The sequence below is a fragment of the Ovis canadensis genome, chromosome 15 (assembly GCF_042477335.2).
Source record: "Ovis canadensis isolate MfBH-ARS-UI-01 breed Bighorn chromosome 15, ARS-UI_OviCan_v2, whole genome shotgun sequence".
NCBI lineage: Eukaryota > Metazoa > Chordata > Mammalia > Artiodactyla > Bovidae > Ovis > Ovis canadensis.
In genome coordinates, this window is record NC_091259.1 from 55,017,546 (window position 1) to 55,089,177 (window position 71,632).

The window sequence follows — 71,632 nt, forward strand, 5'->3', positions numbered from 1 at the left end:
AAAATCATATTGGTGACAGGTTTTCACTGTTGACTCAAGGATTGCTGCCAGGCCTCCATATTCTTTATCTTTTAGGCACCTGGGAAGATGTTAATCAATGTAATTGGGATGTAGAAAAAGATATATAGTTTTGATGTTAGCAACACTAGACTTTTAATTACTTTTCTTTTGTTATAAATCACTGTACTCCTTTTACTTGTTATAAGTCGCTGTATCTTTGCTATGTAAGAATGTAACTTTATTTAGTGCTTTCTGAGAGTGGCACCAGACTTTGGGAAGATCAACACAAATAAGTCTTCTAGTTAACAAACCCTTGTCAGAAAAAAGGCTATAAAATGTTAATTGGCCCTTTTTGGCCAGAAGATAATGTAAATCATCTAAGACTTGTGTATACAACTAGGTATGCAGAGAGAAAAGCCTGGTTTTGATAAGAATCTGGGTTGCTAACGCTGCATAACTTTGTGTTACCCATTGATCTCCGTGTATTATCAAAAGTATAAAAAGCCTTCTGAACAATAAAGGATGGACCAATTTCTTGGACTAGTCTCTCGGCCTAGTTTCTTGGGAATCTGGCTCCCCCTGTCTCTCTCTCTCTCTCTCTCTCTCTCTCTCTCTCTTTTTCTCCCTCTCCTCTTTATTCTAATTTCAGGCTGAATTCCCATCTGGAGCAGGGCAGCTCACCACGTCTACTTACTTGCCCTGGCTTTTAAGACCCACGTGAAAGGGAGCCTAAGACAGGGCATCCTTCGATATTCAAGTGGGCGCTGGTGGCCCAACATACATGGTGCAAGCTCCTTGTCTGGAACTTTATTGGCCTTTCCCGGGAGCTAAGTTTTTCAGCCTTCTTTCTCCACTTAATTTTCCTACTACAGTATTTCTCCCTAATCTAATCTTATATTCTTATATTAATAAACAAATAAGTTTTCATTGCCTACGCCGTCCACGCTTTGAATTTCCCTGGATCCACTGGGGGTGGACCCCGGCACTTCAGGATCTTTTGTTTTACATTGTGGTAGGAATAGAACCCAAGGGCTCTTAGAGGTTAGCCACTTAATGTCTGGGAGTAGTTTCAACTCTAGTCCCAGGGCAGTCCACCAGATGGACAACTTTTCAGCTCAGAATCCTGAGGGATTACTTCACCCTTTTGTGATGAATAGTGCGCTTCATTAGAGAAAGTTTTGAAGTCTCCCCATATCAAAATGTATCTTTACTCCATACCCTTTCCACAGATTCCCCCCCCCATTTCCTGCTTCATAAACATGAGTAACCCCTTTGTGTCACTGCCCTATCCTCACATCCTATATGCATCTCATCTCACTGCAATTTAATTTTTCAATATCACATAGGAATTGCTCTTATTAATGACCTCAATTGCCAAAAATATGGCATAATTTTTAGAACTGAATTTTACCTGAAACTTCTTTATTTTCTGAATTGATAAGTTCCTCCCATTGGGTCCTCTTGCTTTATTGTCCTTCAAGACATTGTACATTTCAACTCAGTTCAGTTCAGTCTCTCAGCCATGTCAGACTCTTTGCAACCCCATGGACTACACCATGCCATGCCAGGCTTCCCTGTCTGTCACCAACTCCTGGAATTTACTCAAACTCCTCTCCATCGAGTGGGTGATGCCATCCAACCATCTCATCCTCTGTCATCCCCTTTTCCTCCCATCTTCAGTCTTTCCTAGCATCAAGATCTTTTCAAATGAGCCAGTTCTTCGCATCAGGTGGCCAAAGTATTGGAGTTTCAGCTACAGCATCAGTCCTTCCAATAATATTCAGGGCTGATTTCCTTTAGGATGGACTGGTTTGATCTCCTTGCAATCCAAGGGACTCTCAAGAGTCTTCTCCACTCCATAGTTCAAAAGCATCAATTCTTCGGTGCTCAGCTTTCTTTTTGGTCCAACTCTCACATCCATACATGACTGTTGGAAAAACCATACCTTTGACTAGATGGACCCTTGTTGGCAAAGTAATGTCTCTGCTTTTAAATATGCTATCTAGGTTTGTTATAGCTTCTCTTCCAAGGAGCAAGCATCTTTTAATTTCATGACTGCAGTCATCATCCGCAGTGATTTTGGAGCCCCAAAATATAAAGTATCTCCCTGTTTTCCATTGTTTGCCACGATGTGATGGGACTAGAGCCATGATCTTAGTTTTCTGAATGTTGAGTTTTAAGCCAAATTTTTCACTCTTCTCTTTCACTTTCATCAAGAGGCTCTTTAGCTCTTCTTCACTTTCTGCCATAAGCATCATGTCATCTGTGTATCTGAGGTTATTGATGTTTCTTCTGGCAATCTTTATTCCAGCTTGTGCATTATCCAGCCTGGCATTTTGCGTGATGTATTCTGCATATAAGTTAAATAAGCAGGGTGACAATAGACAGCCTTGACACACTCCTTTCCTGAATTGGAACCAGTCTGTTATTCCATGTCCAGTTCTAACTGTTGTCTCTTGTCCTGCATACAGCTTATTCAGGAGGCAGGTAAGGTGGTCTGGAATTCCCATCTCTTGGAGAATTTTTCACAGTTTGTTGTGATCCACACAGTCAAAGGCTTCGGCATAGTCAATAAAGCAGAAGTAGATGTTTTTCTGGAATTCTCTTGCTTTTTGGATAATTCAAGAGATTAGGCAATTTGATCTCTGTCTCCTCTGCCTTTTCTAAATCCAGCTTGAACATCTGGAAGTTCACGATTCATATACTGTTGAAGCCTGGCTTGGAGAATTTTGAGCATTACTTTGCACTGTGTGAGAAGAATGCAGTTGTGTGGTAGTTTGATCATTCTTTGGCATTGCCTTTCTTTGAGATTGGAATGAAAACTGACATTTTCTAGTCTTATGGCCACTGTTGAGTTTTCCAAATTTTCTGGAATATTGAGTAAATCACTTTCACAGCATCATCTTTTAAGATTTGAAATAGCTCAGCTGGAATTCCATCCCCTCCACCAGCTTTGTTCATAGTGATGCTTTGCAAGGCCCAGCTGATTTCGCATTTCAAGATGTCTGGCTCTAGGTGAGTGATCACACCATTGTGGTTATCTGGATCATGAAGATCTCTTTTGTAAGGTTTTTCTGTGTATTCTCGCCACCTCTTCTTAATATCTTCTGCTTCTGTTAGGTCCATATGATTTCTGTCCTTTAATATGCCCATCTTTACATGAAGTATTCCAGTGGTACCTCTAATTTTCTTGAAGATGTCTCTTGTCTTTCCCATTCTATTGTTTTTCTCTATTCCTTTGCATTGATCACCGAGGAAGGCTTTGTTATCTCTCCTTGCTATTCTTTGGAATTCTGTATTCAAATAGGTATATCTTTCCTTTTCTCCTTTGCCTTTAGCTTCTCTTCTTTTCTCAGCTATTTGTAAGCCCTCCTCAGGCAACCATTTTGCCTTTTTGCATTTCTTTTTCTTGTGGATGGTCTTGATCACTGTCTCCTGTACAATGTAATGAACCTCTGTCCATAGTTCTTCAGACACTCTATCAGATCTAATCCCTTGAATCAATTTGTCACTTCCACTGTATAATCGTAAGGGATATGATTTACATCATACCTGAATGGTCTAGTAGTTTTCCCTACTCTCTTCATTTAAGTCTAAATTTGGCAATAAGTTCATGATCTGTGCCACAGTCAACTCCTGGTATTGTTTTTGCTGACTGTATGAAACTTCTCCATCTTCAGCTGCAAAGAATGTAATCAATCTGATTTTGGTATTGACCGTCTGGTGATGTCCATGTGTTGAGTCTTCTTTTGTGTTGTTGGAAGAGGGTGTTTGCTATGACCAGTGTGTTCTCTTGGCAAAACTCTATTAGCCTTTGCCCTGCTTCATTTTGTACTCCAAGGCCAAATTTGTCTGTTACTCCAGGTATCTCTTGACTTCCTACTTTTGCATTCCAGTCCCCTCTGATGAAAAGGACATCTTTGTTGGGTGTTAGTTCTAGAAGGTCTTATAGGTGTTCATAGAACCATTTAAGTTCAGCTTCTTCAGCATTACTGGTTGGGGCATAGACTTGGATCACCGTGATATTGAATGGTTTGCCTTGGAAACAAACAGAGATCATTCTGTTGTTTTTGAGACTGCATCCAAGTACTGCATTTCAGACTCTTGTTGACTATGAGGGCTACTCCATTTCTTCTAAGGGATTTTTGTCCACAGTAGTAGCTATAATGGTCATCTGAGTTAAATTCACCCATTCCATTTTAGTTCACTGATTCCTAAAATGTCCAAATCCAATTTGCCTTAATTCATGGACCTAACGTTCCAAGTTCTTATACAATATTGTTCTTTACAGCATCAGACTTAACTTTCAAAACCAGTCATATCCACAGCTGGGTGCTGTTTTTGCTTTGGCTCTGTCTCTTCATTCTTTATGGAGTTATTTCTCCACTGTTCTCCAGTAGTATATTGGGCACCTACTGACCTGGGGAGTTCATCTTTCAGTGTCCTATCTTTTTGCCTTTTCATACTGTTCATGCGGTTCCCAAGACAAGAATACTGAAGTGGCTTGCCATTTCCTTTTCCAGTGGACCACGTTTTGTTAGAACTCTCCACCATGACCTGTCCGTCTTGGGTGGCCCTACATGGCTTAAAGCTCAACATTCAAAAAACGAAGATCATGGCATCCGGTCCCATCACTTCATGGCAAAAAGATGGGGAAACAGTGGAAACAGTGTCAGACTTTATTTTGGGGGGCTCAAAAATCACTGCAGATGGTGACTGCAGCCATGAAATTAAAAGATGCTTACTCCTTGGAAGGAAAGTTATGACCAACCTAGATGGCATATTCAAAAGCAGAGACATTACTTTGCCGACTAAGGTCCGTCTAGTCAAGGCTATGGTTTTTCCTGTGGTCATGTATGGGTGTGAGAGTTGGACTGTGAAGAAAGCTGAGCACCAAAGAATTGATGCTTTTGAACTGTGGTGTTGGAGAAGACTCTTGAGAGTCTCTTGGACTGCAAGGAGATCCAACCAGTCCATTCTGAAGAAGATCAGCCCTGGGATTTCTTTGGAAGGAATGATGCTAAAGCTGAAACTCCAGTACTTTGGCCACCTCATGTGAAGAGTTGACTCATTGGAAAAGACTCTGCTGCTGGGAGGGATTGGGGGCAGGAGGAGAAGGGGACGACAGAGGATCAGATGGCTGGATGGCATCACTGACTCGATGGATGTGAGTTTGAGTGAACTCTGGGAATTGCTGATGGACAGGGAGGCCTGGCATGCTGCGATTCATGGGGTCGCAAAGAGTCGGACACGACTGAGCAACTGATCTGAACTGAACATGGCATGGCTCATAGTTTCATTGAATTAGACAAGGCTGTGGTCCATGTGATCCGTTTGATTAGCTTTCTGTGGTTGTGATTTTCATTTTGTCTGCCTTCTGATGGATAAGGATGGGAGGCTTATGGAAGCTTTCTTATGGCAGAGACTGACTGAACTTGGGAAACTGGATCTTGTTCTGATGGGGTGGGGTCATGTGGCCCATCAGAATGGGATTAAATCTTTAATCCAATTTTCTGTTTATGGGAGGGGCTGGGTTCTCTCCCTGTTGTTTCACCTGACCAAATTATGGTGGAGGTAATGAAGATAATGGTGACCTCCTTCAAAAGGCCCTGTGCATGCCCTGCCGCACTCAGTGCCCCCGACCCTGCAGCAGGCCACCACCAACCCATGCCTCCACCAGAGACGCTTGTACACTCACAGGCAAGTCTGGGTCAGTCTCTTGTGGGGTCACAGCTCCTTTCTCCTGGGTCATGGTGCCCAGAAGGTTTTGTTTGTGCCCTCCAAGAGTCTGTTTCCCCAGCCCTGTGTAATTTCTGGTGGTTCTATGGTGGGGTTAATGGCAACCTTCTCCAAGAGAGCTTATGCCATTCCCAGGCCTGCTGCATCCAGAGCCCTTGCCCCTGTGGTAGGCCAATGCTGACCCATACCTCCGCAGGAGACACTCAAACGTTCAAAGGCAGGACTGATAGTCTCGATGGGTTCTCCGGGTGCACACAAGGTTTTGTTTGAGCCCTCCAAGCATATCTGGCAGGTATGGGGTTTGATTCTAAATGCAATTTTGCCCTTCCTACCGTCTTACTGGGGCTTCTCCTTTGCCCTTGGATGTGGGGTATCTTTTTATGGTGGTGATGGTGATGGTTGTTCAGCAGCAAGTTGTAATTTTGGAGTTCTTGCAGAAGATGAGTGAACATCCTTCTACAGCACCATCTTGTACTTTTACTGATTGGAATAAAAGAGTGATACTGAGTTTGTATTCAGATAAAATGCTCTTTAAATGAGAGATGTATACTCTGATCATTCTATCTAAATTAGCAACTCCAACTCTATATAATTCTCTGCTTTAAATTTATCTCCATGCCACATAGCATCTCATGACATGCATATTGTAAGTCATTTGTATGTTTTTCTTTTCTTTTTCTCGTAGTAAAATGTAAGCTCCCCGAGAGAATGCTTTTTGCCGTTTTTGTTCACTGCTCTCAACCTAGCACTTAGATTAGTTCCCAACACTTAGTAGATGTTTGATAAATGTTTGTCAAATGTGTGAATAAATATTGAGAAGAGGCATATGGGAGAATTCTTAAGGAATTTAAAAGTATGATGATGGTAATTCTGGTCTCATAGAATGAGTTTAGAAGTATTCTGTGTGTGCTGTGCTGTGCTATGCTAAGTCACTTCAGTGGTGTCTGACTCTTTGAGACCCCATGGACTGTAGCCCACTAGGCTCTTCTGTCCATGGGATTCTCCAGGGAAGAATACTGGAGTGGGCTGCCATGACTTCCTCTGGGGGATCTTCTCAACCCAGGGATTGAAACTTAGTCTCTTACATCTCCTGCATTGGCAGGTGAGTTCTTGACCACTAGCACTGCCTGGGGAGCCCACAAAGTATTCTATTATCCTTTATTTTTGGGAATAATTTAGGAAGGCTCTGTGTTAATTCTTTAAACATTTGAGAGAGTTCATCAATGAAGCTGTCTGGGGTTGGGCTTTTTTTGTTGGAAGCTTTTTGATTCCTGAGTCAACCCTTTTACTTGTTATAAGTCTGTTTATATTTTAGATATCTTGTTGAGCCAGTTTTGGTAGTTTGTATGTTTCTAGAAATTTTTCCCTTTAATGTAGGTTATCAAATTTGCTGGCATGCAATTTTTTATTCTCTTATAATCCTTTTCCTTTTTGTGAGCTTGGTAGTCATGTTCCCATGTTCATACTTAATTTTGTAATTTGAGTCTTTTCTCTTTTTATCTTGGTCTTTCTGATTATGCCCCTAGCCCCGGGAATGCTTATGGCCTTCTAGCTCCCCAGGAATATGTGGGAGCTTTTCAAAGCTGTTATTTGTCAAGACATCTCACTCCTCAGCCTTTCTTCCCAAGCATTTGGTGTGTCCATTGTTTGCTTTGACTGTCATTCCTTTCCAGATCACAGAGGCTAACACACTTGTGTTTGAATATTTTTTGCCAAATGCCCTCAAGCAACCTCTACTATATCTTTATAACCTCTACTTTATCTGGGGAGAGCTCTGAGTGACCTGAAACAAAGACATTGTTTTTGTCTTTCAGGGAGCCACCAGCTGGGTTAAAAAATGACAACAATTCTTTGAGAACAAGGTCTGCTCTACTCCTTCCAGGACTGCGAGCCCACACAGGGAGCACAGGCTGCTCTTTTCAGGAATGTCACCGAGTCACAGAAGGAGAGATGGAGCCTAGGTTAGTTAAAATGCCACAGAGCTCTCCTACTGAGATTCAGTCATTTTTGTATGATTAAGTGCCCACAGGCTTTGCTGAGCCTAATTAACTACTCCAGTACAGCTTATGCAGCACGGGGTAGCCAGCAGCCCCTCCTAGAAGCTCCCTGTTATGGTTTTGTAGCAGAATGCCTCTGGTAATATACCTCCTTGTGAACAGTTTTCTCTGGCACCCTGCAAGTTGGATTTCTAGCAAGTTCTGCTGGCACAACGTCACAGCAACTTTCCCATTCAGTGTGCCATCCTGTACCCTCTCCAACAAGGACTGGATCTCAGCCCAGTGGAGCTCTTCCTTTGGAGAATCCATTTCACCTCCAGTGGCAGTGGCTGCTCCTATAGCTGCTATTTATATAATCTTTAGAATTCTCTCTGCTTTCTAGGCAATCCCTTGATTTTCCAATTCCTTGTTATAGTTGATAATTCTTTTTATTTAATATTTCCTGTTCAGGTTATACGGCTTCCCTCTCTTTATTGGACAGAGAATGATACATTGGGGAAATGTATACAAAAAATTATAAACAGTGAATTTGGTAAAGCTTCACAGTGAAACAAAAATAAATTTTCTTAATGTAATTGTGAGCTATACTAAAAGCTCTAAAATACTTTTGATATAGAAGAGATATGTTTTACATTAATCATTAACAATGACTTGAGACTAAAATTCCAAATGATTTCAGCAAAGTTCAGTGTTCTAGTTATTTATGCTTTGTACAAGCACAGAGTATAAAACAATACCCATTTTATTACTCTCACAGATTCTGTGGGTCAAGAATTCAAGAACAGTGCAGTGGAGAGGTTTTCTTTCTACCCCATGTTTCTGAAACCTCAGCTCAGGGGCCTCAAATACCTGGGGGTGATCAAATTCCCAGGGTTGGAATCACTCAACAGGCTTGGCTCCTGGACTGACACAATTTCAAAGCTGGGCTCAGCTGAGGTTGCTGACTGGAACAGCTACCCATGGCCTTGTCATGTGGTTTAGACTTCTTTTTGCATGATCAGAGGATTTTTAGTGGGAGCATCATCTAGGGACCAAACATTACAAGAGGCACAGGTGGATGCTGGATGTGTTTTCCTGGCCAGGACTTCTGTCACAGTCTATTAGCTGTAAGTGATTCACTAAGGCCAGCTCAAGGTGGTGGGCAGTAATTAGATTCAACTTCTCAATGGGGAATTTCCTGGTTACATTCCAAAAAAGTCTGAGGGATTGAGACTTTGTAGTCATCTTTGCATGTCATATCCAGTGAGAAGCTTGATAGGGAATAAAAGAGACAGAAAAATGCTTTACATTCTTATCTTGAGCTTAGTATTAGAAAGAAAAATACTGAATCACTACCATATAACTTGGAATAATACAAAAATAGAAAGTTGAAAGTGTCCCTAAAGTTATGAGTATAGTAGCAGGTCAAACAGATATATTTGATAAAACTTCTAAGTCAAATAAATAGATATATAGGGAGATCCTCCTTGATAGCTCAGTTGGTATAGAGTCTGCCTGCCATGTAGGAGACCATGGTTTGATTCCTGGGTCGGGAACAACCGCTGGAGAAGGGATAGGCTACCCACTGCAGTATTCTTGGGCTTCCCTTGTGGCTCAGATGGTAAAGAATCCCCCTGCAATGCGGAAGGCCTGTGTTCGATCCCTGGATTGGGAAGATCCCCTGGAGAAGGGAAAGGCTACCTTCTCCAGTATTCTGACCTGGAGAATTCCATGGCTTGTAGAGTCCATGGGGTTGCCAGATTTGGACACGACTGAGCAATTTTCACTTATGAAATGGATCAATTCAGCAAAAGTCAGAAGTAAAAAAAAAAAAAAGAGAAAACATGATGAAAATAAATGATGACAAAGGCAACCACAAATATGGAATTATGATAAATGTGGCGAGGTTGAATCTCCCTACTTAAATGGTAAGTCTCTCAGAATAGGTTAAATAATAAAGATGCAGCTAATGCTGTTTTGAAAAGACAGGCCCCAAATAAAATATCAACTGGATATGAAAATAAATGCATGAGAAAAGATAAATAAGCAATTAAAAATAAAGTAGTGTGACAGTATTATATTTATATAAAGCAAAACAAACAAGTAAATGTAATAAACATGACAGAGGAATGTTTATTACATGCCTGAACTTCAGACACAGTTCATGAAGATTAAACAGAAGGCACACCTTTTTATATTCATGGTGCAGAGTGCAGAGAGCATAATTAACTGCTCTGATCTTTCTGTTGTGTCAGAAATTTTGCCCAGACTCTAGGTTGCATATTGGATGTTCATGTATTTTTAAAAGAGTTGAGAGACACATCACCACAGCAGTTGTTGGCAATGGTCTGCAATCTGGGCACTACACATAGACTCACATTGTGTAGAATTGCTTTTGATCTGAATCAGTGGCCACTGTCCAACAATAGTGAAGCAGGAATTCCTTTTGGAGGAAGTTCGTAGCCTTTGTTCTTGGGTAGGTTTCTAGGTGTAACTCTTAGGATGGCCTGTCTCAGATGGTGGGCTGACTGCCTGCAGGTCTGCTCTGCTGCCCAGCAGCTAGTTCCCTGGTGGGCTGAGCTCACAGTTTCTGACATTGTTTCAAGCCCAGTGCTGTCTTCCAAGAGGCTGTTTTCCAAGGTGGACTCACAGGCATACTTCCTGAGGCCTTTTTCCAGACTGTGGTCTAGGGTATTTTCTTTGATACAAATGATTCAGCAGACTGTGTTATGCTTCTCTGAATCACTGCATCATGGATAAAGTCTTTATTAAGAATCTAGCAGAGGAAATGGCAACCCATTCTAGTATTCTTTCTGGGAAAATCTCATGGACAGAGGAGCCTGGTGGGCTATGGTCCGTGGGGTCGCAGAGAGTTGGACACGACTGAGTGAGCACACACACACACTTGTACGGAGTTCTGTACTAAGCACAGAGAGCATACAAAAGGATCAAGGAGCAGAGTTCTTGAATGTGAAAGTGTGCATTTTTGTTAGATGTTCAAAAAATAAAATTAGATTTAAATAATTGGTTATTTGGAGCTACTTTTCTAAGGCATTTCTGGGCCCATTGTCTTCCTTTCCTAGGAAGAAAATTTTGCTACACAGTTCAACCATTTTTTCTCCATGTGTGTTTCGTATCTCAAAGCATTTTCTTTATTATCCCTTGATTGTCTGATTGTCACGGCATGCTGTGATTTCTAGCATTTTTTTCCTGGTAAGAGACAAAGGCAGATTACAACCCAGCTCTATTGAGAACTAAAACTTCTGATTATTATGACTTTTAAGTTAAAGAACTGAAGCATTGTGAGGTTTCATAAGTTGTTCAAAATCACGCAGAAATTCTGGAACACAGCAAGACTAAGAGGGAGAACAGTGCGAAGGTTATGCAATCAAACTTCCAATATCTTGAATCCCAGCTCTCACACTTGAAAACTACTGGCAGAGGCAAGTTTTATATCCCTACTCCCAGTGCCCCAGTTCCCTTAGCTGTAAATTGAGAATAATATTGTACCAGCCTCATAGGGTCATTGTATTAAATCAAATGATATATATGTATACATAAATGTAATATCTAATATGTATGTCTCAGTTTTCTGTCCTATAAGAAGTACTTAACACTTATTATCCATTAATTAAGAATAATTCTTATTATTGATGCTATTGAGGTTTTCTGGTACAAAACTTTTCTCTGTCCCTTCTTAATAAACATATACTTAAAATTTTTCTTGTTATGAAAATTACATAGGAAAAACACAAATATCTAACAGTTCAAGTAAATTTATATAAACATTTTTAAAGACTCCATTTTCTATGAACAGTAATGTTACAACAAACTTCTCATGAGTAAATTTTTGCTTACATTTAAACTATTTCTTCTGGATATTTTTCTAAAAATAGAGTTATGAATAAACAAATTTGAACATTCATGAACATTTGATAGATTTTGTCAAATTTATTTTTGGTACATTTTTATCTATCTACAGTCTTACTCACTGTATAGGAGTATCAGTCTCACACAGACATAGAGGACAGCATGTGGACATAGCGGGGGAAGGAGGCGAGGGACGAAATGAGAGAGTAGCACTGAAACGTATATATTACCACTGGTAAAATAGATAGCTAGTGGGGAGTTGTTGTATAACATAGGGGGCTCAACCAGGTGCTCTGTGACAGCTTACAAGGGTGGGATGGGGTGGGAGGAGAGAGGGAGGCTCAAGAGCAAGGGGACATATGTATACTTCTGGCTGATTCATGTTGTAAAGCAATTATCTTCCAATTAAAAATAAATTAAAAAAGAGTATCAATCTCAGGGTGGCATCAGTTGTCAGGGACATTACATTTTTTCTATTCTTATTTTACATTAATAGGAAATTTTATCATAACTTTCCTATGTATATTTTGATTAGTGAGACTGACAGTGTTCATGATTTTACTGCCCATTTTTTTCCTAGTAAGAGATAAAGGCAGATTACAACCCAGGTCTATTGAGAGCTAAAATTTCTGTCCTTACCTAGCACCTTAATAGCATTCTAAAACTGGAGTTGGACTTCCTTGGTAGTGCAACAACTAAGCCCCTATGCTACAACTTCTAGGCTCAAGTTCTAGGGCCCACACGCCACAGCTAATGAGCCCGTGTGCCACAACTACTGAAGACCGTACACCTAGAGCTGGTGCTCCACAGCAACAGAAGCCATGGCAATGAGAAGCCCGTGCAGGGCAATGAAGAATAGCCTCCTCTCACAGCAACTAGAGAAAGCCTGTGTGAAGCAGCAAAGACCTGGTGTGACAAAAATAAAATTAAAAAAAATAAAATGAAGTAAACTGGGGTTAAATGGTCGACTCATTTTCATGCAGCCCAAGCAGCCTCTGGATGCTCAGTCTGAGCTCATGCATCCTAAGTGCGTAGATCACGGGGTTGAGTGCAGACGGACAATGTTGTGTAGCACACTGAGGAGTACAGGGATAATAGGAAGCTTTTTTGTCTGCAAGGTGTATGTCAGATAGCACAATGACACCTGTGTACCAGAAGAGGATGAGGATGATGTGGGCTCTACAGGTGCTCAGAGATTTTGCCATTACTTCTGGTGATATCAGTCTCAGCACAGAATCAAGCATTAAAGTACAGGAAGAAAAAACCAGAGCCATGTCACTCCCTGTCAGGATCCATGCTAAGATCAGTCGGTAAAATTTTTTCACAATGATGTCATCACAAACCAGGTTGGCAACCCCCAAGTTAGAGCACAGGCAGTGGTCAGTTTCACTCCTGGAATATTAATGTCTCTGGACAGCCAGTATAGGCACTGAAATGGTCAACAGGCTCTTCCTGAGCGCCATGAACCCTGTGGCTTTGACCAAGAATTTTTTAGTGACTATGGAGAGGTATTGAAGGGGGTGAGAGATGGTGCGTATCTGTCCACTGCCATGCAGAGGAAGATAGTAGATTCCATGCAAATGAAGCAGAAATTATCTGATGGCACAGATCTGAGCAAAACACTTAGGGAGGTGAATGGCCTTGGCATCAAACCAGAAGATAGCCAAAATCTTAGGCATGATGCTGGTAGCCAGGCTAATGTCCACAGCTGTCAATATGCAGATAAAAAGGTACATGGGCTCATGCAGTGACAGCTCATGTTGGATGGTGCTCGTGATGAGGAGATTGGTACCAAGGACTAAAAAGTAGAGCATAGCCAGGGGCAGGGAGAGCCAGTGCTGCCAATCACGAGTGCTTGGGGGCCCCATCAAGATGAACTGGGAAATCTGGAGGCTGAAACTGTTGGTAACACTGGTAGAAATATCTATGGGATAGGTGCCCTATTCTTGGTTGTTGTTCAGTCACTCACTCGTATCTGACTCTTTGCAAACCCATGAACTGTGCAGTATGCCAGTTTCCCTGTCCTTCACCATCTCCTGGAGCTTGCTCAAACTCAGGTCCAATGAGTCAGTGATGCTATTCTTGGTGGCTCTCCATAAACTAAAATAAGAAAGAGGTTGCATTTGAAAGTTCAGCAGAGGGTCCTGATCAGTTCAGTTCAGTTCAGTCGCTCAGTCGTGTCTGACTCTTTGCAACCCCATAAATCGCAGCACGCCAGGCCTCCCTGTCCATCACCATCTCCCGGAGTTCACTCAGACTCATGTCCATAGAGTCCGTGATGCCATCCAGCCATCTCATCCTCTGTCGTCCCCTTCTCCTCCTGCCCCCAATCCCTCCCAGCATCAGAGTCTTTTCCAATGAGTCAACTCTTCGCATGAGGTGGCCAAAGTACTGGAGTTTCAGCTTCAGCATCATTCCCTCCAAAGAAATCCCAGGGCTGATCTCCTTCAGAATGGACTGGTTGGACCTCCTTGCAGTCCAAGGGACTCTCAAGAGTCTTCTCTAACACCACAGTTTAAAAGCATCAGTTCTTCGGCGCTCAGCTTTGTTCACAGTCCAACTCACATCCATACATGACCAAAGGAAAAACCATAGCCTTGACTAGATGGACCTTAGTCAGCAAAGTAATGTCTCTACTTTTGAATATACTATCTAGGTTGGTCATAACTTTCCTTCCAAGGAATAGGCGTCTTTTAATTTCATGGCTGCAGTCACCATCTGTAGTGATTTTGGAGCCCCAAAACACAAAGTCTGACACTGTTTCCACTGTTTCCCTACCTATTTGCCATGAAGTGATGGGACCGGATGGCATGATCTTCGTTTTCTGAATGTTGAGCTTTAAGCCAACTATTTCGCTTTCCTCTTTCACTTTCATCAAGAGGTTTTTTAGTTCCTCTTCACTTTCTGCCATCAGGGTGGTGTCATCTGCATATCTGAGGTTATTGATATTTCTCCCGACAATCTTGATTCCAGCTTGTGTTTCTTCTATTCCAGCGTTTCTCATGATGTACTCTGCATAGAAGCTAAATAAGCAGGGTGACAATATACAGCCTTGATGTACTCCTTTCCCTATTTGGAACCAGTCTGTTGTTCCATGTCCAGTTCTAACTGTTGCTTCTTGATCTGCATACAGATTTCTCAAGAGGCAGGTTAGGTGGTCTGGTATTCCCATCTCTTTTAGAATTTTCCACAGTTTATTGTGATCCACACAGTCAAAGGCTTTGGCATAGTCAATGAAGCAGAAATAGATGTTTTTCTGGAACTCTCTTGCTTTTTCCATGATCCAGTGGATGTTGGGAATTTGATCTCTGGTTCCTCTGCCTTTTCTAAAACCAGCTTGAACATCAGGGATTTCATGGTTCACGTATTGCTGAAGCCTGGCTTGGAGAATTTTGAGCATTACTTACTAGCGTGTGAGATGAGTGCAATTGTGCGGTAGTTTGAGCATTCTTTTACATTGCCTTTCTTTGGGATTGGAATGAAAACTGACCTTTTCCAGTCCAGTGGCCACTGCTGAGTTTTCCAAATTTGATGGCATATTGAGTGCAGCACTTTCACAGCATCATCTTTTAGGATTTGAAACAGCTCAACTGGAATTCCATCACCTCCCCTAGCTTTGTTCATAGTGATGCTTTCTAAGGCCCACTTGACTTCACATTCCAAGATATCTGGCTCTAGATTAGTGATCACATCATCATGATTATCTTGGTCATGAAGATCTTTTTTGTACAGTTCTTCTGTGTTTTCTTGCCACCTCTTCTTAATATCTTCTGCTTCTGTTAGGTCCAGACAATTTCTGTCCTTTATCGAGCCCATCTTTGCATGAAATGTTCCCTTGGTATGTCTTGTAGGTCTTCATAAAACCGTTCAACTTCAGCTTCTTCAGCGTTACTGGTTGGGGCATAGACTTGGATAACTGTGATATTGAATGGTTTGCCTATGAGAGGAACAGAGATCATTCTGTCGTTTTTGAGATTGCATCCAAGTACTGCATTTTGGACTCTTTTGTTGACCATGATGGCTACTCCATTTCTTCTGAGGGATTCCTGCACGCAGTAGTAGATGTAATGGTCATCTGAGTTAAATTCACCCGTTCCAGTTCTGATCAGGGACTGCCATCAATGACACAGTTTCTTTTATTCATGAATGACCTTCAACTTTTTTTTGGCTCTGGGAAATATTCCACAGAAGAGCAATAAAGAAAGCCCAAGTTAATTCTAAACAGAAATATTTGAATACCTATTTGTCATCACTACTTGTATGTCTACATGGCCAAATATATCAACAATAACCAGTTATCTGTTATCTAACAGATAACAAATATTAATATTTGTTTTATCCCCATTTTTTTATATTTAAGAAATTTATATCTTATAAAATAATGTTGTATCTTGCCTTTGTCTCTTAGTAGTATGCCCTAAGACATAAAATAGGCAGTAAAAATTTATTGCATGGGTGAATGAATGAACCATGAATTTAAGTATTAAAAGCCATGTGAAATCTCAATTTCTGTATTTCTATATTTGGCTCTTTCATATATTACTCAGCACTATTTTACTTTTCAGATTATTTCATTTGAGTAGAATTTAAGAAATGACACAATGGTGATATGTACAAAGAGCATATCATGTGCGTGTGCTCTGTGACTCAGTTGTGTCTGACTCTTTGCAACCCCATGGGCTGCAGCCTCTGTCCATAGGTTTTTCCAGTCAAGAATGCTGGAGTGGGTTGCCATTTCCTCCTCCAGGAGATCTTCCCAACCCAGGGATGGAACCCTAGTCTCCTGTGGTTCCTGCATTGGCAGGCAGATTCTTTACTACTGAGCTACCTGGGAAAGGGCATAGCCATCTTAAAATTTTACTTTTAATAGTATTTTTATATTCTTAGTGTTACACATGCAGATAGTAAAAAAAAAAAATCAAATAACGTTAAAAAGTAAAACAATGGAAAGTAAGATTCCTGTGTTTGGGCCTCCCAAATACCTTCTCTTTCACCAGAGGCGGCCATTAATACCAGTTTTTGGGGAATCTTTCTAGAGATAGTTTTTGGACCTATAGTTTTTATATATATTTTCCCATAAAAGAGAAAAACAAATGTTAGCATACTAATCATCCTCTTCTTTTTGTTTACTCTCCTTTTCTTTTTTAACGTGTCTCAGAGACCACTCCATATCATGTTATAGATATGCCCCATTGCTAAGTTGCATGATTTTGTACCACGTAAATGTCCGATATCTTAATAAGAACTTTTGAAAGACATTCAATTTTTTTCCAGTATTTCCTATGGTAAAACATGATCCAATAAAATTACTGTTCATATATATTTAAGCATATATGTAAGTTTATCCATAATTTCCACATTACTGGGTGAAATGGACCAAAAAAAATTGCTAAACTGTCTTTTAAAGAGGTTTTTCTACCCCTTTATGACAATATTGGCTTTTATATTTTTGACAGACACTGAAATGTTGCTTCATAGATATACGATAGTACTTTACACATCCAGAATTTGCTTATGAGTATCTATTTCATCACGTCCATGCCATAATTAAAATTTTCAATTTAAAAATCTTTATTATTAGAATAAGTAAAAATTGATATTATAATTTTGGTTTACCCTTTTCATCACTGTTTTGTGAACTTTGACTATTTTTAAACTTTGACATTTTAAAAGATCTTTTCCCCCCCATTTACATACTTTAGGTAATTTTCTGTTTTGGCTTTATGTACAGCCCATCCTTTATGTATATGGCATTATGTACAACCTATCTGCATCATGATGCAGGGTACATCATGAGAAATGCTGGGCTGGATGAAACATAAGCTGGAATCAAGATTGCCGGGAGAAATATTAATAACCTCAGATATGCAGATGACACCACCCTTATGGCAGAAAGCAAAGAAGAACTAAAGAGCCTCTTGATGAAAGTGAAAGAGAAGAGTGAAAATTTGGCTTAAAACTCAACATTCAGAAAACTAAGATCATGGCATCTGGTCCCATCACTTCACGGCAAATAGATGGGGAAACAGTAGAAACAGTGTCAGACTTTATTTTTTTGGGTTACAAAATTACTGCAGATGGTAACTGCAGCCATGAAATTAAAAGATGCTTGCTCCTTAGGAGAAAAGTTATGACCAACCTAGACAACATATTAAAAAGCAGAGACATTACTTTGTCGACAAAGGTCCATCTAGTCAAAGCTATGGTTTTTCCAGTAGTCATGTATGAATGTAAGATTTGGACCATAAAGAAAGCTGAGTTTCCAAAATTTCCTTTTGGACCATAAAGCAAATCAGTCCTGAATATTCATTGGAAGGACTGAGGTTGAAGCTGAAGCTCTAATACTTTGGCCACCTGATGCGAAGAGCTGACTCATTAGAAAAGACCCTGACACAGGGAAAGATTGAAGGAGGGAGGAGAAGGGGACAATAGAGGATGAGATAGTCAGATGGCATCACTGACTCAATGGACATGAGTTTGAGCAAGCTCTGAGAGATGGTGATAGACAGGGAAGCCTGGAATGTTGCAGTCCATGGGGTCACAAAGAGTCAGACCTGACAGTGACTGAACAACAGATAGCTAACTCATTGTTGCAGCACTGTTCAGTAAATAAACATTCCCATTTATTGCAATGTGCTTTTTTGGGTCAAATATTAAATTCAAACATATATTCAAGGATCGTTACCTAACCAGTCAGTTTTCTGTTTTTAATGCCAGTACTAATTGAATTAGTATATTTACCAAATGATAAATGGCAACCCACTCCAGTACTCTTGCCTGGAAAATCCCATGGACGGAGGAGCTTGGTACAGCCTACTCTCCGTGGGGTCGCAAAGAGTCAGGCATGACTGAGAGACTTCACTTTCACTTTAGAGTAGGGTTTTACTAATAATTTTGGATAATTTTTTCAATTAAAAAAAGACTGGTTGTATTAAATTGAAACATACAGAGTAATATGGAAGAACTGATTATTTTTATCTCATTGATTCTTTCCATTCAGAAATTTAATGGAAATTTCTGTCATAAATGTCATAAGTAGTTTTAGAATTTTTTACCTTATATTTCTCTTTTATCTCTTTATCTTTCCAAATTAGCTATTATTATCTTAAAAACCTTTGGATCATTATTGCTTTCTAAAACATTTCACAAAACATAACTATTTTACACTACTGCTTTTCAAAGCTAATTATTTAGGAGATTCTCCTCGGTATTTATCTTTTTTTTTTTTGGCAGGAAGATGCATTGCTAAAATTTCACTGGGATAACTTTAATTAATATAAGCTCTTATTTATATTTGGCATCTTTTAAAAATCTTTATAATTTTCTAAACAATATAAAGAAACACTGATAATGAACATCCTTGTCTAGATCTGAACTTTAAATAGTATGTTTCTGGAGCTCTCCTCTGTGGTGCTGGTGAATCCATTCAGTTCAGTTCAGTCACTCAGTCACGTCCAACTCTTTGTGACCGCATGGACTGCAGCACGCCAGGCTTCCCTGTCCATCACCAACAAGCAAGTTCGAGCTTGCTCAAACTCATGACCATTGAGTCAGTGATGCCATCCATCATCTCATCCTATGTCATCCCTTCCTCCTCCTGTCTTCAATCTTTCCCAGCATCAGGGTCTTCTCCAATGAGTCAGTTCTTTGCATCAGATGGCCAAAGTATTGGAGTTTCAGCTTCAGCATCAGTCCTTCCAATGAATATTCAGGACTGATTTCCTTCAGGATTGACTGGTTGGATCTCTTTGCAGTCCAAGGGACTCTCAAGAGTCTTCTCCAACACCACAGTTCAAAAGCATCAGTTCTTTGGCACTCAGCTTTCTTTATGGTCCAAATCTTACATTCATACATGACTACTGGAAAAACCTTAGCTTTGACTAAATGGACCTTTGTTGGCAAAGTAATGTCTCTGCTTTTTAATATGCTGTCTAGGTTGGTCATGACTTTTCTCCCAGGGAGCAAGTGTTTTTTAATTTCATGGCTGCAGTCATCATCTGCAGTGATTTTGGAGCCCAAGAAAATAAAATTTGTCCTTGTTTGCATTGTTTCCCCATCTATTTCACTTGAATTGATGAGAGCAGCTGCCATGATTTTAGTTTTCTGAATAGTGAGTTTTAAGCCAACTTTTTCACCCTCCTCTTTCACTTTCATCAAGAGGCTCTTTAGTTCTTCACTTTCTGACATAAGAGTGGTATCATCTGCATATCTGAGGTTATTGATATTTGAATGCTTTTCAGATAAACAATCTTAACTGGTTTGGTGATTTTATGTCTATTTCTAATTCTTGATTTGGTTTTTTAAAATCAGAAATGAGTGAGTTAAGTCACTCTCTCTGTTCAGGCTCTTGGATCTGTAATTTAAACAGAATGTTGTCCTGCTTTCACCATCCTTTCAGCATTTACTACATGGCTCCTCTGTGTCAGGCTCCAAGAGGCAGCGGTTCTGGGACTCTTTCCTCCGGTAGGGGTTTCTGTTCTTTCTAATATGTACACTTTTCTCTCTTGTTTTTGACAGAAAAGAGGGCCAGAATTGCAGTGATCACACTAAGGAAACAAAGTGAGAACACTGACAGGGAAGGAAGAAAGAGGCTGGGCGACCAGAACACACAGGGCACACAGGGCAGGAAATGAGCCTCCTCTCACCTCCGTCTCCCGGTCACTCCCTGCTAGGAGGTCTTGGAGAGATTCTCTGCATATGGAACCGCCTTCTGCTGCTGTTTTTCAGTTGCTCATCATGTTCGACCCTTTGTGACCCCATGGACTGCAGCACCCCAGGCTTCCCTGTCCTTCACTATCTCTCGGAGATTGCTCAAACTCATGTCCATTGAGTTAGCGATGCCATCCAACCATCCCAGTGAGTCAGCTCTTCGAATCAGGTGGCCAAAGTATTGGAACTTCAGCTTCAGCATCAGTTCTTCTGATGAATATTCAGGGTTGATTTCCTTTAGGATTGACTGGTTTGATCTCCTTGCAGTCCAAGGGACTCTCAAGAGTCTTCTCCAGCACCTGAGTTCGAAAGAAGCAATTCTTCGCTATTCAGCCTTCTTTATGGTTTCTATTCTCTTGGCTACACCCTTACTTTTGCTGCAAAGAATACATCCTTTCCTCTCCCCTGGCATCTGGGTTGTTGCATAGATTGGAACTTGGAGGTGCCCTGGACCCTTTATGTTACTCCCTTGGTCCTCCAAGAAGCTCTCTCTAATCTTGTTTCCTGTGTGCATCAAAACTTGATGTTTTCTCACTGCAGCCTGGAAAGGCCTTCAACAGTCTTAGGAGCATATCAAATTCATCTCAGGGAAGAGAAGTACTCAGGCCTCAGTCCCTTGGGAAGCACTATTAGTACTCATCTCTGCTGATGAAGGTTTAGAGAGAGGTGTTTTTCCATCTGTGTGACTCCATCAAGGCCTGCCCCTCCCACAAGACACAATTTTCTTCACCCTCCATAGGGACCATTTTCCAGCAGATGTATTCTCTCTGTTTTATGTTTTACTATGTCTTTTCTCATGGGTTGTCTGTCCCATATAAGAGCATATTTATACTTCCTCTTCTAAATACATTCTACCTGACTCCCCCACCCCGAGACCCACTTTACACCTTGCTCTGTACCCAGAGAGGGTAAAGTCTATTGCCTCTGGATGTTGTTAGGTTTGGCTAATAGGAAGCACTGGCAGTTGATCAGAGGCAGCAAGAAGGACAAGTTGGGGGACCCCTTACAAGTCCACTTGTTCTGTAGTGCCTGGGGCCTCTCCTAAGGCCACTGCTCCCATGAGGTGATTCCCTTGATGACTCTTCCAATAGTGAGCTCTCCATTGCTGTCCAGCCTCGGGAGGGTAATGCCTTTGATGTTACCAGCCCTGGTGTATTTTGCCACCCCTGCTTTATTATTATTATTTTTAACTCTTCCCATGTATTTTGACTGTTCTCTTCATTATACTCTCTTCAATCTTTCCTTTTACATGTATCATCTGTTTCCTGTTAGGACTTTGACTAATATACCTCCTGATCTCAACTTTCTCCCACCCGGCACTCTTGTCCTAAATCTGCTCCCTCTCTTTTCTTTCTTCCACAAATTCCTAAAGCATTTCTCTCAATGTGTAGCTTCCAGTTCCTTACCTCTCATATTCTTTTAAATCTACTTGAGATTTATATTCCCCAATCTTCCTACTAAACCAAAATGTATCAAATTTTAAAAACTTTTTATTTTGCATTGGTGTGTAGCCAATTAACTTGTGATAGTTTCAGGTGGACTACAAAGAGACTCAGATTTGATTCGTGGGAAGTAAACAACGAAACAATCGAGGGCACAAGAAGTTTATTAGGGATCAGAACCCATGGAAAAGCTGGGAGAAGGAAAGATTGGGTAAATGGAGAAGTAGATTGTGATGCAGGTGTGAGAGGGCCTCAGTCAACTGACTCAGAGCTCTAGAGGGGATAGAGTAACGTCTTTCTCCACATGACACAAGGATATAAGAGGTTGTTGACAAATCAGTGCATATATATGACACTGGAAAGCCAGAGACAAGAATTTCCATGGATATCATGGGTATTTTGATATGGCACTCAACCTAATCTTACAAATTGATACTTTCCCACATATTTGTTATAAAAATACCTAAAGAGGAAGAATCAGATTGAGGAACTTAAGCTTTATAAGCAGTATATATTATAAGGCTATAATAATTAACACAGTGTAGTACAGGAAAAAGAAAAAAGATTATTAAAAAGAAGAGAGAGCTGAAAGATAAACCTACATGTATATGAACACAAAGCAGTGTGGGAAAGGGCAGTCTTTTTTCTAAAAGGTAGAAGGTCTATAGGCTGTCCACAGGCAAAAGTGAACCTTGATTCCTAGCCACACAAAAGTCATTTTGAGAATAAATGTGAAAGGTTAAAAACAGTAAAAGCTCTAAATGATAGCATGCAAGAATATATTCATAACATTGGGGTAAATAAAAATTTCTTAAATAGCTCATAAAAAAGGACTAAATGTAAAGGAAATGATTAATAAAACTGGATTTTTTTTTTACCTAAAATTTTTCATTTCTCTTTAGTAAATATTTAGGCATGGACACTCCAATGTTCATTGCAGTACTATTTACAAAAGCCAAGACATGGAAGCAACTTAAATGTCCTTTGACAGATGAATGGATAAAGAAGATGTGGTGCATATATACAATGGGATATTAGCCATAAAGAGAACAAAACGATGCCATTTGCAGTGACATGGATGGACTTAGAAACTGTCATACTGAGTGAAGTAAGTCAGAGAAAGACAAATGTCATATGAATCACTTAAGCGTGGACTCTAAAAAAGGCTACAAGTGAACTTATCTACAAAACAGAAATAGAGTTACAAATGTAAAAAATAAACTTATGGTTACCTGGGAGGGGTTGGGAGGGATAAATTGAAAGATTGGGATTGACACAAGCAAACTACTGTATATAAAATGAATAACTAATAAGGACCTATGGTATAGCACAGGGAACTTTATGCAATACTCTGTAATGTCCTATATGGAACATTAGGATATAAAAATAAGTGGATATATATGTATATATAACAGATTCACTCTGCTGTACACCTGAAATTAAGACAAGTTGGAAATCACTTATGTTGTTCAATCACCAAGTTATGGCCAACTCTTTGTGACCCCATGGAACCCATGGACCCCACTCCAGGCTTCCCTGTCCCTCACCATCTCCTGGAGTTTGCCCAAGCTCAATTATACCCCAATAAAAATTTTAAAAAATTCAGGCATGGAGTTGCTAGGTTATGTGATAAGCATATGTTTAATTTTATTAAAATGCATCTACCAAATTGTTTTCCAAAGTGGTTCTACCATTCTACATTGTTACCAGCAATTTGAGAGTTCCAGTTGCTTTGCATCCTCATCAGCACTTGGTATGTGTGTGTGTGTTAGTTGCTTAGTCGTGTGTGACTCTTTGCAACCCCATAGACTGTAGTGCACCATGCCCCTCTGTCCATGGGATTCTCCAGGCAAGAACACTGGAGTGGGTTGTCATTTCCTTCTCCAAAAGGAAATATAGAAAGAAAGAAAGTGAAGTTACTCAGTCGTGTCAGACTCTTTGCGACCCCATGGACTGTAGCCTACCAGGCTCCTCCACCCATGGAATTTTCCAGGCAGGAGTACTGGAGTGTGTTGCCATTTCCTTCTCCAGCACTTGGTATGGTCAGTGTTAATTTTAGCCATCCTAATATGGCTATCATTGTAAGTTATTATGGTTTTAATTTGCATTTCTTCAATGACTAATGATATTGAACATCTTTTAATATGCTTCTGAACTTTTTGGCTATCCATAAATCTTCCTTTGAAAAGTGTTCAAATATTTTTATTGTTTTTGAGTTGTCTTATTATTTCTCTGTATACTTTCTTTACATAATCTGGATTCAAATCCTTTCTCAGACCCATGCAGTGCAAATATATTTACCAAGTCTGCAACTTACCTTTTATTTTTATTTATTTTGCAGAGTCACTGAGCTTTATGGTTCCATTTGGTCCCAAAACACACTTTCATTGGCCTCAAGTTATCTTTTCAAAAATAACTAGGCATGTGAATTTGAACGTTCCCCACCCCTAGGTGCCTTCCACCCTTCGGTTCCTCCCAGGAGCTCCAAAGCGGAAGTTGGGTCTGTCCCACTAGGGTCGGTGCGAAGTGGCTCTGCTTCCTGGGGTGGGGGATGGGGGTGCGGTTCTGATGTGAATGACGGTGATGTGCCCCCGCAGGGGCTCTGCTGGCGGCCATCACATGGTTGCACAGGACGAGTTTTATTTCCTGGCCGTTTTATAGAAGACTTTCGACTGTATTCCCAGCACTTCGGATTTGGACACCAGGTCATCGAGCTTCCTGCCTCGCGCTAATAAAGACTCCATGGTGTTGTGCAGGATGATCTTGGTCTCATCCAGTTCAGCCTGCACTGTAGTCATGGAGTTAGCTTCTCCGGGGTTCTGGTGTCTACTGAGGTGTCTGTCCAGGCCTGTGTACTGGATGGTATCAGGGGATCCAACTGGCCAGTCTGTCCTGTGGATCTGCTTGGAGAATTCATCTAGTACCTTCTCTAGCAAGGTAAAAGACCCCCAGGATGGATGTTCACTGTCAGCAATGACCACTTCCGCAAGACTGTCATTTTTCACCAAGACATGGCACAGATATTCTTGTTCCACAGAAGCTTGGCTACCTTCTGCAGAGCACTCCACAATCAGGATCCTCTGGAGAAGGAAATGAAAACCCACTCCAGTGTTCTTGCCTGGAGAATCCCATGGACAGAAGAGCCTGACAGGCTACAGTCCATGGGGTTGCAAAAGTCAGACACGACTTAGCAACTAAACCACCACCACCACCACCACCACCAACACCACCACCACCACCACCACCACCACAATCAGTTGGCTTGTGAAGGCGGTGAATTCCTAAACCCTGGACCTCTGGAAGAAGCTGAAAGAGGACACATCATATGTGGCTTTGAGGAGCACTGCCTTGGACTCACCTTTGTACAGACACTTAGGCTGTACAGCTTCAAGGCGCCTTGCCCTGGGGCACCGGCCTGGGCTCACAAGGAGCAGCATGGTGCCGCCCCTCAAGGGGCTGACAGGTCAGCCACCTGCTTCCTTCTGTCTTTTATTTCTAAATGGTGTCTTCTGATGAGAAGATTTAAAAATTTTGGTAAATGCTAATATATCAATTTTTTATTTTATAGTTTGAAATAAAATTATAAAATAAAGCTAATGAACTATGCTGTGCTGTGATTAGTCACTCAGTCATGTCTGACTCTTTGCAACCCCATGGACTGCAACCCACTAGGCTCCTCTGTCCATGGGATTCTCCAGGCAAGAATACTGGAGTGGGTTGTCATGCCCTCCTCCAGGGGATCTTCCAAAACCTGGAACTGAACACAGGTCTCCCACATTGTAGGTGGTTTCTTTACTGTCTGAGCCACCAAGGTATCAATTTTTATTTTATAGCTTAAAATAAAACTATAAAATTATAAAATAAAACTAGTAAACTATATTTTAAAATAAAACACATTTTGTGTCCTATTGAAGAAATTTTTGCTTAACATAAAGTTGCAAAGATTTTATACTATTTTTTTCCTAGAAAATTCATAATTTTAGCTTTTACATTGTCTTAAGATTTTTGGATTACTTCATTCAGAGGATGTGACTGCTTATTGATTCCTGAGCTGGACCTGGGCAATCAGGATCCTCACTCCCTTCCTGTCCTTGGAATGGGTGTACCACCCACCAGTCCCATAGCCAGACCCATTTTCAAAGATGCAGCTGAAGAGAGTCATGTGTTTTTGAGACCATCTGAGTGAATCCACTTAAGATCTCTCTATAAACTCCTAAGATTCTGACTGGTGGTGTGAAGATTTACTCATCTTGTGGGTGCCCAAGACAAGCCTCCCAAGTAAATCCCCCTGCTTATTATCCTTGCCATTTATCTGGGGTGGTCTGTGTCTTCAATTTCTACTTGGTCTCCATGGAGGAAGTTTATCTTTTGTATATGAATATCCAGTTGTTTCAATACCCCTTATTGAAAAGTTTATCCCTTTCCCATCACAGTACCTTGCACGTTAGTTTAAAAAAAAAAATCAACTGATTATTTATATATATGTGTGTGTGTGTATTCTGAACTCTGCTTTTTGTTCCATTGAGCTATTAAACTATCCCTTATGTTAATATTACACTGTCTTGATATTGTAGATTTAAAATGTCTTGAAATTAGTCCTCCGACTTTGATAACTTCTGAATTGTTTCCAAAATTATTTTTGTTCTGTTGGGTCTTTGCATTTCAGATAAGTTTGAGAATAAGTTGTCCAATTTTTACAAACAAAAAATCTTCTGGGATTTTCTTTGAAATTACATCATGTTTATAGATCAATTTGGGAGACTAGCCATCTTAGTCATATTGAGTTCTCCAATGCATGAACATAGCATTTCTCTTCATTAACTTAAATCTATAATTTCTCCCAGCTAAGTTTTCTAATTGTCAGTGCAAAGACTCAGATATAGTCTATCAAATTAAATCCTGAGTATATTATATATTTTGATGTCATCATACTTAATGATTTTATGAATCTAATTTTCCAGTTTTCCATAGTTATTAATACTGTGTACAAGTGCAGAAAATAAATTTTGTATTGACTTTATCAAATGACCCTGCTAGATTTACTTAATAGTACAGATCGTAGGTTTTTCTACTTACAGTCATGTTGTAGTCAAGTGATAATCATTTTACTTTTTTCCCCAGAAATGCTAAGATCTTATTTTATTTTGTATGTGATTTTCATCATTTATTTTGTTAATTTGATGAATTAAATCAACTTTTTTGAATGTTAAACTATCTTTCATTCTTGGGTAAGCCTCATCTCAGTTCAGTTAAGTTCAGTCGCTCAGTCTTTGCAACCCCATGGACTGCAGCACACTAGGCCTCCCTGTCCGGTCACCAATGCCCAGAGTTTACTCAAATTCATGTCCATTGAGTCAGTGATGCCATCCAACCATCTCATCCTCTGTCCCCCCCTTCTCCTCCTGCTTTCAATCTTTCCCAGCATCAGAGTCTTTTCCAATGAGTCAGTTCTTCACATCAGGTGGCCAAAGTATTGGAGTTTCAGCTTCAACATCAGTCCTTCCAATGAATATTCAGGACTGATTTCCTTCAGGATGGATTGGTTGGATCTCCTTGCAGTTCAAAGGACTCTCAAGAGTCTTCTCCAACACCACAGTTCAAAAGCATCAATTCTTCGGTGCTCAACTTTATATTCCAACTCTCACATCCATAAATGACTACCGGAAAAACCACAGCTTTGACTAGATGGACCTTTGTCAGCAAAGTAATGTCTCTGCTTTTTCATATGCTGTCTAGGTTGGCCATAACTTTTCTTTCAAGGAGCAAGTGTCTTTTAATTTCATGGCTGCAGTCATTTTAGAGCAATGATTTTAGAGCCCCCCAAAATAAAAACTCTCACTGTTTCCACTGTTTTCCCACCTATTTTCTATGAAGTGATGGGATCAGATGCCATGATCTTAGTATTCTGAATGTTGAGCTTTAAGCCATCTTTTTCATTCTCCTCTTTCACTTTCATCAAGAGGCTCTTAAGTTCTTCTTCATTTTCTGTGGTAAGGGTGGTGTCATCTGCATATCTGAGGTTATCGATATTTCTCCTGGCAATCTTGATTCCAGCTTGTGTTTCATCCAGCCCAGCATTTCTCATGATGTACTCTTGGCTTCCCTGGTGGCTCAGATGGTAAAGTGTCTGCTTGCAATGCGGGAGACCTGGGTTTGATTCCTGGGTTGGGAAGATCCCCTGGAGAAGGAAATGGCAATCCACTCCAGCACTCTTGCCTGGAAAGTCCCATGGATGGAGGAACCTGATAGACTACAGTCCATGGGGTCACAAAGAGTCGGACATGACTGAACGACTTCACTTTCACTTTCGACTTCGACTCTGCATATAAGCTAAATACGCATGGTGACAATATATAGCCTTGATATACTCCTTTCCCTATTTGGAACCAGTCTGTTGTTCCATGTCCAGTTCTAACTGTTGCTCCTTGACCTGCATACATATTTCTCAAGAGACAGGTCAGATGGTCTGGTATTCCCATCTCTTTCAGAATTTTCCACAGTTTATTGTGATCCACACAGACAAAGGCTTTGGCATAGTCAATAAAGCAGAAATAGATGGTTTTTTGGAACTCTCTTGCTTTTTCGATGATCCAGTGGATGTTGGCAACTTGATCTCTGGTTCCTCTGCCTTTTCTAAATCCAGCTTGAACATCTGGATGTTCACGGTTCACATACTGTTGAAGCCTGGCTTGGAGGATTTTGAGCATTACTTTACTAGCGTGTGAGATGAGTGCATTTGTGCAGTAGTTTGAACATTCTTTGACATTACTTTTCTTTGGGATTGGAATGAAAACTGACCTTTTCCAGTCCTGTGGCCACTGCTGAGTTTTCCAAATTTGCTGGCATATTGAGTGCAGCACTTTCACAGCATCATCAAGCCCCATCTACTCATCATCATTTTTATATATTGTTGAGTTTGATTTGCTAATCATTTGTAAAGGATTTTTATATCTCTGTTCATGAGGGTTATTGGCCTGGATTTTCTTGTTTTGTAAGTCTCTAATTTGTTATCAGTTAATACTGACCTCATAAAATGAGTAGGAACATGTTCCTTCCTCCCCTATTTTCTAAAAATTTGCACAGGATTATTGTCTATTTGTTAATTGACAATATTTATCAGTAAAGACTTGATCCAATTTCCTCCTTTTTACTTCATTGCCACAGATTTCTTCTCGGATTTCACTAATTCTTACTCATTCAGATATCATGTCTTTCTTTTCATGCCCAGAATATATGTAAGAAATCTACTAAGTCACTAATTTATTATCATCACTGCTTTGCTTAAACAACTCCCTTGTTCGTTGTCTTCCTTGAGCTCATATTTAACATGTAGTGTTATTCGGAAGAGCACTTAAGACCTGTTGCAGCCTGGATCCAACCTCCCTCTTAAATCTCATTCCTCTCCACTAATCCTTCAATTTTCAGTTTTTGGCTATTCATCAAGAATTCCATACTTTAGTAGTTTTGGTGTCTTTAATGTTAATGTCTGATCCTGAAATATTCTATTCTCACTTTTCAACTTTCCTCTTAATATTGTTTCATTAGTATATCCTTCCTTGATTCCCACAGGCATAATTAGATTCTGTCTCCCCAAGGTGTTTCCATCTCTCCAAGGTGTGGCCACAGAAATCTTTGCTTGTACCTCTGCTTACCTTTGGTGATGCTTTGCTTTAGCTTGATGTGTATCTTTCACCTGACTCTAAAAATCCATATTTCTTTCTTTCTTTCGCAACCCTTAAAAGGAACTCAAGAAATACTTTTATTGATCCAGATTATTGATCCATATCCTCTTGAATGTTCTTGGAGCTTTGGTCTTGTCCTGATCTCTTGATATTTTGCCCAATTTCTGAATTTAGATGAGGATTTGAGGATTTCAGTTAGATGGTCCATGTTTATATTAATCTAATGTTTTAGTTTTAATAGTTTTCTTTTTTGGGGGCCAAAGGGCACATGGCTTGGAGGCTTTTAGTTCCCTGACCAGGGGCTGAACCTGTACCCTTAGCAGTGAAGCGTGAAATCCTAACCACTGGCCTGCCACGGAACCCCCAACTTCTCTATTTTCTGAGTCTTAAGTTCTTGTTTCAGTTACTCATCCTCTCCTTCAGTTCCACTCAGTTGACCTTTGTATTGCTCCTGCCTACTCATTCCTCCTCCGATGAGGTTGTGACCTGATATTTTCTACCTTATAAAACCAATATCCTGAAGTTTCAGAGATATCCTAGCATCCTCTAAGATACAATGATCTGTCCTAAGCTCATTGTTACCAAGCTTGGCTTCAGTGTCAGAAAGTTGAGTGCTTCACGTTAGTGTTCATAATCTTGGCTCTACCTAAAATGACACCTACCATGTCTTCTTCCCTCTGGAACTGGGTTAGTACCCTTAGAACATGGCTATCCTAAATGGAGGAACTGATTCTGGGCAATGACCATTTCCAGTCAAATTGTGCTGCTCTCTTTTAATAAAACTTGTGTTAACTTTTATCTTTCTAATTAAGGATTATCCTTCTGAAGACATACAAATCTGGCCAAGTCCCGAACTACAAATTTTCATGTATTTGTTCTTATTTTCCCTTTGGCTTCATTAAAACAAAACAAAACAAAAACTTCTTTTCTTCAAAATACGAATACTTTGTTTCTTACTGGATTTGAAGAATCCATGAAGACTCATGCATACCACCACACGTATCCTTTTATGTACACACTCAGTTTTTCCAGTCCTTCTCAATCCAATGCAATGTCCAGATCCTCTATTCTCTTGAATATGCTCTCATAGATTAATCTGGCACCACTTTAAGGAGGGATTTTAGTGACTGAACTGAGTCAAGTGTAGAGAAATTGGTTAAGAAGAGACAGAGCTGAAGGTAATCTCACTAAGGTGAGATAAGATATGGATGGCAATACCTATAGGACTTGGCCTGCCCTTGTGTCTACCATTTTGAAATCTAGTACAGGAGACATTTGGCATTTTCTCCAGCCTTATTCCATGGCCAGATTCTCTCGTTTTATAAACACTGTCACCTATTAATCCATTCTTCCTCTCATAGTTCCACCTATGTCATGGGGCTATATAGGTAATATTGTAGCTGGTCCTGGTGTTGTCCCTCCCCATCTCCCTGCCTTCCTCTTACCTTCCCTAAATCAGGTTGCTTGGTGATCAAATTAGGTGGTCCCATTTCCCATCACAGGATGTCTCTCCTTGCTTCTGGTTGCAGGCCCTTAGCCCTTTCTTGACATGGCACTCTGGAGTATGATGTTCAAAATATTCCCCATTGGGGCTGTTCCTTGAGGACTCAGTAATAAGAAGAGACCTTGTTAGACCTTTGTTTGAAGAGGGAGCAGAGTACTAATTGGTATCTGGGTGGTGGGAGTTTCACTTTGGATCCCTATAGGCAGTGCCTGAAAAGGTACCCATTAAATACTCTGTTCTTGGGACCTGACTGGTAGCTTAACTTCTCATTCCTCGTAGGTCAGTGCACCTCTTTGGTGAGTAATATTTAAGGGTAGGCCCAAGGAAGAGAGATTCAAATAGGCTACATCTACAACTTAATTTTTTCCCCAAGCTTCCCAGATCTGAATAATCTGATAGGCTGTCTGGGGGTAAAAATGCATTGTATTGATAACAGTAGGGAAAAGGGGGAAATATCACCAATATTGATGATGTGTACATCATCATAGATCTATCTAGACCTTTTGTGTTGTATATGGGCTTCTCTGGTGCCTTATGTGGTAAAGAATCTGCCAGCAATGTGAGAGACCCAGATTTGATCTCTGAGTTAGGAAGATCCTTTGGAAAAAGGAATGGCTACCACTCCAGTATTCTTTCTTGGAAAATCTCATGGACAGAGGAGCCTGGGGTTATAGTCCATGGGGTCACAAAGAGTCGGGTAGGACTGAGTGACTAACACTTTCACATTGTGTCATATACAAGCGGGGGGAATTGGGTGTGTGAGAATTACTTCCTCCAAAGCAGGCAAACATCCTGCTGGTTCTGGCTCAATAGTAAGTTATTTATAGGTTGGCTCCTCCTTGAAGCCTGCAAGGCGAACGTTAGGGAAACATTTATGGAGGCCCCTACATCTGCCTCCAGGAATCCTCTAGCTCTAGGATTCTTAATCTTTACTATTTCCCTGATGGAAATAAAAGAGTTGAGCTTACTGAGTTAGACTTTCCCTTGAGGCATAAAGTTTATAATGAGGGACATTTGCTGGGTCCTGAGGGGATAGTTGGGCCGTTAGATTTAATTATTTCCTACACAGTCCTGAAGACACTGTTTCATTCCACAAAGTGGGTTGAGGCTTAAGGTTGGGCAACTTTTTGGATAATCTGAAGCATGTGCTCAGGTGATCAAAGCCACATTTCTTGACACCTTCCAACACTTCTTCCCTCACAGCACCATATTCTGGGGATGCTGAGGGAAACAATGTGTGTTGGGAGGGAGAAAGGGAGCATTATCTGGGAGGATATAGTATTTTTGACTGGGTGGCTCTGGGTTACTACTAAACAACATCCACATATGAGATGAAACTACCCTTTTTTTTTTTTTGAACCTATCATCTTTTGTCAAATCAAATGCATTGCCTCTGAATTGCCAAAGTTTCTGTTGCTCTTAATCAGATAACTCCTAATGCATCATTTACTTCTTGTAATTCAGTGATAATAAAATGACTGTTTTTAGCATTTGATAAGGCATTTTCACATATTGTATGTCATTGGATTCTCATAATATATCTTGTGAGATAGGTTTTAGTATGTTCATTTCACATGTGAGGACACTAAGGCTTGAAAATGGTTAGATGTTTTGCTTAAAGTCATACAGCAGACATATGGCAGAAATAGTACCTCGAACCAGAATCTTGACTTCTGGTCCAGTGTTTATTCCAAGACACCAGAACTACAGGTCCACTCAAATCTCCTTCTCTTCCAAGCCCTTATGCCTTCTGCTGTTATCACATAGTCTCCTTAGCAGCTATGGTTGAAGGTATTGGCAACAGTCATGTAATTTCTCTTGGAGAGAAAAGCAAAATGTTCTTGGTCATTTTAAAGCTGCACTGTTCCTTCTTATTTTAATTTCCTTTTAAAAATTGTAGTATAATTGCTTTACAATGTAGTGTTAGTTTCTGCTCTATGATGAAGTGAATCAGTTATATGTATTCAATGTAATATTACTCAGGCATAAAAAGGAATGAAATTGGGTCAACTGTAGAGATGTGGATAGACCTTGAGTCTGTTATACAGAATTGAGTAAGTCAGAAAGAGAAAAACAAATATTGTATGTTAATGCATATATGTTCCTTCTTTTCTGAACTATGCTCCTGGGCTAACTTCTGCTCCTTTCCCTAATGTTTAGAGACTCCTTCTGCTGCCACTGAAAGTATGAGAGGAACCCAGCTGTAATGTCTCTGCTTGGAATGTGAATCACTCTTATGCTCCAAAACCCTCTCAGACCCTGGGCCCAGGTCCCTGCATGTCCTTGTGCTTTTCTTTGGCATGAGAGGATTGTGGTACCGCAGATGTTGGGGGATGCTGGGAGACACCTAATCCCCAAGTCGTTCTTCATTTGCCATGCTATTTGGTTCCTGTGCTACCCACTCCTGGCCACAGTGTCCTGGGCGTTCCTCCTCTGCCCCACAGCAGTCACTGTTCACTCAAAGACAAGACGATAACCTCCTAGCTCGTGCGTCAGTGGATGCAAGTTCTTGTCTGATTCTGTCACTAATAACTCTGGGGTTCTGGGTCTTTTACTTATTTCTAGACCTTAGTTTTCTAACCTACAAAATGACGGTTTGAGCATAGTACATGTTGAGGATATGTATAATTCTGTACACTTTATGTGATTACATGAAAAACTGAATTGGAAGGTATATCTGATCATTTTATTTCCTGTTCTTAGCAGTATAGCTGTGATATAGAGTTTTTGACTTTCATATAATTATTAGATTAAAAAAGTTTCTGTTTATTCCAGGTCACCACAACTCTGAACTTTGTGTCTACCCCTGTACAATACCACCTTGAAGGAGAGGGAGATACAGGAGGTGGTGAAATCAGATCTCTATTGAGATTTTGGGGAAAGAAGCAAGATATACATTTGTGAAATGATTGGGGAATAACCCAAGGAAGAATCTAATCAATGTTGGAGTCATCAGGGACCATTTATTCCATAACCTGGAAGTCAGTGGAAGTTGGAGAAGTGGAATGTCTCCAAATTGAGGAATTTTCCAGGTGTTAGGATTTGGGGCAGTTTCAGATGAAGGTTGGTTATATAAGACTTATGTGAGGTCTGTGCTAATTAGATCAATCACTAGCATTCAGAATTTGGGAATAAGATCATGATGGGAAGGAGTTTCATTTACAACAGTTCCTGGGCATCTACTTGAATCTGTGATTTGCTTAAATTATGTGAATTGCTCCAGGTCACAGATATAGTAGGAAGTGTAATTCTGGAAACTGGTTTCTGCTTTTTTTTTTGTTCAATGCATTTCCCACTGGACCAAGCTGACTTGCCTCTTCCATATTTAAAGATCTTGCAGAAACATTGACATAATTGAAATTACTTTTGACTATTTTCTTAGAATAATGGGGGAAGACTGATGGTGATGGTGGAGTTAGTGAGACCACATATTCTGAGCTCCTAACCTTCTCATTGAATTTAACCTGCTTGCCTTTCTTTGCAGGGGCACTTCACACTTCTAAGTGAGATGAATGACTTTTCCCAATAATTCTCATCTCTTCTCACATACTTTCTTCTTGGTTGACATCCCAGGATTGACTGCTGTCCACATTTGGATCTCACTTCCCTTTTGCTTCATGTTCTTCCTGGCAGTAACTGGGAATGGTGTGCTGCTTTTTGTCATCCAGACAGAATGCAGTCTTCACCAGCCCATGTTTTTATTTCTTGCCATGCTCTCCTTTGTTGACCTGATTCTCTCTCTCTCCACTCTGCCCAAGATGCTGGCCATTTTCTGGTTTGGTGCTATAGCCATCAGCTCCTACTCCTGTCTTTTCCAGATGTTCTTCATCCATGCATTCTCTTCCATGGAATCGGGAGGGCTGGTGGCCACGGCCCTGGACCACTTTGTGGCCATCTATAACCCACTATGTTACGCAACCATTCTTACCCTGGTAGTTGTTGCCAAGACTGGAGGCCTGGTGGTGCTTTGAGGTGTGGGTTTGACCACCTCCTTTCCAAGCCTGGCCCCTCGGCTGTCCTACTGTGGCTCCCACACAGTTGCCTACACCTACTGAGAGCATATGGCGGTGGTGAAACCGGCCTGTGGGGCCTCCACCATGGATAACCTCTATGCCTTTGCTGTGGCGATTTTTCTTGGTGCTGGGGATGTGGCCTTTATTGCCTACTCTTATGGCAGATTGTGAGGACCTTGATTCATTTGCCTTCATCTGAGGCACGTGCTAAAGCAGACAGCACACGCACAGCTCACGTCTGTGTCATTCTCTTTTTCTACGGACCAGGCTTTCTTTCTGTAATCATGCAGCGCTTCAGCCAACCCACAGCCTCTGCTGCGAAAGTCATCCTTGCCAATCTCTACTTGCTGTTTCCCCCTGCACTGGACCCCATGGAGTCAAGACCAAGCAGATCTGGGAGCACCTGTGTAAAATTCTAAGTTTCAACAGTATTGATCCCACCTGAGTGTAGTTCTCATTAGTTGGACCTCGGGGGCCAAGGTGACCCTCCCCTGTGGGATGGGAGCCCCATAAGACCATGCTACTTACCTGGTGGGGACAAAGAAGAGAGAGCAAATGAAGTTACTCTGAGTGTTTAGAAGTTGGGAAATCTCTTCTGAGACCTATGGTGTTTAGATATTTGGATGAAAATCGAGAAGGGCTGGGGAGTATCAGTTGATCAATCAGCAAGTACTTCTTTGGATACCTTTTCCCCTAAAAGTTTGTTATTTACTTGTCTTGACAAAATTAGTGCATCAGGTAATTAAGAAATAATTAGACTTTAATAGACCTGGATCAAGTGACTCAGGAGTTCATATGAAAACATGGGCCACCTCCCACCACCATGACGCTGACACATAGCCTGTCTGTGGAGGCAGTAAGGCTCCCTCTATCAGAAAAACTTTGGCATCACAGAAACTGGGGTGGCAAATTCTGGAGATACTTTAAGTCTTAAGATTATGAGAGAAACTGTAAAATATTCATGTTCCATCTGACTCCAAAATTGCCATAACATTTGAAATCTTTATTCTTTGTATTTTTCTAGCCTGTTTTTGAGATGGCTGACCCTCTATGGCTCTTATAGTATTATGTATTTCTAACTTCTCAGGTTAATACTAATTCTTTATTTCCTTATTTTTAGTCTCTGGTGCAAAGACCTGAGTTAAAGTTTATTGCACACAATATTATTCTAATTCTTGCTTTGTTTGTTTATTTTCTGTCTTCATTCTAACTCTCTTGCCCATTGTCTTCTAGTTTCTACCGCTGGTTCTCACTGTAATGTTTCTTGTACGCTGTTGAGTATTTACATACTCTTGCAATATATGTAGTGTTGAGTGAGTGTTATATATTTGTAATAACATGTTACCTTCTTTAGTTCATCAAGAGTCCAACTTCCTCCAGTTATGTATTGTCAGGGCTCTTCCTAATGGAAATGCATCATCCTGTCCTTTTCCTTGACATTTCTACTCATCTTGAATTTCAATTCAAACCTCACCTTCTTGAGGAAGATTTTTTTGAACTAGTTAAGGTCACCTGTTTTTTGAACCCAGAGCTTTGTGTGTATTTCTCTCATTATCCATCACAATATACGTACTGATTGAATGAATGATCTCTGTCCCCCATCTTTAGTAAATTGTAAGTTAGATGTGTTGTTTTCTTATCATAGTACCTGGCATATAATAGGCTCTCAATAAATGCTTGTTCAATAAATACATCTCATTCTTTTCATGGACTGTGTCATCACTAGCATATTTCCTCATCAGTCACATTGTGTTATTCCATAAATAAATATATAAATCTTCATAAGTGTAGTAGGTACTAATACATTTTTATTGGAGAAATTGAATAAATTTTCACAAAAATGTCATTGCCGTTGCAATCACTATTTATAGTACTGTCTTCACTATCATTGTCATGACTAAGGGCACATTAACTGAGTCTTTTCAGGTGTTATAAGTTCAACTGGTGGTATTTTGGATACTATGTAAACATATTAGAGGACGTATTTATAACACAGACTCTGCTGTGCAGAAGCAAGGAACAAAGAGAAAACTAGCATTGTTTTTCTTTTCTTTATTTGCTCTCCTTTTCTTCATTATTTTCTTCTTGACCCTGAGTATTTACCAGGCTGTCAGTGTGATGATGAAATGAACTTGAAAATATAGAAATTATGATAAAATGTGACAGTGCTATGGTAAAGATTGGTTCTAAGTTATAGAGTATTAATTCTCAGCAGGAGGCCATGGGAAGAGATGGGACATAGGTTAGACAGGGTTTAGACTGATGCTATAAATGACCAGAATTTAGAGACTATGAGCCTGAATTGTTGGGTGGGTAAGTGGACCAGGATTAAATTTATGGTCCCTATGGGGAGTCTGCCTCAGTCCTCTGAAGTGGCTTCTGTTCTATGCACATTGTATGATCCCATATTTTTCTCTGTTAAATATTAATCTTCAATATTATTAGTAAGAAGAAAGCTTTTCAAAGAAAGGGCAAAAAGAGAGGACCCCCTTTCTCTTTTCCCTGCTCCACTGATAGGAGTGGAAGAAAGATCGGCAGAAGAGAGGGAGCAGCCAAAGCTGCTCCATCAAAGCTCCATCAGAGCTCAAAGCTCTTACTGATGGTAATTATCACTCAAACCTCCATCCACCTAAGGTATCTCCCTCTAGAGCCCTGTGGCTTCTTCCTGTTTGTATTGATACTAGTGTAAAACTTTGATAATATGAGAAGCTCTTGTTGTTTTCCTCTTATTCTGTGGTACCCTGAAGCTTAGAGAATAAAACTGCATTATACATAAACTCTGTCATTTAATGTCTTCTAAATGTGTATGAAGATGGTACTCTCATAGTTCTCATATTTTCCTAATGAAAATGTTACACTTCCTACTAAGTGGGGAACATCCATTTTCTCACGCTTCTTTTACCTCTGGTTTGGAAGCAATGTTCAGTAAAAACAGACTAGCAAACAAACAAGCACAGACTGCTGCTTTCGAGGTTCACGTCATTCATGGATATCATCCTCTACCTCTTGCTGTTACTAATATCTCTTCTTTCATCAAATGATGATTTAATCAATATCTTCTTTATTATTTGGCTACCCATAGTCCTGGAGGGAGACTTCAGGGTGAATGACCCATTGAACGCTCTAGGTTTTCTTATTCTTCGTTTCTTTATTACCAAAGTCCTATCTCATTTACCGATTCCCATGACATGTGCTTATACTTGAACCTCGTTAAAGATTGCTATGCTTGTTTCCAACAGATGTCCCATCATCTATGCATCATTCCTTCCTATCCACACTCTTAGTGTGAGACTTAATAATGAGATTCTGATTGTGTTTCAACCTTCTGCTTAAAATCGTCATAACTTTCTGCTGGCCTTTAAAATGACCCAAAACGTGCATGTTACAGTCTTACTTACAGGCCAGGCTAAATTCCTGAGAACTACATTCCCCAGTGTCGTGATTTCTTCAGGTCTTTGACAATACCAAGCTCCCTTCTCTCTTGCCTCAGGAATTTTGTATCCTCAGCTTACTCTCACCCCTCTCTTCACTTTTAACCCATTCTTTTGGTCATGAACTTGAATTTAGGATGGCTTCCCTGAACTCTCCAGGCAGAGAATGTTCTCATAAAACACTTTAGTTTTGACTTATAACACATAACTTCTATTAGTTATTCTTATGATCATGTATTTAAAAGTATCATTCCATGATCTGTGATCACAAGGACCATTTTATCACGTCAGCTGTTGGTGGCTGTTTTTTTGTCCAACATCTATTAGAGCACTTAGATTTGGTAGATATTTAATATCTATTGAATAAATGAATAACTGAGACTTCCTGCTAGCTATAAGTGAAATGTTTGTAGACTGGAAGAATGAAAAGACTGCACTAGAAACTTTATCCCAAAGATGAACATGGTCCCTGGGGTGGACTGGTAGCTGCTTTATCTGAGATGGGACCAAGGGAAGAGTTTACCTGGTGATGGAAAGATATGATAAAGAAGATCTTAGCCTACCTCATTGGAAACTTCCTGGGATGAGTTGTCTGAGATGTGTATTTATCCTATACTTGCTATAGTATTGAAGTTGATGTTTGTATGCTTGCCACAATTTCCCAAACAGAAGCAGAGTGCTCAATTCACCTGAGACAGGTGGCATTCATCTTACGTTAGGTTCCCTAGAATAAACCTAATGCAGAGATTTATATGTAGGTGGCTTATTTTGAAGTATACTTGGAAATAACACCTGTCAAGAGTGAAGGAAGCAGGATGAGGCAGAGAAAGAAGTTAAACTGTGATCCAGTTATCCCAGATGCTGATGTTGATTCCATAGGGATGCTCTTGAGCTGGGATGGTACTTCAATGTTGTTTCATATAGGAGAAAATATGTCAGGATGTTGTATTTGTACATAGACCAGTCATTGAGCAAGATCTACACTCAGGAAAGAGAAGCAATTTTGCATGAATCAGCTCTTTGTCCAAAGGAATGGCTCAATTATAGTAACTTTTAGCACACAACATTCACGATAGATGGAAGATAGAGCATACTGAAGTACAAAATCCACTAAAGTATTTATTGGGTCTGAGTTTGACCTGTGAATATGAGAAGTCTGAGCTTACACAGCAATGTGGGGTTTCTTAGCTTCCTGAACATGAAATTTCTTATCATAGTAATCAGGATGTACAGGCTTAGAAATGATGACCAACACTGGACCAACATTAGCCATCTGGTCAGGGGTAGGTACCACTCCTTGCTTACCCAATCAGCTATCCTGGGACAGCAGACTTAGCTCTGCATGCCTCTAACCAATCGGGAGGTTACCTTTGGCTCTGTTCAGATGGGTTTGGGTGGCCTCTGGGACCTACCAATTGGTAATAACATCTTCCCTGCTCAGTACCTGTTCACAGTCACCAGGACTGCTATGGAGAAGTATCATAATAGGCTTTGCCTTTGAGGTAAGATTACAGAACCAGCTATGAGTTTGTGTATAATTTATAGTAAACTGATATACATCATTTAATTAATATTTATAAACACTTGTAAGACATAATATTTGCTTTACCATCAGATGAGGCATCATAGACAGAGAGTTTAAGTATCATACCAAGATTTCATTTAGAATGTGAATGGTACAGAATTAAAATTTTAATCTGTCTTCCTGCACAGCTTGTGTTAGCCTGTTACATCATGAAGTCTCTGCCAGCTAGCTGATAATTATAAATTTCAATAAGACATGGTCCTTTACTTGATATAAATCATGAAGACACTGAAATAATTTCTATGAAATAGATAAAACAGAAAATTGTGGATGAACAAAGAAGGATAATAAAATAAAATGCCCATAACTCAATCAGTGGTTCAAACATAGTCAGTGAATTCTTTTTAAGAGGCCGAAGACAGTGGACTCTGAAGTTTGAAGAAACAGCAATTCAGATAAAGAGGAGGACAAAGAATACTTAAAAAGGCCCATGTAAAATAGGATGGTATACTCATATAATTCCAAAAACAAGTAAACTATACATGTGGGAATATTTTAAGTACAAGTCAAAGTGATACAAAAAGATAGACTTTGAAAACCTTGTATGCCAGTCATAAATGTAGGTTTTATTTCACAGATTAAATGAACTAAAAAGCTTAACTGTAGGGAAAAAAAAACTTAACTGTAGGAGTGACATGATGACATCTGCATTTTAGATGCATTTAAGAACCATTTGGCTTGAGAATAGAGAGTGGATTGAAAGGATAAGTGACAAAAGCAGAGAGATTTAAGGAAACAGTCCAGTTTGGAGGAGTAGGGAGTATGACCTAAACACTGACACTGGGGGTTGAGAAAAAGAAGTGGATATAAGAAGGGTTAAAAATCCAGTCAACAGATATTGTGGTTATGTAAAAAGGATGAGAGACAGAATTGTGCATGCTCAGGGGCTCGCACTGAGTAATGTCAGAATCTCTCTGTAGCCCACCAGCCTCTTCTGTCCAAGGGACTTTGCAGGCAATAGAGACATAATAAGCAAGGGTCATTTCAAGTTCGTATATTGGGTTGGAAAGGTTGACAGTGATATAATTCACAAAAACATGGCAAAAGTGAAGTGGAGCAGATTTAGGAAGAATAGGTAAGTTAATTCAGTCTTGAATACGTTGAGCATGTGGTACAGATATTTAGGAAGCAAGTGGAAAAGTGGATTTGTGTTTCAGAAAGATATTTGACATAAAAAAAGCTGTTTGGAAGTATATAAATTAAAGTATATAAATACTTAAACTCATGTGAGCTCCATCAGCGATAAAGTACAGAATATGGAAGAGAGGAAAGAGTGAACCCTTGGAATCAGCAACATATAACTAACAGGTAAATGTAGAAAGTGGTGGACTGGGGATATAAGAGAAACACTGGTGGAGGGCTAAGTCATGGAATCTGAGGAATACTAATTTAAAAAATAGCAGACTGATTTATAGTGTTGATCAATGCCAAGGGGCAAAAAAAGAATTCTTCTGTGTAGACACTGTCAGACTAGAAGTAATTGAATGTTTGAGTTTCAACATATCTCTAAAAGCAGCCTATGCTTACCCTTATCCCTTAATGAAACTAGTCTCTCTTAATTAAGATATGTGGATATCTTGCCTTTGCTAAATTATCTGAAGAAAAAGAGATTTTCCTCCTAGTATCTGATTTTATTCCCTTGTGTTACAATTTAAACTTCTTTCTTCATCTCATGAAGATGGTAGCCAGATCTGGACAATGTGATAACCCATAAAGAATGAAGAAATCATGATTTTGGTTTTTTTGCCTCTTCCCTTTCCAAGCCATTGATGACAACCCTGAGTAATTCCAGCTGGAGGCTGATGCAGCCATCCTTCTTCCTGATCGGCATCCCAGGTTTAGAGGAAAGCCAGCACTGGATAGCACTGCCGCTGTGTGTCCTTTACCTCCTTGCCCTGCTGGGCAATGTCACCATCCTCTTCACCATCTGGACTGACCCATCCTTGCAGCAGCCTATGTACCTCTTTCTGGCCATGCTCTCTGGCATTGACCTGGTCCTGGCCTCCTCTACTGCACCCAAAACCCTTGCAGTGCTCCTGGTTCACGCCCATGAGATCGGGTACACCGCCTGTCTGGTCCAGATGTTCTTCATCCATGCCTTCTCTTCCATGGAGTCGGGGGTACTTGTGGCCATGGCTCTGGATCGCTATGTAGCCATCTGTCACCCTCTGCACCATTCTACCATCCTGCATCCCAGGGTCATAGGGTGCATCGGGATGGCGGTGCTGGTGCGGGGGATGCTCCTCCTCCTCCCCTTCCCCATCTTGTTGAGGAGACTTGTCTTCTGCCAGGCCACCATCATAGGCCATGCCTACTGTGAGCACATGGCCGTGGTAAAACTCGCCTGCTCAGAGAGCACAGTGAACCGAGCCTATGGGCTGGCAGTGGCGCTGCTTGTGGTTGGTCTCGATGTCCTGGCCATTGGTGTTTCCTATGCCCTCATCCTGCGGGCAGTGCTGAAGGTACCAGGGGGTGAGGCCCGACTTAAGGCCTTTAGCACATGCGGATCTCACATTTGTGTTATCCTGGTCTTCTATGTGCCTGGAATGTTCTCCTTCCTCACTCACCGCTTTGGCCAGCAGGTGCCCCATCACGTCCATGTTCTTCTGGTCACACTCTACCTCCTGGTGCCACCTGCACTCAATCCTCTGGTCTATGGGGTGAAGACTCAGCAGATCCGTCAGCGAGTACTCAGGGTGTTTGACATAAAAGGACTGATCTGAACACATCCCAATCATTTTCTTCAGAGGTTCTTTCCAGCCATGCTGCTGGGAGCCCGTGGTTGGTGTTGGCCAAATGGATAGAGTCCACTGCTATGGTGAGAAGTCCTTCTGGTTGTAATAGTCTCATGGCAAAGAACATCATGAACACTTGGCTCCACGGCTGAGTGAAGTGTGCCTGGAGAGCCTGATTGTGAATATTTCCTCCGTTCTTTATTTCCTAATCCAAACATTTCCCTGTTCTTGGTAACGGAGGTGTTCGGGGTTAGGAGACACACACGATGGCTCTGGATATGCCGTTTTCTCTGTCTAATGACTGACTGTGCAACATCTCCTAGAGTGTGTATGGAACGTTCCAATGTTTGTCTGGTTTTAGTTCTGAGTGTCAGCAAAATTTGTAAGTGCTATGAGCTTCAGGTCACTAGGCTCCTGTGTAATAAGAACATTTCTCAAATCATTTGAGACAGTCACAGTGTGAGAAAATACCTTTTCCTGAAATAATATGGGTGTTATTTATTTAAAACAAACTTATGTGTAGCAGATACTGTGATAGGGAATAATGTGATATCCCTGTATTTAATGAAGAACCACATGTGAATAGTGATTTTCTTTTTAAAAAGATCTGTTGTATTTCAGATTTATTACATTTTAATTTACCTATATTTTTCTTTGGATAAAGAAGGAATAAGATAAAGCATTGAATTTATGTATTTGATAAGTATTAACTTAACCAAGAAAAAGTAACCATGTAATTATTTGTATCTCACAACTATAACATATGCTAGAATATGATGTTGATAAACATAGGTTTCTTAGTAAATTTAGAAGCAGTTATGCCACTTAAACTGAGTTACTCTTTCTGAAATGTGGATATGGAGTGATTTCAATGAGGCCTCCCTCCATCTCTGCTAACAGGAACCGGGTAAAAAGTTAAAAGAGGATTGTCGCAATTGATTTGTTGCCTGTTTGTAGGATGTTGCCTTAATATTGATCTTAACTATTTTGAGTCCTTAAAAAAGTTACAATGTTTTTTAGTCCTGGAAGAAATCAAGTCACTGGTACCTAGAAGTAAGAGGCTCAAGTGATCAGAGTATCCTATCTTGAGATTCCATCACGGTAGAAGTGGTAGGGTAGATGGTTAGTGTTTCCAATTTCTCCTTTCTTTGTAAAATTTACTTCTAATAAGTAGTTTTCTATTATAAAGCTGAGTGTGAAGTCATTAATTTGGTTGTCACACGTGGGTGAGTAAAGGAGGATAGGTCTGAGTTCTTATTGCAGGAGGGATTGCATATTCTCATCACTCGGATTTAAACTATGGTAAAATTGTCCTGGGAAGCCAGCCTATGCTATATCACACACACTAGAAAACAACTACTTTGACACTAGAGGTATTTAGTTTGAGGAGATTACAAAAGGAGTAATTTGCTTTGTCCTTCCATTTATACCACTTTCAGGTGCTTGGAATGTGGATGTGAAGCAGCTTGCTTGGATCAAAAGATGGAAATATGTGTTGAAGATGGCAGGGCTACATTATAGAAAAGTCTGTGTCCTGATTCTTCCTGGGCCACCAAACCTGACTTGAATCTCTGACAAAAATGAACTTGAAGTCGGTTTAAGCCACTGTATTTTTTTGGGATCTTTGTTACAACAGACTAACCTATAGCTTAAGCAGTATATAATTTTCATCTCAGATCTTTCTAGTAGTATACATATTTCTTTGCCTGGATGATGTCTTTAAAAATTTCCCTTTGAAAAGATTTGTGGTTCTTGTCTAAAAATCTATTTATTTTACTCACATCCAAATTTAGTATGAGAAAATTATTTAAATTATTTTATTATTTAATTTTCTACTGTGTTCTCTGGTATACCCTCTATTTCATTCCTAGCAGTGTTTACTTGTACTTTTTCTCTTTTCCTTGATTATCCATGATAAATATTTATCAATATTATGAAAGTATTTCACTGTGTAGCCATTCAGCTAAATGTTAGTACTGATGCTTTGGATTAACCTTCTTGTCTTTCCTGCTGGTTTACTGTCTCAGAATTAACTGATTCTCTCTGGCCCCACAGCAATAACAGGGCTTGGAGATTCAGCAACATTTCCTTCATTAATAGAGGGAGCTGGTTTCCTTGTCACTTTGTGTGCACAGGATACTAAAGTGACCCATCTCCTCTGACACTACAAGAATAATTTCATCAGTTCACTGAATGATTTTTCTTTTATGTTATTATTTATTCTAAGGTTGGAGCATTCCCTAGATCTCTTAATAAGAACATTTCCTATCTCTGAATTGGACTTCCCTGGTGGCTCAGATTGTAAAACGTCTGTCTACAATGCGGGAGACTCAGGTTCGATCCCTGGGTCGGGAAGATCCCCTGGAGAAGGAAATGGCAATCCACTCCAGTACTATTGCCTGGAGAATCCCATGGACACAGGAATTTGGTAGGCTACAGTCCATGGGGTCGCAAAGAGTCGGACACGACTGAGCGACTTCACTAACTTCTTTACCCTAACTCATAATTCTACCATCCACATTTACATTGGTTTGCAGATTTTTTCATTTTGTTTTTTCTATATTTCCAATCTAATTTGACTTATGGATCCAGAAAATTCAGAAAATATTTGAACTAATCTTTTTACACTTCCCTGTATCCTAGAACTGTTATTGTTATTTTTATAATTCTTTGTCTATTAAATGAGACTTTTGGGAGAGAGAGAAAGTACATCATATTTTCAATCCAGCATCCTGAATCAGAATTATTACATTTTAGATTTCATTTTTGGTATTAGTAGTTTTGTATATAGCTTCCATTTTAAGCCATAAGCTTCTGGTATATAGGAGTCTTTTGTGTTTCATTTACTTCTCAAAGATAAGTGTCTGACTTAATCTCCAATGCAAGAAACATCTTCAGTAATTGTGATACAGGATGAATGCACAAAATTGGTACCTCTACAGAGAGTGCTTCTTTTATTCGGTTAGTAATTTTGGTGTGTTTTTTTGTTTAGGATTAGGAATACAGATCTCTCATCCTAGAATTAGATGTTCCTTAACTTGGTAGAAACAGAGTGCCTCTTTGAGAGAAAAAAGCTCAGGAGTACTGCTGGAGATCAGAAGGGCAGGTTTTCTACTCTTAATCCTCTGTGTATTCTTAGTAGTAGTGATCACTCACAAGGAATTAAAGAGGGGCTAAAGTAATGTGTGGATGTTAAAGTTGCTCTATAAAGAAAGCTGAGGTACAAAGAATTGATACTTTTGAACTGTGGTGTTAGAGAAGACTCTTGAGAGTCGCTTGAACAGCAAGGAGATCAAACCAGCAAGATAATCAACCCTGAATATTCATTGGAAGGACTGATGCTGAAGCTGAAGCTCCAATACTTTGGCCACTTGATGCAAAGAACTGACTCATTGGAAAAGACCCTGATGCTAGGAAAGATTGAAGGCAGGAGAAGGGGACAATAGAGGATGAGATGGTTGGATGGCATCACCGGCTGAATGGACATGAGTTTGAGCAAGCTCCGGGAGTGGGTGATGGACAGGGAAGCCTAGCATGCTGCAGTCCATAGGGTTGCAAAGAGTCAGACATGACTGAATGACTGAACTGACTGAAGGAAATAATAGAGCTTAATAACTTCCATATGCATAGCTCTCCAGTGAGTCATGACTGATATATGTGGAACCAGAGAACATAGAGGGGGCCATCAATTTCATTCCCTTAATTCTAGATCTTAGGATCGCTGCTTACTCCCTTCCTTAATCTGGGGGTATACTTGATGTGAAAATTTGGTTCAAAGTACAAATATCTATGTTGTTCTTGCTTAGTTTCTGAGTCTTGTCTGACTCTTTTGTGACCCCATGGACTATAGCCCTGCCAGGCTCCTCTGTTCATGGGATTTTCCAGGCAAAGATACTGGAGTGGGTTGCCATATCCGTCTCCAGGTAATCTCCCCGACCCAGGGATCAAACCTGCATCTCCTGTATTAGCAGGAGGATTCTTTACCACTGAGCCATCTGTAGGATCCCCATAAATGGATGAAGATCTAGAAAAATGTAAACTACAGAAAGATAATGGCTGGCTCCCAAGTTCTCTTTGGGAAGCCGATCATGTGTACTTATGCAAGTGAACTTATGGCCTTTGAATATGAAGCAAGAGAGAGTCCATTGCTGTCCTTATAGATCCTCTAGGCAGTCAGTGAAATGGATAGGTTGGAACACGCTACCTACTCTTAGACTCAACAACCCCACCACTACTCCAACTGTCTCTGTCCAGTTAGTGACCTTTCTTACCATATGTAAAAACAAGCAAGAGAAAGTAGAGGATAAGGTTCTTTCTTAGTAGGCAGCAGAGGGCGCCTTTCACTTTCTTGGGGTGAGGTTGATAATGTTACAAGGGCTTCCCTAGTAGCTCAGCTGGTAAAAATCCCCTTGCAATGCACGAAACCTCGGTTCAATTCTTGGGTCAGGAAGATCCCCTGGAGAAGTGATTGGCTACCCACTCCAGTATTCTTGGGCTTCCCTGGTGGCTCGGATGGTAAGGAATCTTCCCGCAATGCGGGAAACCTGGGTTTAATCCCTGGGTTGGGAAGACCTCCTAGAGAAGGGAATGGCTACCTACTCCAGTATTCTTGCCTGGAGAATTCCATGGAAAGAAGAGCCTGACAGACTACAGTCCATGGGGTCACAAAAAGTAGGACACAACTGAGTGATTTCCACTTGATAATGTTAAAGGAAGGTTGGAAATTGTTGGGGGGAGCAGGGTACATTTTTGTGCTGGGTCATAAATTATGTCTTAATAAATTTCAAAGAAAAAACCCAACATAAATTTAAACTGAAAACAATAACAATATATGTCATGATAAGGTCCAAACAACCAGAAATTAAACAAAATACCTCTAAATAATCTGTGATTCAAATAAGAAATCATAGAGAATATTAGAAAATATTTCAAACTATAATGACATGTAGTAAAAGTTGTGGAATATAGCTAAAGTAGAGGGAAAATTACACTTTTAAATGCTTATATTAGGAAAGTATGAAGATTTAATATCAATTATCTAAGGTGACAAGTTAGAAAAAGAAGTATAAATTTAGATAAGGTAAATAAGATTAAGGAATTATTAAAGATAATAGCAAAATGAATAAAATTGGAAGCAGAAACAATATAGAAAATTTAACAATTCAACAAAAGAACAAAACTAGTACTTTGGAAAGATGAATAATATTGATAAAGTCCTGGTAAGATCATCAAAGAAAAAGAGAAACACAAAGGATAAATATGATGATTGAAGAAGTTCTTATGTAGACTATAAATCTTGACTTAGGCGTATACTTCCTGTTTCTAAGCACCCACCCCCAACACTAGGTTAACTATAACATTGTCCCAGTGAACCCTGGACTGTGATTTGCAGCTGCAAATGCTTCTGGATTGTCATCTGCCCAAACCTACCATGTAAGTTACCCTATAATAAACTGATCCATTGGATATGAGCTGCCAGCCTTGGTTTTTGGTTTCAAGATAACCATCTCAGTTCAGTGGGCACTTTTTTGTTCCCTTTATCCTCCAACACTTGGTCACTCCCAGAACAGTCCTATTCAAGCCTAGCTCCAGGGACAGCTGCTCCAGATGGACAACTCTGCCAGGTTGAACTGCTGTGTTCTCCATTCTCTCAGGCTTGGTTTCCTCCCCACTCACCCTATCAGGTATAGTTGGTTCTCTTATCACATAACACATGAATTCTTAAAATTCACTATACCATACAAAATCTCATGTGAAAAACCATAGGATATATGGAGAAATGGAGTAAGTAGGATAAAAAAGATAGAAAATAATATACAGTAGAGTTTTGCATATTAAATGGTTAAAAAGTACTCCATTGAATATAATGCTTTACTTTGAAAAATGCAGGAAGCATGCTTGTGGAAATTGACAGAAGAGTTGCAGCTTGTGAATTATTTTGAAGTGGTAAAAGAAACTTTATTTGAAATTAGATGGAATTTGTGAAGTGAACTAGCTGTTCACTTGTAGCTGTTAGGGATGTGTGCCTTTGTGTGTTTTGTATATTCTTATGACGGTCATTTTCAGCTTGATGCAGTTTTCTGTGTTCAAATTATACAAAGGCAAGTATGAAATTCAAATATCCTCAAATGTTTTCTAATATATCATAGTGTTGGAACACCTTTGTATGTTCAAACCAAGTGATACAACAAAACTGACTGTATCCTTTTTTTTCCCACTGTCAACAGTTTTCCATAATTTCAATGACTGCCAAAAAGTATCTCTGCTCCACAAAGTTTTGTCTAGGTCTTTCCAAGTACTTCCCATCTCACCTGGGTATCCCCAGATCTGCCTTTCACTGACCTATTATCTTGTAAGAGGTATCTTGTATATTGCCTTTACTTATTCATCTTTTTAAAGCTATGATCATTTAAAATCTGTCATATCACTACCTTGAAGCTGCTTGCTAATGAATGTGCATAAAATTATGTAGAGTCCCACTAGCAGAGCATATACTCATATTAGAATAATTTAAGAATGGTTTATTTGTGAAGGGACTATTCATAAGGATGTGGTCTGTAAGAGATCCTAAGCAACAGTGCAGTTACTTAGGGCTTGTAACATCACTTGTCAAATGAGTGACTGTATTCCCACAGCACAGATGTATCTAGACATCACAGACCATGTCTTGATACCCAGTTTCACAAAAACAAAAGGTGGAGTTGAACTGGGGTAAAGTGTCAGGAGGAATGGATTTCAATCATGTGCTGAGCTAGTGGAAAAGTACTGGAAGGTTTTAGGTTGGGCGGGGGAGGGGGTTGATCAATACAGTGTGTCAAACATATTGAGTCATTCTTGAGATTGCAAAAGCATTAGTCTATGATTAGGCCATCTAGGGTTGCTAAGTGCTGCTCTTGGAAATTAGGCTCCTACTCTCCATAGAGACTGAGAGAGGGAGGGCTCTCTCCTTCAATGCGTATATATATATTTAAAAATTATCTATTTATTGGCTGCTCTGGGTCTTCGTTGCTGCATGTGCTTTTCTCTAGTTACAGTGAGTGGGGGCCACTCCCTAGGTGTGGTGTGCAGGCTTCTCATTGCAGTGGCTTCTCTTGTTGCAGAGCCCGGGCCCTAGAGCACCTGGGCCTCAGAAGTTGCAGCATATGCGCTCAGTAGTTGTGGCGCCCAGGCTTAGTTGCTCTGCGCCATGTGGGATCTTCCTGGATCAAGGATCGAACCCATACCTCCTGCACTGGCAGATGAATTCTTTCCCACTGAACCACCAGGGAAGACTCGATGTTTATATTTTAAGAGAAAGTTTCCGCATCTTGAGAAAGACATTTCTAGATTGTAAAATTGGGAGGAGGTTGGGAGGAGATTTATGTACACGGCAAAAGGGCCAAGAAAGAATTTACAATTTCTCAAAGTAAAGTTTCTCAAGCAAATATTCTAAGGAAACTAAGGAAACTAAGGCTAGGGGTGTGTAGTCTTAAAGAAACCTGTCCAAAGCTTAGACCAAGCCATCTTGGTCATTGGGTGATTATTATTATTTTTTTCTAGTTGGCAATCTCAGAATGCTGTTGTATTTATTTGATGAAAACTGTTGGGGAGTTGCGAGGTGTGCTAGGACTTGGTATATGGTTGAGCTTCTTTCCCATGTCTCATGGGGCATGGCTATTTATAGCCATGTGGATCACTGTCCTATTTTCTGACCCAATCACCACTATTCTGGAACACTCACCCCTCTTTTGTGACTTTTGGCTCACTTCTTGGTCTAATAGTGCATGTGCAAAAGGCTAGTCCTGCCTGTCTAGTATCAGAGCTTTCTGAATAAATATTATATTTGTAGTAATCCTTTCCTGTGCACATTTTGGGCTTCCGTTTTTTCCCATTATTTCACCACAACTGTCTTTCATCTTTTGAAGTATGTGCATATTTTCTGCTTCATAAACACCTCTCCATTTGTTTTGTATCATATTTTAGATTGATTTACTATTGAACATCATGTCAGTATGGCTAGTTTTTAGAGTGGAAGGAGGAAGCTACAGTGATTTCTGAGTTTGTCATGTGAATTCAGAGATCTTTGGAACTTATTTACTATTTGGAGTTTTTGAGACTTTCTTCATGATACAGTGTCTTATCAATTTTGGAGCCGTTGCATGAAAAGCACATGATGTGTATTATCTGTTTTTACTAAGAGTAAGCTATTCAATTCAGAAACATTACTTTGCCAACAAAGGTCCGTCTAGTCAAGTCTATGGTTTTTCCAGTAGTCATGTATGGATGTGAGAGTTGGACTGTAAAGAAAGTTGAGCACCGAAGAATTGGTGTCTTTGAACTGTGGTGTTGGAGAAGACTCTTGAGAGTCCCTTGGACTGCAAGGAGATCCAACCCATCCATCCTAAAGGAGACCAGTCCTGGGTGTTCATTGGAAGGACTGATGTTGAACCTGAAACTCCAAAATGTTGGCTACATGATGCGAAGAGCTGACTCATTGGAAAAGAACCTGATGTTGGAAAAGATTGAGGGTAGGAGGAGAAGGGGACGACAGAGGATGAGATTGTTGGATGGCATCACCGACTCAATGGACATGAGTTTGGGTAAACTCTGGGAGTTGGTGATGGACAGGGAGGCCTGGTGTGCTGCAGTCCATGGGGTCAAAAAGAGTCGGACACGACTGAACGACTGAACTGAAGTGAATCGAAGCTTTTCAACATCCATTCAAACCCACTTTTCCATAACCCTCTTTTATCATGGAGACTGTGAAGCTGAAATACTTAACCCTTGAATCTTGGACCTAAAGATGGACATCAGACTCATTTCAACTAATCAAATGCAAAAGTCTGTTGAGGGTTTTCTTCCTTCTTCTTATCTGGAACATGGAATTGAAAGCAAATGATTGTAATCATAACTTTGGATTTGGTGGTGGTGTTATGCAGTGGCTAAGTTTTGTCCAATCCTTTGTGACCCCATGTACTGCAGCACACCAGGCTTCCCTGTCCTTCACTATCTCCCTCAGTTTGCTCAAACTCACATCCATTGAGTTGGTGATGTCGTCCAACCATCTCTTCCTCTGTTGCCCCCTTCTCCTTCTGCCTTCAATCTTTCCCAGCACCAAGATCTTTTCCCATGAGTCGGCTCTTCTTATTAGGTGGCCAAAGTGTTGGAACTTCAACTTCAATGTCAATCTTTCCAGTGAATATTCAGGACTGATTTCCTTTAGAATTGACTGGTTTGATCTCCTTGCTGTCCAAGGGACTCTCAAGTGTCTTCTCCAGCACCACAGTTTGAAGCATCGATTCTTTGGCGCTCTGCCTTCTTCATGGTCCACCTCTCACATCCATACATGACTACTGGAAAGACCATAGATAGCTTTGACTAGATGTAGCTATACTTTATGTTCAAAAATCAAACATATAGTATTTTCTTTCAGCCTTTTTCTAGATGTTTCAGGCTTACAATGAAGTTGTTAACCAGGAATTTATGAATGGTCTCTATGATAGTCTGTGAACTTTGTAAACATATGGAAACAAATCTCATCATTGTTATTACTCTTATCATCATTATTATTTATTACCATTAGGAGAGAGTCTACTTAGCTTTCATTAATTTTTAGAACATTTCACTCCTCAAGTAAAAAATGCAGAAAGCTATTTTGACCAATATTCACTTCTTAGTCTTTAAATTTTAAATAGCTGAGCTTTTGATTTTGTGACATAACATTTATATGAAATTAATTTTGATGTTAATGAGAAGTATGTAAATAAATTGATTTTGAATTATTAAAAATTAGCATCTACATTTCACTTAGCTGGTTATTATGCCTCCTTTTTCATATACATAATTTTTATATGTATTAATTCTATGCCTGGAGAAGCCCGTGGACAGAGGAGCCTGGTGGGCTACAGTCCATAGGGTTACAAAGAGTCAGACATGACTGAAGCAACTAAGCACACACACATGCATGCATTAATTCTATATCTGGGTAATCTGTTGTTTCATATGTCTTCCTGGTTATTTTTGGGCCAGCATCAAACTGAATTAAATGGTCTATTTTTATAAAAATTTAATGCACAACAGGACCATATAACTTAAAACTACAATTTTAAAGCTTTTTTTATGTGTTTATTCTTCCAGATTAACCTTAGCATTCATGCATTGGGTTCTAAAATATCACAGTTTTGGTTGGGATTTTGGTTAGATATGATGGCAAAAGTCCGCCTCTTTGGGAACCTGCTGGGAGGAACTGCTTCAGGATCAATATTTATCTCATACTTGCTGTAAGAATGGAGTTGATGTCTGTGGACCTGTCGCAATCCCCTAGGAGAGAAGCACTCAGTTGATCAAAAACGTGTGGCATTTGTCATGGGTTGGATTTTCCAGAGTAAGACTTGGAGGTTTGTATGGAAGAAGTTTATTGTGAAGCAGACTTGAAAATTATACCTGGGATATCTGTCTGACAGATGTCAAGGAAATATGGGGAAGAGAAAGAGGTTAAACTATGATCCAGTTACCCTAGATACCTAAGCTAATTCTATGTGATGCTCTTGAGGGAGATGGTCCTTCAGTGTTGTTTCAAAGTGAATGAAGAGGGTCAAGTCTATGTGTTTGTATATAAACCAGACAATGGCTGAGAACTGCACTCAGGAAGAAAAATTGTCTTGGATGAATCAGCAAGGGAGAGTGACTTAATTATGGGCTTTTAGCACCTGACACTTTCAGCAGATGGAGGAATGAACACATTTAATCATGGAGTCCACTAAAGAATTTGCTGGGGCTGAATCTGACCTGTGAATATGAGAAGTCTGAGCTTACAGAGCAATGTGGGGTTTCCTAGCTTATTGAGCATGAGCCATTCTCACAGGCATCAGGCTGTACAGGCTTGGGGGTGATGATCAACACTGGACAAATGGGACACCGGATTAGGTGAAGTTGCCACTTCCTGCTCTGTCTCTCTGTCCAACCAGCTACCCCTTGGGTAGAAGATGGCCCTGTGTTCCTCCAGTCATACTTGAGACTAATTCTGGCTCTGTCCAGGCATGTTTTTAGTGTCTTCTGGGACCTGGAAATTGGTAATGACAGTTTCCCTACTCAGCCCTTTTTTTTTTGCAGTCACCAACCCTACCTTGGAGCAGTACAAGAATGGACTTGCCTTTCAGAGTGAGGATGACAGAACCAGCTAAAAGTTTTTGCATTGTTTTTTACTTGTGGAAAATGAGGTCAGGTTTGGAGCTGAAGGTTCTGGGGAAGGCTCTTGACAGATGACTTCCATCTTTCCCATAATCCTTGCAATAGGAGTTATTTCTTAGTTGACTACTATGGCTCTGAGTCTTCTAATATGTTTGACACCTCTTAGTAGCTCTAAGTTTATTTCCCTTTGTCTCAGAGACATTATCCTCCAAACTCACTGATCCCTCAAAACTAACCCACTCTATTTCAATCCCTTTAGCTTCTGCCCTTTAAATCACACATGCTACGAGCTAATCTGTGAGCTTGCCTATACTTCCCAATGTCAGTAAATCTCCATGGTCAGCTGAGCCATTCACAGGGGCCTTTAGCATTCTCCTAGGTTGGCATCCTCATCACATATGGTGCATGTAGGTATGTCTTATTTACCCAAGTCTTGCCAGAGCTAGTACAATGCTTCACATCCTTGGACAACTTGAGTTGCCCAGACCTATGTGATGTATTTTGTTTCCTCTTTGGTATTCAGAGATTTCTATGTGGGCCTTCTGGATGTAAAATCTTCTTTATCACCGATACTTCCAAGCTAGGCAGAAGATCATCATGGAGGCAGAACTGGGACTCAGTTTCTTCTGCTGAGCAGAGAGGGTCATAGTGAAACCTTCTTGAGTCTGGAATTTTCTCCTCTTTCTAAGTTCTCTTCATGTTGCTAAGTCTTGCTCAGTCCTGTGTTGGGACTGACCAGTGTTCTTGCCTGGAGAATCTCATGGACAGAGAAGCCTGGTGGGCTACAGTCCATGAGGTTGCAAAGAGTTGGACACGACTGAGTGACTGACACACACACACACACACACACACACACACACACATGTTGGGACTGTAAAGCATGCATTTTCAGAAGGTAGCCTAGAGGTCAAGAGAACAATAGCCCTGTTCTAGGCATTTTATTGATTATTTATGTATCTCAGATTTGACATATGACCTCTACATCTGAGGGTTTGATCTCTATTTTTCTCTCTCCTAGTAGGTCATCCCCACGAACCCACACTTTCTGTGTGCTCACCTAATCTCTGCGTCCCCACATCTCCCTTTACTACCGTCATAAAATCCACACCACTGCAAAGAAGGAGATTAATGGGGCAGGGACAGGCCACAGCCTGCAGAAGAGCCTTATTGCCTGTAGTGACAGAGACAGTGCTGGAACTGAGCACCATGAGGAGTTCGTCATTTCTGACACACACCTGGGATTCTGCTACAGCTTCCTACGGCAGAGAGAGTCAGGGTGGTTCTTCTACCACAAGGCACCCAGAATATCCCTTGGTGAGGAGCACTGAGGCTCAGTCCATGTCTCACAGATGCCCCACCATCTGCTACATCATTCCTGTCCCTTAAGTTCAGGGTCTGTCTTGTCAAGTTCTCATGATTCCTGGTTGCTTTATATACACATTTATTTATATTAAATGTAGTCATATAGATATTTATTTATTCACCAGACATGACTGGGTACCAATTAAATTCTGGCCCTTCTGGGACTTGCCCTGTGACTGCAAGCATGCATGCATGCTTATTTGCTAAGTTATGTCTGACTCTTTGCAATCCCATGGACTATAGCCTGTGAGGCTACTCGGTTCATGGGATTTTCCAGGCAAGAATACTGGGGTGGGTTGCCATTTCCTTCTCCAGAGTATCTTCCCCACTCAGAGATCGAACTTGCATCTCTTGTATTGGCACTTAGATTCTTTACCACTGAGCCACCAGGAAAGTGCATAAACAAGGCATAGTCCCCACTTTTTAATGACTGACAGACTAATGAGTTTTATAGTTCAAAGCAATCAGTGCAATGACATGGCCAGTAAGGTGATTTTATAGAAAAGTGAAGGAGACATGCCAGGCTGCCTCACAGAATTTGGGGAAGGCTTCATAGAAGAGAGGTCACTTAGACTAAATTTACATGAACAATTAAGAATGGACAACTTCAAATTTTGTTACTTGTCCTCTGCTTTCTGGCCAGAGAGCTAAATATGTCTTCATTTTTAGTTTCCTGGGAATAAAGTCCCTTCTGCTTTTCCTCTACAAATCATTGAGGGATTTCTTTGTTTACTTTAGTAATTCATGCTTAACAAACAGCTCTCAGCTTTCTCCCTAGACTCACAACAACACAGTATAAAGAAGAGGCAGGTTGTACTCAGACACATGTCTCTGCTCTTCTTCTTTGCCCACTAAAGTTATCTTCATCTTCCTCCACTGCTCTGCTAACACTGCTCTGATAGGAGCAATGGGTGGTGGCCTTCCACAAATGCTCAGCTGTCCTCTGACTCCTCAGCTGATACGTGAGAAAGGGGTTGAAACTTGTACCAGAAAGGAAGTAGTTAAGAGGGAATTAACTTTCTCATTGCATAGAATGTTCAACACTGAAATATGAAGTTTTGTAAAATTGTGAGATTTTTCTTAGAGGTGTCAATGAAAAATGTTCTTTTGCTTGTGGATTTGAACCTGGAAGGAAAGCAAAATGTGGGAGATATGTGCCCTCCAGGCATTTCAGATTTTGTACTTGCCATGGTCACAGTTTCAGGGCAATATTTTTTGTTATCATTGAATTACAAAAAAGATAGTTGAAGTGATGTATAGATTTATAATCCACAAGAACTGAATCATTTCTGATTCTTTTTGATAATACATAAATACAAGTGTGTAATCCTCTCTTACACTGAAAAGAATTATTTCACAGTGTTTGTTTTTTAAGACTAACACATATAAACAAACATATCTAGTTTAAAGATTTTTGTTTTAACTTTGCAGAAGTTAAACATAGTAGCTATTTAATTCATATTTCTTGTTAAGTGGGGCTTTCAGAAGCACTGAATCATCATAATAAGAGATAGACATAGCAAAAGTTTGAAATAGAGAGTTATGGGGACAAAAAATGCACAAGGAATGGAGAGAATATGATTTTCTTTTTGCCTCTTCCCTTTCCAAGCCATTGATGACAACCCTGAGTAATTCCAGCTGGAGGCTGATGCAGCCATCCTTCTTCCTGATCGGCATCCCAGGTTTAGAGGAAAGCCAGCACTGGATAGCACTGCCGCTGTGTGTCCTTTACCTCCTTGCCCTGCTGGGCAATGTCACCATCCTCTTCACCATCTGGACTGACCCATCCTTGCAGCAGCCTATGTACCTCTTTCTGGCCATGCTCTCTGGCATTGACCTGGTCCTGGCCTCCTCTACTGCACCCAAAACCCTTGCAGTGCTCCTGGTTCACGCCCATGAGATCGGGTACACCGCCTGTCTGGTCCAGATGTTCTTCATCCATGCCTTCTCTTCCATGGAGTCGGGGGTACTTGTGGCCATGGCTCTGGATCGCTATGTAGCCATCTGTCACCCTCTGCACCATTCTACCATCCTGCATCCCAGGGTCATAGGGCGCATCGGGATGGCGGTGCTGGTGCGGGGGATGCTCCTCCTCCTCCCCTTCCCCATCTTGTTGAGGAGACTTGTCTTCTGCCAGGCCACCGTCATAGGCCATGCCTACTGTGAGCACATGGCCGTGGTAAAACTCGCCTGCTCAGAGAGCACAGTGAACCGAGCCTATGGGCTGGCAGTGGCGCTGCTTGTGGTTGGTCTCGATGTCCTGGCCATTGGTGTTTCCTATGCCCTCATCCTGCGGGCAGTGCTGAAGGTACCAGGGGGTGAGGCCCGACTTAAGGCCTTTAGCACATGTGGATCTCACATTTGTGTCATCCTGGTCTTCTATGTGCCTGGAATGTTCTCCTTCCTCACTCACCGCTTTGGCCAGCAGGTGCCCCATCACGTCCATGTTCTTCTGGCCACACTCTACCTCCTGGTGCCACCTGCACTCAATCCTCTGGTCTATGGGGTGAAGACTCAGCAGATCCGCCAGCGAGTACTCAGGGTGTTTGACATAAAAGGACTGATCTGAACACATCCCAAACATTTTCTTCAGAGGTTCTTTCCAGCCATGCTGCTGGGAGCCCGTGGTTGGTCTTTGCCACATGGATCGAGTCCATTGTTATCATAAGAAATATTTCTGGTCATGGTAGTCTCATGGCAAAGAACATCATGAACACTTGGCTCCACGGCTGATTGGGATGTGCCTAGAGAGCCTGATTGTGAATATTTCCTCCGTTCTTTATTTCCTAATCCAAACATTTCTCTACACCTGGTGATGGAGGGATTTGAGGATAGGAGAAATAGATGATAGCTCTGAATATGCCATTATTCTTATCTCTGTCTAATGACTGATTGTACAACACATCTGGAGTGGGTATGGACAGTTCTAATGTTTGTCTAGTTTTAGTTCTGAGTGTCATCAAAGCTTGTAAGTGTTGTGAGCTTCAGGCCACTGAGTTCCTATGTAGTGAGTCTTTCTGAAAGCATTTGAGACAGCCACAATGTAAGAGAATAACTTTCACTGCAATATGAAAGTGAAAGTGAAGCCGCTCAGTCGTGTCCGACTCTTTGTGACCCCGTGGACTGTAGCCCACTGTCCTCTGTCCATGGGATTCTCCAGGCAAGAATACTGGAGTGGGTTGCCATTTCCTTCTCCAGGGGAATCTTCCTGACCCAGGGATCGAACCCTGGTCTCTTGCATTGCAGGCAAACGCTTTAACCTCTGGTGCTATTTATTTAAAATAAACTTAAGTGGGGCAGGTAACATAATAGGTTCTGAAAATAATGTGATATGATCTCTATTTTAAATGAAAAAACACGTGTAGTGATTTCTTTTTTTAAAAAGGTCTATTTGTATTTTAAATTCGTTGTGTTTTAATTTACCTATAATTTTACTTAAGATAAAAAGGGAAGAAATATCGAACATATTTGTGTTTTATAAGTACTAATTTAACAAAGCAAAAGTAGCTATCTATTTATTAGTGTCTCATAATCATAGCATGTGCTAGAGTCTGGTGTTGATAAACATAGCTTTATTAGTAAATGTAGGAGCAGTTATGCTACTTAAACTGTTTCTGGAATGTGGATACCTAGTGATGTCAATTAGACCTCCTACCATCTCTGCTAACAGAAGCTTGATAAAAGCTTACAAGAGGACTGTCACAATTGCTTTGTTTTCTGTTTGTCATATGTTGCCCTTAATATTGAACTTCACTGTTTTGAGTCCCTAAAAAGTTTCAATTGTTTTAGTCCTAGAAGATATCAAGTCAATGCTACCTTGAGCATTAGAGAAAAGATGATAGTTTGCATATGTTTTCTTTTCTGCCTTCACCTAATAACTGACTTTTTAAGACTATCTGGGTTAAGGGTGGAAAGTCCTAACTTTTGGCAGATTTTAGTTTCAGAGTGTCTTCAAATCCTATACGTTAAGTGGTGTGAGTTCTAGGTCATTGCGTTCCTGGGTGGCAGCAGAGTTTCTCTCAAAGCAGTGTGAGAAGACAACTTTTGTTGCAATATGAATGTTATTTATGTATTTAAAATAAATTTAAGATGGGAAGGCACTATAGTAGGTCCACAGAGTAATAAAAGCTCTATTTCCAAGGAAATATCTCTCTATTTATGAGCATATGTGTATGTGTGTGTGTATAGTGAATTTATTTTTAAAATATCTGTTTGTGTTTTAACTTATCCACAATTTTGTCTAGGATTAAAAGGGAATAAAACCAAGTATTGGATATATATTTATGTGTTTTATGTCTTAATTTAACAAAGCAAGGCAAATATGTAATTATCAGTATCTGACAAGCATATAATGTATTAGTGTCTGGTGTTAGTAAACATAGGTTTATTAATGTATAAATGTATAAATAATTATGCCACTTGAAAGAACAGGTCTTTCTGAAATGTGGATATGGAGTGATGTTTGTAAGCCCTCCATCCACCTCTGCTAATAAAAACGGTGTCAAAACTTACAAGAGGTTTGTCACGGTTGGTGTATTGTATTCTGCTGGATGGTGCCCTGAGATCGGACTTAATTATTTTGTATTCCTAAAAAGTAACACATTTTTTTCAGTCCTGGAAAAAATCAGGTCACTGCTACTTAGAGGTAAGATGTTCTAGTGATTAGAGGTTCCTATCAGGGTAAAAAAGGTGGAGTAAATGGTTAGTGTTTCTAGTTGTTCTCTCTCTCTCTTTTTTTGGAAAATTTTACTCCTAATAAATAGTATTCTGTTATAGAGCTGATGACACAGTCTCATCACCTTGGTTCTAGGTCTAGGGCTTAAAACACTGGTAAGTTGTCCAGGGGAAGTCCAGGCTATGCTGTATCATACCCATTGGGCAACTGCTTTGATAATAAGTATCAAACTCATTTGGAAACAAAGTAAGAGGTACTTAGTTTGAGTAGATTATACAAGGAGAAATTTGCTCTCTCTTTCAGTTTTACCATTTTCTGATGCTTGGAAGGTGGATATGAAGGAGCTGCCTTGCATCAAAAGATGGAAATGCGTGTTGAAGAAGGCAGAGTAGCATTATTGAAGAGCTTGTGTCCTGTTGCTCTCTGGGCCACCAAACCTGACTTAAACCTGTGACAGAAATGGACTTGTAGGTGATTTAAGCCACTGTACTTTGGGGAATCTTTGTTGCAGCTACTAACTAAAACCTAAAAATATATGTTTTTGTTTTAGATTTTTTCCAGTGGGATATGTATGTCTTCTAGAATTTTCTTTGAAAATGTTTGCAAGGTTTTGTTTGGGTAGAATGCATTTATTTTGAGCTTATTCAAATTTACTATCAGAGAACTTTTTATGTAATTTTCTTCTTATATTTTATTTTCCACAGTGTCTATACTATATCCCCTATTTAATTTCTGCTGCTGCTGCTGCTAAGTCGCTTCAGTTGCTAGCAGTGTTTGTGTTTTTTTTTTCTGTTTACTTTGGTCATCTATGTTAAATATTTATCAGTATTATTAAAACATTAAAATAGTTAACTTGTATGGCCATTCAGTCAAATGGTAGCTTTGGCTTTCTTTTTTTAAATTAGAGGATAATTACTTTACAATATTGTGATGGTTTTTGTCATACATCAGCATGAATTGGCATTAGGTATACATATGTCTCCTCTCTCTTGAAACCCCTCCCTCCGCCCTCCCCATCCCACACCTCCAGGCCATCACAGAGTATTGGCTTTGGGTTTCCCGTGTAGTACATTGAACTCCCACTGGCTATCGATTTTACATGTGGTAATGTATGTGTTTCAATGTTATTCTCTCATCATCCTGGCTTCTCCTTTTGCATTTAACTTTCTTATATTCTCTGCTGATTTAGATTCCTTTACTTTTCTATCATCTCAAAGATGCATTAAAAAGGATACCAAAATATTACTTATATCTATTTTTTTTTACTTTTTGGCTCTAGTGAATTATTTTTTTTCTAATGGATTCGTTTTTATGCTTATTTAGCATTGACCTTTCTTTTCTTGCTAGTTTTCCACAAAACTTTGTATTCTTACCCTTATCTGTCTGTTCATTGATGAAAATTAACTGGTTTGGATAGGTGGTGTGAGTTTCCTCAGAGGCTGTGGCTGTCACAGTCCCTGTGCCCTGATGGTAGGACTCTGTAGATCATTTGCTCACAGGCAGAATTCCCTTTAGGCTGTCAAGAGAAAGATTAAAAAGTGCGCTGAGTTTCTTCTTCTTTTGCTGAAGTAGAGAAGTTTTATGTCTGAAGCCAGTGATGCTATAGTGTATTTTGCTGCTCAGTGGACTGCTTTTCCATGCTTTTTCTCTATTTCTAACCTTAAGTACTGACACTGTCTCAGAATTGATCCTGATCCTCTTCATCCAGCCCCGCAGAAATGACAGGATTTGGAGATAGAGCAGCATCCTCTTTATTTATAGAGGGAGCTGGTTTCCTTGTCACTTTGTGTGCATGGGATACTAAACATATTCGTCTGCTCTATGCAGTTCAATATGAGAATAATTTCCTCATCAATCCGCGGAAGACTTGTCTTCCATTTCTATTATCATTTCTATTTATTCTAAGTCTACAGTATTCACTGGATCTCTTAATAAGAATACTTCCCATCTTCACACCAAGCTTTAGTTTTTCCAACTCCTCTTTCTCTAACTCATAATCCTACCCTCCATACATACATTGGTTTGCAGGGTTTTTCATTCTGGCTTTACTATAAATTCAATCCAATCTGACTTTTGAATTTCAGAAATATCTGAAAGTATTTGAAACGGTTCTGTTACACTTCCCCATATCCTAATACTGTTACTGAATTATTTTTGTGTTTCTTTACTTATTATATTTAAAATTATATTACAAATCTATAGTTATCAAAACAATATGGTATTGCCATAAAAACAGACCATATATCAGTAGAACAGAACAGAGACCTCAGAAGTAAACTTATGCATGGTGGTCAGTTAATTTACAACAAAGGAACTGAGAATAAGCAATGGAAAAAGAATAGTCTTTTTAACATATAGTGTTGGAAAAACTGGATGACCACATGCAGAAGAATGGAATTGGATCCATATTTTACACGGCACACAAAAATCAACTCAAATGGTCTGCAGGCCTGAAACCGTAAAAATCCAAAAGAAAACACAGGGGGTAAACTCCTCAACATCATTATTGGCAATAATTTTTGGATTTGACATCAAATGCAAAGTCAACAAAGGTCAAAATAAACAAGTAGGACTACATCAAACTAAAAAGCTTCTGCAAAACAAAGGAAAACAGGAACTAAATGAAAAGGCAACCTATGGAACCAGGGAAAATATTTTCAAAATGTATGTCTTATAAGGTTCATATCCAATTGCATAAAAACCTCTACAACTCAATAGCAAAACAGAACAAAAACAACAAACCATTTGATTAAAAATAGGAAAGGAATTGAATAGATATTTTCCCAAAGAAGACATGCAAATAGCTAACAGTTACATGAGAAGATATTAAATTTCATTAATTATCAGGGGAATGCAAATTGAAACCATTACGAAGTATCACTTTATACTTGCTGAAATCTATCATCAAGAAGACAAGAGATAGCAAGTGCTGAGGAGGACATGGAGAAGAGGAAAGCCTGTGTGCTGTGAGTAATGTAAATTGGTGCAGCCGCTATGGGAAGCATTATGGAGGTTCCTCAAAATGTTAAAACTAGAGCTACATACAATCCAGCAACCCCACTTCTGGCTATAACTAAAGGAAATGAAATCTCTGTCTTAACTAGATATCTGCATAGCCATGTTCATTGCAGCATGATTTACAATATCCATGAAGCAACCTAAGCATTCCTTGACAGAATAGATAATGAGAATGTGGTATATATGCTATATATTATCTAATATTTAGCTGTGAAAAGAAGAAAATCCAACCTTTTGTAACTACAAGAATGAAACTTGAGAGCATTATGCTGAATAAAATGTCAGTCAGAGAAAGATATACTGTATGTTCTTACTTACATGTAGAATCTTAAAAGCTGAACTCATAGACACAGAGAAAGAGTTGTTGGTTGATAGAGAATGGGGGTGGGGGAAATAGGCAAAGTTGGTCAAAAGGTAGAAATTTTTGGATAAAGACAAATAAGTCTGGAGATGCAAAAAGAAGAAGGTAACTGAGAGAGAAAGAGAGGAAGTGCATAATGTTGTCAATTCAAGACATTCCATCAGAATTATTATAATTTTAATTAAAGTCCGTGATGTTCTTTTGTTGTCTATATCTTCCATGCTATGCTTGACTCCAAGAAGACAAGAGTCTTTTATATTTCTTTATGTCTCAATACCAAGTGTCTGACTTACTCCTCAGCACAACAAATGTCCTCAATAATTATTTGTAATATTAGATTCAATTAGTGCTCAAACTTGATACCTCTGCAATGAATACTTTGTTTTTCCTTTTACTAACTTTTATTGTGATTTTCTGTTTAGGACTGGGAAGACAGATCTCCCATCCTAGAATTAGATGCTCTCACCTGACAGAGACAGGGTGCCTCTTGAGAGAAAGAAGCTCAAATGTGTTATTGGAAGTTAAAAGTGCAAATTTATTACTCCTTAGTAGTTTAGTTTAGTTGCTAAGTCATGTCCGACTCTCGCAACCCCATGGACTGTAGCCCACCAGGCTCCTATGTGCATGGGATTTTCCAGGCAAGAATAGTGGAGTGTATTTCCATTTCCTTCTCCAGGGGATTTTCCCCATCCAGGAATTGAACTGGGTCTCCTGCATTACAGGCAAATTCTTTACCGACTGAGCTATGATGGAAGCCCAAAGAATTTCTAGCAGTAGAGAAGTACCACAAAGAATAAAAGAAGAATTAAAGTAACAATAGTTGATGGCTCAGGGGTAAGGAATCCGCCTGCCCTCTAGGAGACTAAGGAGATGTGAGTTTGATCCCTGGGTCAAGAAAATCCCCTGGAGGAGGACATGACAACTTACTCTTGTATTTTTTGCTGAAAAATCCCATGGACATAGGAGCCTGGCGGGCTATAGTTCAAAGGGTCGCAAAGAGTCAGACATGATTGAAAATAATACATTTCATATGCATATCTGTCTGGTAAGTCATGACTGGAAGACGCATGTGGGAGCAGAGAACAAAGAGGAGGCCATCAACTTCATTCCCTTAATTTTGGATATTAAGATCTTTTCTTATTCCCTGCCCCATCCTGGGCCTAGGGACATTTAATGTGAAAATTGGCTCCAAGAAAAATACTTTATCATCTGCAAGGAGATTTGCAGGGTTCCCATTAAAGGATGGAGTCCTAGCAGAATGTATTAATAAAAAGCAAAAGAAAACAATAAGTGGCTCCCGGATTTCCCTTGGGGAAGCAGGTCACAGGCTCTTCTGTAGGTGAGTTGATGATATTTGAGTATGCTCAGGAGAGGCCACTGCTGTCCTTACAGATCCCCCAGGCAGGTGGTGAAACAGAACTTGGAACATATTTCCGACTCTTGAGATACAAGAACCCCATCCACCGTTCGCAACAGTCTCTGTCCAGTTGTACTAGTGATCCTACTTCCCATATGGAAAAACAAGACAAGAAGTGGCGAGAGGGGAAGACAGAGCAAAAGCATTCACTCTCATTATTTCCAGAAATAGCCTTCTTCCATGAAAGTGGAAGTTGAGGAAATAAGGTTCTTCCTTGATAGGCAGCAGCGGGTGTCTTTCACTTTCTTTGGAAGAGGATGATAATGTTACAGGAAGGTTGGAAAATGTGGTGAGGGACAGGGTACATTTTTGTACTGGGTCATAAATTATGTCTCAATAAATTTCAAAAGAAAAAAATGAACACAATTAAATTGGAAAACAATAAGATCTTATGATAAGTCCAAAACACTTGCAAATTAAAACACATCTAAACAATCCATGGCTCAGATAAGACATCAGAGAGAATGTTAGAAATTATTTCCAACTAATTGATAATGACACATAGTAAAAGTTATGGAGTGTAGTTATAGAGAAATTAGAGGGAAAATTATAGTTTCAAATGTTTATATTAGGAAAGAAGATTTAATATCAATTATCTAAGTTGACAACTTAATAATTTAGAAAAAAAATAAGCCCAAGGTAAACAGGAGTAAGAAATCAGTAGATAAGACCTGAATCAATAATACTTAAAGCAGAAACAATAGGAAAAAATCAATAAATCAAAAGAACAAAGTTGATTCTTTGTAAAGATTAATAATGTTAATAAAGCCGTGGTAAGATTTATCAAAGAAAAAGAGAGAAGCACAAAGGATCAATATAATGATTGAAAAAGTTATTACACAGGCCATACTAAAGAGTAGAAGGATAACAAAGGAAAAACACAAACAATTTTAAGCTGACAAAATCAATAATTTACCTGTGAGATTATAGGATACACAAATTATGTGAATTCCAGCCCCTAAACATCATAAGTGCAGACTTGTGATTAAGAATTCTCAAGGTATAGTCTTTCCTTTTGCAAAGAAATTCTACCCTTCTCTTCCCTCTTTCTTTTTCTGTTTGGTGAAGGGAAAATAAAAATCACACAATGAATCTGATTTTTATCACAAACCACCAAGAGATAGTCAATTATGTCTGTCACTGAAATAATTACCCACTCAGAGAAGTGGTTCAAAATACACTGAAGAAGGAGGAAGGAGTCAGATTGCATATGACCTCGAATTAACTAATTAGGAAAAAATATGTTGATTCTGTTACACTCCAAATATTGTGTGAAACACATTAGTGAGATACAAAGTCAGTGTGGATCTAATGCTCAATGAAAATAACTGTCTAGTTTATGTGTAGTCTTGAGTAGTACATGTTATGAGAACTGGTTTTATTTTATGAACAATGGGAGAGTTCTGATACCATAATGTAATGTAAATACTGTAGTGGAATCTTGATGAGGGCAGAGACCTTAACGATTTTATTCATCTTTTTATTCCTGTGACTTATCTACTACTTGAAAAATGGTTGATAATAATACATGAACACATATTGAATGACTGAGGTTTACATAGGATAAATTAGCTGCCCCAATTCAGGCAGATATCAAACAGCAGAGTTGAATTCAGGATAATATAAAAAAGCAGAAAAAGGTATAGTGTCACTAAGAAATTTTGGAACATTTCAACATAACATTTCAGAATGCTGAAAGTGGCATAAAGTAATATTTAAGAGGATGATCTGTGGAATCAAACAGATAGATATAGATTTGAACTTCAAGTTAGTTTCAAGTCCTGTTTCCCACCTTTTGACTACCACCTAGTAAACACGAGGTAAGATGAAGGTTCCCGGGAGATCCAGTTCATTACCAGCTGCAGGGCCCCAGTATCCTAAACTACCACTGTTCCCAGCTGGCTTGGAGGAGGGGATAGAACAGTGTGAAGAACTGACTGCAGGCCATAAAACCCTCTACACTTTTCCAGCAGAGCCGAGGAAGTAGTTTCAATCTGGTTACTGGATGCAGGCCAACTGACGTTTTAATTGGGAGCTAATCTGTTACATCATCTGTGAGTTTCAGGGCTAAGGGAGGGAAGCAAGTCTGTGTTGGACCTGCAGTAGCTGGGTCATTGAAAGACAGAATGGGAGACATTCTCATTCTAATAATGGCTCCCTTGATAACAGAAGAGAAAGGCTGGTGGTACTGGATGGATGAAATTCAGAAATTCTAGGTTCCTTTCAAAAGAGACTGATCTTGTATAGTCTCAGCAATCCCATATCATTAAATACAAAGGATCCTATGGCTGGGAATTTCATTCAAGTATGTGACTAAAATCCTCTTGGCTTGCCCAGAAAAACAGTCAAAGGGAGTTTAGAAAAAGAAAGGATGGGAGATTGTTTGGAGTTTAGTATGGCATTGGGCACCAAGCCCATGAGTTCAGTGAGGAAGCTGGTGAAATTTGATTATTGCCTTCATCCAACATGTTCCAGCAGAGTAGTGTTAACAAAAAACTCTCCTCTAATTATTATACAGGATTCACATTCAACAGAAATAGATTTCTCTGTAATTTTTCTCTTTAGTGGTCTTAGTTTTTCTCTTCCTCTTAAAAGTAAATGGCATGTTTACATCACACAAAATATCTTCACTTTCCTAAACTGTCCCTCATTATGAGTTCTCAAGTCCCTTTTATCCTGGAAATCTTCTTCTAGGTGGTAAAGTTTTTAAAATGTCCCTTAAATCAAGGTGCACTGAACTGCACATGGTATTCTAAACATGGTTGAACCAGAGCAAAGCATAGAATAATTATCATTTTTCCTCTGATTAGTGTTATTTCTTCAAGTAGAGAGTTTTTAATCATTCTTTTCACCTGAATATATAAAAACATCAACTTAAATTTGTTTCTATACTTCTACCTGACAGTACATCCAGGCATCTGATCCTTTTTTTCTCTGTGCTTATTCCTTCTTATCCCCTCCTTAATTACCCTTTACACTAAGTACACTCTTCTCAGTGAAATCCAGGTAGCAGAAGGACGACCTTAATTAAAATAGTTCTCAATGATGTAAGGAAGGAATGAGGACAGAGAAGTGGATGAATCAGAGACTAAGATAGATTTGCAAAGGGTATGTTACAGACTGGGGGATGCTTGGCGCTAATGGTAAAGAATCTGCCTGCCAGTGCAGGAGGCATGAGACATGGGTTTGATCCCTGGGTCAGGAAGATCCCCTGGAGAAGGGAATGGCAATCCACTCCAGTGTTCTTGCCTGGAGAATCCCTTAGACTGAGGAGACTGGTGGGCTACAGTCCATAGGGTTGCGAAGAGTCGGACAGTACTGAAGTGGCTGAGTACTCATGATCATAGAATGGAGAGCATTAATTTTTCCATCTCCAATTTACTTTGGTGTGTGACTAAAAAGTGAGAAAAAAAATAATTTTTTTTTTTTTACAAAAAGGAAATTTTTAATTTTTTGTAAAGCTGCAACTCAGTTACACCACAGTTAACAGTAAAGCACATTTCTTTCCAGATTTTTCTTTTTTAAAAAATTTATTATTATTATTTTTAATTTTACTTTACAGTACTGTATTGGTTTTGCCATACATTGACATGAATCTGCCACGGGTGTACATGAGTTCTCAATCCTGAATCCCCCTCCCACCTCCCTTTTAACTACTATCTAATCAATTATGTCAGCAATACTCACTAAAAGACCTACAGTTAAATGTGATTTTCTGACATCTTTATAAAGTATAGATTAATCTGTAAGCTAGTGAGCATTTCTGGCCTATGGGATCCATAATTAGCCAATTTGCTTTGGTCACTGTCACTTGGGACATTTTTCTAGCTTTACAGCATGTTTTAATGCAGTGATTCTTCTTATTTTCTTCTAAATCTTGTGGCTTATCTGTCTCATTGCTTTCCATTTAACTTTAGCAATAATTTGCCAAACTCTCCCACCATTAATATGTATCTTTAGAAAACTTTGCCTTTATTTGGGATTGTTCTTCTATATCTCATCAGTTTTCTGGATGAGTAAGTGCTAGAGAATATTTTGAGAGTTTTGTTTTTTATTGACCTAATTCCTATGCCTTACCATACATAAATCCAAGTAAAATATCCTCAGTTTAGGATTTACCTCATGACATCACCCAGCCACTACTCCTCTGCTCCAGTCTCCAAATTCCTCCTCATCTGCTTCCCTAACTACCAGAGCTGGCAGCACTGGCTGGCCTTACCCTTCAGCTTCCTCTTCCTCCTGGCCATGGGGGCCAACGCCACCCTCCTGATCACCATCCGGCTGGAGGCCTCTCTGCACGAGCCCATGTACTACCTGCTCAGCCTCCTCTCCCTGCTGGACGTGGTGCCCTGCCTCACTGTCATCCCCAAGGTCCTGGCCATCTTCTGGTTTGACCTCAGGTCCATCAGCTTCTCTGCCTGCTTCCTCCAGATGTTCATCATGAATTGCTTCCTCCCCATGGAGTCCTGCACATTCATGGTCATGGCCTATGACCGCTATGTGGCCATCTGCCACACACTATGGTACCCATCCATCACCTCTGGCCAATTTGTGGCCAAGGCTAGTGCTTTCATCATAGCTCGGAATGCTTTGCTGCTTTCACCTGTTCCTCTTCTCTCTGCCCGGCTCCGCTATTGTGGGAAAAATGTCATTGAGAACTGCATCTGTGCCAACCTGTCTGTGTCCAGACTCTCCTGTGACAGGATCACCATGAACAGAATCTATCAGCTTGTGGCCGGTTGGACTTTACTAGGCTCAGATTTCATCCTCATCTTCATCTCCTATATCTTCATCTTAAGAGCTGTGTTCAAGCTCAAGACTGAGGGCGCTGCTGTCAAGGCTCTGAGCACGTGTGGCTCCCACTTCATCCTCATTCTCTTCTTCAGCACCATCCTTCTGGTTGTAGTGTTGACAAATGTGGCCAGAAAGAGGGTCCCCATGGACATCCTGATCCTGCTCAATATCCTTCATCACCTCATACCCTCTTGCCTTGAACCCTATTGTATATGGGTTTCAAACCAAAGAGTTAAAGCAGGGGGTTCAGAAGTTGTTGCAGAGGGGATTTTAAACACACAGAAGAAGGCCTTCTGTGGAAACACCTCTTACTATTTCCTCTGTTTCTATTTCAGGATTTGTGATTCCAGAAAGCAAAATAATGCTTGATAGTGAACATTTCCTACCCAGTTTCTGTCCTTCTGGTATCAAAATTCATCTGCATAGAGTGGGTAAAACTAATATTCTTCGGTACCTAACTTTGCATCAAATTTTATATATTTAATAATCTCTCCTTCATAACAATACTGCAGGACAGGGATTACTATTCCACTTTATGTATTAGAAAACAATAATTTATGGAAAAATATTGACAGAGTTCACATCTGGTGAGTGGTAAAGCATCAATACAAGTGCAGGTCTCTGACTCCAGAGCCTTCCAAGACACAGCAGTCTTTCCTCAGATACAACTGAAGCTCTAGTTCTGCTCTTCAGGCCATGATCTCTGGGATGTTTTTGTGAACCTGCAGCTAAGAAGTATATTCTGTCTAGATCCTCTCCCCTGAGAATCAGGAAGAGCTAAGGAGAGGCACAGAGCTCAGAGAGATCATCATCTTTATCTCATCATGACTGTTCCAACTTCTGTTACAAAAGGATAATATTCATAATGATACTGCTTATGCCCAACAGAATCCTCATATGCTTTATGGAAACTCTTTATGGAAAGGCCGGATACTGAGGACCCAAGTGGAGGTAGAAGTGGGGAATGAGAAGACCAATAATGTGGGAAATGGATAAACTGAGTGTGGTGGTTTATGGGGGCATTCTGTTTACTTAAAACCATGTGCCATCTGGTCTGGAGCTGCACTCAAGAGGAGAGTATGGTATATGGTTAAATTTCTGGATATCACAATCTAGTGAAAATGGGTGAGAAAACATATTATTGTAGTTGGTAGGCAGAGATGTCATTATTTACATTGGTAGTAGGGAACGTAGGGTTTGGGCTTATCCTATAGGTTTTCCTAAAGGTCAGATATAATTCTCATTTGCAAAATTCCACAGAATGAAAGCAAGGGCCACTCTATTAAGAGGTCCTCAAACACTGGTTCCAGTGAATAGATTCCAAAATTATTAAAGGCCTTTGAAATGTAGATAGTACTAGTACATTGCTTTCAACTAATATGATCTTTGTTTTTGAATTGTCTCTTGACTAGTAAACTACAAATACTGGATGAAAAAGTATATACTCAGTGGTGTTAGAGTATTAAAAAGAAAAAAAAACTGGTGAAAGCTGGAGAGCTGGGGGTGGGGGGAGTGTGGAGCACTGCTTGATTTCTTTGCAAAAAGCATGCAAACATGGTTAGAAAGCATTTCAGAGGAATTTCTTTAAAGAATGAGCAGAACTTGATTAACAATTGGGTATGTGAGAAGGAGAGAAAAATGACTGTATTTCATGCTGACACTTCTGTGGATTTTATTATCTCCAACCTTGGTTATTCAAGGAATATCAGCCTAAAGTTATCTTCTTATGAGTGAAGACAGAGACTGGTTTCCCAGAGTCAAACACGGTTGACCTGGAGGCCTGGTCATGAAGTTGTCTTTACTTAGCCCTTTGACTCCATGAATAAAAGATTTATAGTTACATGCTTTTTCCTGAGACACTCATATTAATTCTGCATACACATACTATTGTCCGTATATATGAGGAAGAAAATTCTCATAGATTTTCCACTTAAAAATGAATCTAAGTGCCATCCTTAAACTTAAAGGTCCTGAATTAGTCACATCTCACTTAATTTCACATTTTTACATTGCCACTTCCCTTCCTCCAGTCCTAAAATCTATTTTCTTCAAATTTCCTGGCTATATTTTAGAGCTCCCAAATTACTATAACTTCAGGTTCCCCCAGAAGTATACCCCCTTTATTGTGGTGTATAGTTCCCTTAAGATAC

General features: G+C 39.9%; 2 protein-coding genes, 1 long non-coding RNA gene and 3 pseudogenes across 10 annotated transcripts; 4 read left to right on the plus strand and 2 right to left on the minus strand.

Annotated features, from left to right (window-relative positions):
- Window positions 1-12,541: 12,541 nt before the first annotated feature.
- LOC138420147 (olfactory receptor 56B4-like) lies at window positions 12,542-16,592 on the minus strand (annotated as a pseudogene).
- Window positions 16,593-24,351: 7,759 nt separating this feature from the next.
- LOC138420148 (synaptobrevin homolog YKT6 pseudogene) lies at window positions 24,352-25,173 on the minus strand (annotated as a pseudogene).
- A 14,236-nt stretch (window positions 25,174-39,409) lies between these two features.
- Window positions 39,410-44,628, plus strand: LOC138420291 (olfactory receptor 52L1). Of its 7 annotated transcripts, XR_011249210.1 has the most exons (4): window positions 39,410-39,649; window positions 39,808-39,868; window positions 41,715-42,769; window positions 44,126-44,628. XR_011249210.1 is itself a non-coding variant. In XM_069553408.1 (3 exons), exon 3 carries the CDS (start codon window positions 41,721-41,723, stop codon window positions 42,672-42,674), a length of 954 nt encoding a protein of 317 aa, XP_069409509.1. In that variant the 5' UTR covers window positions 39,422-39,649; window positions 39,808-39,868; window positions 41,715-41,720; the 3' UTR covers window positions 42,675-43,874. The 7 variants fall into 7 exon arrangements, 3 of the variants coding, with proteins under 3 accessions (XP_069409509.1, XP_069409508.1, XP_069409510.1); XM_069553408.1 differs by lacking the exon at window positions 44,126-44,628 and having other exon boundaries at window positions 39,422-39,649; window positions 41,715-43,874; XR_011249209.1 differs by lacking the exon at window positions 39,808-39,868 and having other exon boundaries at window positions 39,425-39,649.
- Window positions 44,629-44,661: 33 nt separating this feature from the next.
- LOC138420290 (olfactory receptor 52L1-like) lies at window positions 44,662-59,728 on the plus strand. 2 transcript variants are annotated; one of them, XM_069553406.1, is made up of 3 exons: window positions 44,662-45,020; window positions 54,877-55,169; window positions 56,827-59,728. In XM_069553406.1, exons 1-3 carry the CDS (start codon window positions 44,894-44,896, stop codon window positions 57,784-57,786), a joined length of 1,380 nt encoding a protein of 459 aa, XP_069409507.1. In that variant the 5' UTR covers window positions 44,662-44,893; the 3' UTR covers window positions 57,787-59,728. The 2 variants fall into 2 exon arrangements, with proteins under 2 accessions (XP_069409507.1, XP_069409506.1); XM_069553405.1 differs by lacking the exon at window positions 44,662-45,020 and having other exon boundaries at window positions 54,883-55,169.
- A 1,435-nt stretch (window positions 59,729-61,163) lies between these two features.
- Window positions 61,164-64,555, plus strand: LOC138420295 (uncharacterized). Its single transcript, XR_011249213.1, has 2 exons — window positions 61,164-63,871; window positions 64,235-64,555. It is a non-coding gene; the product is annotated as an uncharacterized lncRNA (long non-coding RNA).
- A 4,255-nt stretch (window positions 64,556-68,810) lies between these two features.
- LOC138420294 (olfactory receptor 56A1-like) lies at window positions 68,811-69,756 on the plus strand (annotated as a pseudogene).
- The last annotated feature ends 1,876 nt before the right edge of the window (window positions 69,757-71,632 follow it).

What these genes read in the sequence shown, in the direction of transcription:
- LOC138420291 (XM_069553407.1), top strand. Translation starts at nt 39,608, where the DNA reads ATGATGACCAACACTGGACCAACATTAGCCATCTGGTCAGGG. An exon ending in CATTAGCCATCTGGTCAGGG is followed by an intron (nt 39,650 to 41,714) that starts GTAGGTACCACT and finishes TCCCTTTCCAAG; the next exon opens with CCATTGATGACAACCCTGAG.
- LOC138420290 (XM_069553406.1), top strand. Translation starts at nt 44,894, where the DNA reads ATGTTATTATTTATTCTAAGGTTGGAGCATTCCCTAGATCTCTTAATA. An exon ending in CTACAATGCGGGAGACTCAG is followed by an intron (nt 45,021 to 54,876) that starts GTTCGATCCCTG and finishes CTCTCCTAGTAG; the next exon opens with GTCATCCCCACGAACCCACA. An exon ending in GGCACCCAGAATATCCCTTG is followed by an intron (nt 55,170 to 56,826) that starts GTGAGGAGCACT and finishes TCCCTTTCCAAG; the next exon opens with CCATTGATGACAACCCTGAG.